The sequence below is a fragment of the Lycium barbarum genome, chromosome 11, assembly GCF_019175385.1.
Source record: "Lycium barbarum isolate Lr01 chromosome 11, ASM1917538v2, whole genome shotgun sequence".
NCBI classification, from domain to species: Eukaryota; Viridiplantae; Streptophyta; class Magnoliopsida; order Solanales; family Solanaceae; genus Lycium; species Lycium barbarum.
In genome coordinates this window covers 35021536-35088206 of record NC_083347.1, presented here as the reverse complement: position 1 = coordinate 35088206, position 66671 = coordinate 35021536, and the positions used below count along the sequence as shown (strand labels likewise).

Sequence of the window (66671 nt, the reverse complement as noted above, 5' to 3'; positions counted from 1 at the left end):
ATTTCCTTATCTCTTACTAGTCACAATTATCTCAAATTATCCGAATGTGCAAAAATACGGGATATAACAGACTGCATCTGGATAAGTAGGTTTTCCTTTGAACTTTCCGTAGTGAACTTATATCGGATATACTCGATCAATTGGTAGATTTGATATCTTTGAACCGTCGAACTTTGTTGTATACCTAGACAACATAAGTCACACAATCAACCCTCAACCGTTTATGGTTCTCACGGTTGTGTTCGTTTCAGCCATGAACACCGCCTGGTTTCATGAGTGCATAGAGAATGGGCCTTCACTGTCATTCCCCTTTAAAGCGGCTTACACTTAACACTCACATAGGTTATTTCTAAACATGTGGTCCTATAGCCACATTATCTGGTCATACACTACCAGATTTAGATAATCATTAAAAATCTTAATGCTTTATTAACTCATTAACAAGCCATAAAGTTTTATCCTTATTTCTGAACATTGTCTTCATCCGAGAATGGGTCGAGTTATTTGACAATGTTGAACCGTCAGTCACAACTTTGTTTGATTTCCTTGAACCTAACTCTTGGGATCTCCAGTCTGCTAGGTAGAGTTACCGCCATAATGACTTGTCCTCGGCCTTAACCCCATTCCCATTGATAATCTACTAACTCCCTCTCTAGATAAGCCTTTTGTAAGCGGATCCTCTACGTTATCTCTTGACTTTACATAGTCAATCGTGATAATGCCACTAGAGAGGAGTTGTCTAACGGTATTGTGTCTCCGTCGTATGTGATGAGATTTTCCGTCATACATTACGATCCCTGCCCTACCTATTGTTGCTTGACTGTCACAATGTATACATATAGGAGCCAAAGGTTTGGGCCAGAATGGAATATCTTCTAAGAAATTCCGGAGCCATTCAGCTTTTTCACCGGCCTTGTCTAAAGCTATGAATTCAGATTCCATAGTGGAACGGGCGATGCAAGTCTGTTTGAATGATTTCCAAGACACTGCTCCACTCCCAATTGTGAAAACATATCCACTCGTGGATTTAACTTCAGACGATCCAGTGATCCAATCTGCATCACTATATCCCTCAATTACTGTGGGATATTTATTATAATGCAAAGCATAGTTTTGGGTGTGTTTCAAATACCCCAAGACTCGTTTCATTGCCATCCAATGAGTTTGATTGGGATTACTCGTGAATCGACTTAGCTTGCTAATAGCACATGCTATATCTGGTCGTGTACAATTCATAATATACATCAAACTTCCCAAAACTCGTGCATAGTCCAATTGTGAGTCGCTTTCACCTTCATTCTTTTGAAGTGCAAAACTTACATCAATTGGAGTCTTTGCAACATTGAAATTTAAATACTTGAACTTGTCAAGTACCTTTTCAATATAATGTGACTGTGATAATGCTAGACCTTATGGAGTTTTATGGATCCTTATTCCTAAGATCAAATCAGCAACCCCTAAGTCTTTCATGTCAAATTTGCTAGCGAGCATACGTTTCGCAGCATTTACATCGGCAATATCTCTACTCATTATCAACGTGTCATCAACATATAAGCAAACAATGACTTCATGATTTGGAGTATTTTTAATGTAAACACATTTGTCACACTCATTAATCTTAAATCCATTTGCCAACATTGTTTGGTCAAATTTCACATGCCATTGTTTGGGTGCTTGTTTAAGTCCATAAAGTGACTTAACAAGTTTGCACACTTTCCTTTCTTTACCATGAACCACAAAACCCTTAGGTTGTTCCATGTAAATTTCTTCCTCCAATTCTCCATTTAAGAAAGTTGTCTTGACATCCATTTGATGGATTTCAAGACCATATATGGCCGCCAGTGCCACTAACACCCGAATAGATGTTATTCTTGTTACTGGCGAGTATGTGTCAAAGTAATCAAGGCTTTCTTTTTGTCTATAACCTTTGACCACAAGTCTTGCCTTATATTTGTCAATAGTGCCATCAACTTTCATTTTCCTTTTAAAAATCCATTTTGATCCTAAAAGTTTATTTCCAGGAGGAAGATCAACCAATTCCCATGTATGGTTGTTCAAAATTGATTCAATCTCACTATTGACTGCCTCTTTCCAAAATGCTGAATCAGAAGATGACATCGTTGCTTTGAATGTTTGAGGCTCATTTTGAAGCAAGAATGTCACAAAATCTGGTCCAAAGGAAGTAGATGTTCTTTGACGTTTGCTACGCCTTGGATCCTCTTCACTTGGTGTACTTTCCTTTGGTTCTTCCCGCGGTCGTTTAGATCTTTCACTTGACGACTCACATTCCGTTTTATACGGATAAATGTTTTCAAAAAATTTAGCATTATCTGATTCAATTACCGTATTAACATGAATTTCGGGGTTGTCCGATTTGTGAACCAAAAACCGACAAGCTTTGCTGTTTGTCGCATAGCCAATAAAAACACAATCCACAGTTTTTGGTCCGATTTTTACCCTTTTGGGCAAAGGAACTTGGACCTTTGCTAAACACCCCCACACTTTGAAATATTTTAAGTTGGGTTTTCTTCATTTCCATAGTTCATATGGAATAGATTGTGTTTTGCTGTGGGGTACCCTGTTGAGTATTCGATTAGCTGTAAGGATAGCTTCCCCCCACAAGCTCTGTGGTAAACCGGAACTTATTAATAAAGCATTCATCATCTCCTTTAATGTTCGGTTTTTCCTTTAATTCCATTTGATTGTGGTGTGTAGGGGGCAGTAGTTTTATGAATAATCCCATATTCTAAACATATCTCTGCAAAAGGAGATTCGTATTCCCCACCCCTATCACTTCTAATCATTTTAATCTTTTTATTCAATTGATTTTCGACTTCATTCTTATATTGCTTAATGCTTCTATTGCTTCATCCTTACTATTTAGCAAATAAACATAACAATATCGAGTGCAATCGTCAATAAAAGTTATGAAATACTTTTTCCCACCGCGAGATGGTATTGACTTCATATCACAAATGTCAGTGTGGATTAAGTCTAAAGGATTTGAATTATTTTGAACAGACTTATACGAATGCTTAACAAACTTTGATTCAACACATATTTGACATTTAGATATATTACACTCAAATTTAGGCAATATTTCAAGATTAATCATTTTTCGTAAGGTTTTGTAATTGACATGTCCTAAACGAACATGCCATAAATTATTTGACTCCAATAAGTAAGAAGAAGCAGATTTTTCATTAATACTGTCAACAACCATTACATTAAGTTTGAAAAAGCCCTCGGTGAGGTAGCCCTTTCCTACAAACATGTCATTATTACTAAGTACAAATTTATCACTAACCAGCACGCACTTAAACCCATTTTTCACGAGTAGTGTGGCTGAAACTAGGTTCTTCTTAATTGTTGGAACGTGCATGACGTTGTTGAGAGTCAGCACCTTTCCGGATGTCATCTTCAACCGAACCTTTCCATATCCTTCAACTTTGGCTGTTGCAGTATTTCCCATGTTTAGCTCCTCTTCGGGTCCCGCGGGAGTGTAGGTTGCAAATGCTTCCTTAACGGCACACACATATCGAGTGGCGCCAGAATCAAGCCACCACTCCTTTGGGTTACCAACCAGGTTGCACTCAGACAACATTGCACACAGGTCATCAACATCTTCCACCATGTTTGCCTGACCCTTGTTTTTCTCTTTGTCCTTCTTGGGGGCACGACAGTTGGGAGCTTTATGGCCTGCTTTACCACAATTATAACAGTTGCCCTTGAACTTTTTCTTGTTAGGAACCTTCTTCTTTCCAGAGGGCCTCTTCCTTTTCTTGTTCTTTTTCGGAGCAGCGTCTTCAACAACATTTGCCCCTTCAATCGGTGAACTCTTACGGTACCTCTTCTCAGCGGTTTTGTTATCTTCCTCGATCTTGAGACGAATCACAAGATCCTCCAACTTCATTTCCTTTATCTTGTGCTTAAGATAATTCTTGAAATCTTTACATGAGGGCGGCAACTTCTCAATCATTGCAGCCACTTGGAACGCTTCATTCACTACCATACCTTCAGTAATAAGGTCATGGAAGATAAGTTGAAGCTCTTGAACTTGGGTCCCAACGGTTTTTCCATCCACCATTTTGTAGTCTAGGAATTTGGCAACCACAAATTTCTTCAAGCAAGCATCTTCGGTTTTGTACTTATTTTCAAGTGCACTCCATAGTTCTTTGGAGGTCTCTACTGCACTGTAGATGTTGTACAAGTCATCTTCTAAGGCACTCAAAATGTAGCCTTTGCACAAAAATCAGCCTGTTTCCAAGCCTCAGTAACCATGAACTTTTGGTTGTCAGGCATGTCGGCGGCAGGCACGGGAGGGTCCTCACTGGTGAACTTTTGCATACCAAGGGTGGTAAGCCAAAAGAACATTCTTTGCTGCCATCCTTTAAAGTTGGCACCGGTGAACTTCGTAGGTTTCTCAGCTGGTGGCACAGTAGTACGGGTTGTAGGAGTAACCGCTGGTGCAATATTCGCAGAGGGAGTTCCAGTCGCAGAGGGAGTTCCAGTTGCAGAGGGAGTTCCAGTCTCAATTGCCATTATTTCTTTGTCACAGAATAGTAATTAAATCACAAACTTAAACGATGAAGATTTTATTTCTTCAAATCGCAGTATAATTATGAACTTTGGTATTCCAACGAAGTTTTTATATCTTCGAGTCAGAATACAAATATTCATATGTAGTAGAAAACTACATAAGTTTTAATCTCCTTAAACAGAATACAAATTATAATATTATACACACTAATTTCCTTAAGATTTTTCTCAAAATAATTTGTATAAGTTTAAATAAAGTTTTAACACAATCTGTAAAACACTTAGTAAAAACAGATTACACAGTATAAATACTTAACAGTAAAACACTTAAAACCAGTAAACTACAGAAACTGGAAAATGAACAGAAACAGTGTTGGAAGAATAAAAATATTTTCAGAATATAATCGAGCCCACTTAGTTCAAAGTGTGTCCTTAAGGAAATTATTCCTCTCACAGTACTTGTGGTTGATGGAATATCCCCTCCCAGGATAGAACGATTATCCTACCAGAATAGTAGTACTCGCTGTTGCAGTATTTCCCATGTTTAGCTTCTCTTACGGTCCAGCGGGAGTGTAGGTTGCAAATGATTCCTTAACGACACACACATGTCGAGTGGCGCCAGAATCAAGCCACCACTCCTTTGGGTTACCAACCAGGTTGCACTCAGACAGCATTGCACACAGGTCATCAATATCTTCCACCATGTTTGCACGACCCTTGTTTTTCTCTTTGTCCTTCTTGGGGGCACGACTGTCGGAAGCTTTATGGCCTGCTTTACCACAATTATAACAGTTGCCCTTGAACTTTTTCTTGTTAGGAACATTCTCCTTTCCAGAAGGCCTCTTCCTTTTCTTGTTCTTTTTCGGAGCAACATCTTCAACGACAATTTCCCCTTCAAATAATGGCAATTGAGACTAGAATTCCCTCTGCGACTGGAACTCCCTCTGCGAATAATGCACCAGCGGTTACTCCTACAACCCGTACCGCTGTGCCACCGGCTGAGAAACCTGTTAAGTTCACCGGTGCCAACTTTAAAGGATGGCAGCAAAGAATTTTCTTTTGGCTTAGCACCCTTGGTATGCAAAAGTTCACCAGTGAGGACCCTCCCGTGCCTGCCGCCGACATGCCTGACAACCAAAAGTTCATGGTTATTGAGGCTTGGAAACAGGCTGATTTTTTGTGCAAAGGCTACATTTTGAGTGCCTTAGAAGATGACTTGTACAACGTCTACAGTGCAGTAGAGACCTTAAAAGAACTATGGAGTGCACTTGAAAAAAAGTACAAAACAAGTCGCGAGTCAGGGTCGATCCGCGTTGGATGTTTTTATTGTTTTTTTTCCTTCATTTAATTAAATAATTAATTAATTAATTAAATAAATAAATAACTAGTTAAAGATAATCAATCAATCGATCTTTGACAAATCCAAAGCCAAAGCCGAGCGAGCGACGACGACGGCGCGAGGGGTCCTTGCCCCCTCAACCCTTTTAGCGACTAGAGAAGGTGTAATGTAATATATACACCTCTCTTTTCCTCTCGTTTTCCTATGTGGGACAAATGCTTTAACCAAAGCAAAAAGGGACCTTTTAAATTCCCTTCACTTTCCATCCCATCATTTCCCATTCACCAATATCAAACCCAACAATGGTTGTATAAATAGAACTGCAAAAAGAATGTGCTGAGAATACTGTACAAGTAAGTAAAAGCATAAAAAAGAGAAACCTAATAGTATGTCCTCTTGGGATCTTAAAGGGATTCTATGAATTTCAACAAAGTTTCTGGCTTATTCACATACACCAATTTCACCAATAGGGAAACAACAAACGACAGTCAAACATGATTCTCTGTACTGATTTGAATTTCTCTGCTGAGTCGGCTAGTTACTTTCTATAGACTTCAGAAGTTTAGGTTGTTATGAAACGGAACAGGAGTGTGCAATTTTTGAATCACACTTTTTGCTCCACATTGCTTCTAGCCTTTATCATACTTGTTATTTGGCCATACTTTGAGAAATGGAGGACAATGATCTGAATACTTAAGTTGAGGTAGAAAACATCTAGTTGAATATGAAAGATATTATGTCTGGAGAGGTAGGGATGATTTGATAACCTAATATAGCGTCTGAAAGTTGAAATTTTATACATAAGATTTGCATTAAATACATTTAAGTCACTGCTTAAATTGCAATCGAGTTTTAAGAGAAAGTCACTTAGGTAGACTGTAATTGCTGCAAATGATAAATCATTAAATATTCATAGCATATCTCCTACAAATTAACCATAATCTCATATTTTAAAGTAAATGAGATTATGGTTTTGAATATTTAATGAATGAAGGTGCGGGTGGTAGGTGGAGGCTGGACGGTGGAGTGGGGGGTTGGTGCGTGGGGGTGGGTTGGGGTGTTTGGTGGTGGGAGGTGGGGTGTGCGTGGGTGGGTAGATTTGGAGGGTGGGTTTTACGGGGGTGGGTTGGGGAATGCGTTCGGTGTGTTTTTATTAATCCGGAAAACGTTTTCCCTGAAATAGTAGAAAGACAATGCCATGGAAATCTATCTATGGAAACCAATTTTTTTTGTATAATTCCAATCAACAGATTTCACTAGAAAAGGATAAAGAATGTTAGTCGGAAGGATGGAGAGGTGCTAACTAATGCTGGACAGTGGGAAGATCTTTGACATTTATGTTGAACACCATCGGAGCAATAAAGGGAAGACTACTTGTTAGTACAAAAAATTAACAGATCGAGATTCATCAAATGGAACTTGATTATCACGCACAATTCCCCTCCAATTTAAAGAATTTTTGTGTATGAAGAGCTTCTTCCTTCAAGAAAGGATTGATAATCTTCCCTGTAGCACTTGAGAGAATAATGAGAGAAGAAACTGCTTTACGAAAAAGAAGAGAAAGATAGTACATAGTTTGAACTGTGATCAGATCACCTAGATTACTTGGATCTTAGAATACATTACTTAATCTTTTGGCACTTTCCCCTGAGGCATTTATTTATTTTTTCCTCTTTGGATGTTAAACTTTGTTATATGACTCATCTCTTAGAGATCAACTATCATAATAAAGTTCATTGTCTTTACCACCTCCCACATTTAATTTCTTTTCTTCAAGAGTATCTGTTAAGTAGTTGAAATAAAATAGAGTGGGAGAGAGACAGAGAGACATGAAGAAGAAGAAAGATAAAGGTGTCCTTCAAAGATTATGCCCCAAAGCTTACTTTTGATGATTTCAGAGAGAACCCAAAGGCCCTCCTTGATTGAAACTTGAAAACCCCGGTTCTTCTTCTCAGCATAAATAACTATATTTATACTAGTACAGACATAAAGCACAAATAAAAGGAACTATGTTGATAAGGAAAACCAAGAAAATAATAGAGGTAGAATTTCAATAGATATAGAAGAAAAGATTGTTCTTTTCAGTTGATTCTGATCAACATCTCCCTTCATTTTATCCGACCCACTTGTGAGGAAGATCACAGGGTTGAGAATCCAAACCAGAGCAAGGCTGCGGAAATGGTACCTCTTCTCTAGGTTTTAATCTGGAAGACATGTTAGAAGATCAGTCTTGTTTGGTTTCAAGGGATTGTCAGAGAGAAAGTAACTGGATGACTTGCATGAATTATCACCTAAATAGGATTGAAGTTCAGCATGGGAAAGGGCCATTGGTAAAGGATTAGAAGAATGAACTTGTGCAATGCATGTTGCCAAATCAGTTTGATGCTTTGAATAGAGGGGAAGTGGCTCTATCCTTGGCAAATTCTTCAGCATCCCTGATGAGCAAGATAGGAATCAACGTCATGCTGGGGATAATTCTGATTCGGACCCTCTTATTCATGCCATTGGGCATGACAATTCCATAAGTTATCTCATTCGTTGCTCTAGGTCGTATTACTGTGCCATAGCATCTTTGAATCATAGCTTTTGCTCATCAATCAGGAGCAGAAAGCTTTACAAATTACGGGGGTAACATGGTGTGATTGAGCATTGGGTTTATTTCTCCTTCCAGGCACTTACATGGTATGTTTTCGACCTTAGTCACTGCCATTGGATGCATCTGCCAACTATGAATCCCGGTGTATACTTTGTGTATTCTGACAAGGAGTCTTTGGCAGTTGGCACGGAACTGCTTGTGTCTGGGAAGGAGATCCAGTCTCTTGTCATTTATAGGTACAGTTTATTGACAAACACGTGGTCATCTGGAATGTGGATGCATGCACCAAGATGTTTGTTTGGTTCAGCTAGCCTTTGGGAGATTGTCGTTCTAGCTGGTGGTTGTGATTCACGAGGTAATATCCTCAGCTCAGCTGAACTTTATAATTCGGAGGCAGGAAAATGGGAGAGTTTACCGAGCATGAACAAGCCACGTAAGATGTGTTCTGGGGTATTCATGGATGGGAAGTTTTATGTGACAGGAGGCATTGGAAGAGCTGAATCAAAGCGGTTGACTTGTGGGGAGGATATGATTCGGAAACAAGAACATGGACTGAAATCCCAAACATATATGAAGAGCGCTAAAACACGATATCCTTTCTCTTATCGTAATGCCAAACTAGCTGTCACATCCCAATCCTGATAGGGCATGATGGGCACCCGACCCTTACTTAGAGCCGAGCGAACCCGTTGGTTCTCGTTATACTCATAATCTCACTGGACTCTTAAATCATGAAATGAAATGCATAATGAAAGCTTTTCAAAAACATTCTTTTTGTCTTTCTCAAATCAAGTAAATCTATAATCATATGAAATCTGTAAAGTAATGCATAATGATACATCGGCTTACATAGCCGTCTACAAGACTAACATACTGTATACATGACTCTGTCTGTGAAAGTCTCTAACGTAAGATATGATATCAAACCCTAAGTTGGGACAGGGTCCCAAAATACCCATGATGCATATGACTCAACTCATAAGGAAATACTCCGACACGACATCACTCCGAACATAATGGAGTTTACCAATTTAGCTGATAGCCTAGGGCATCCTATAGTCAAGCTCCTGTATAACTTTCCTGCAAAGCAATATGGGGCTGTGTGGCATGAAACACAGCGCTCCTAGGCAAAAGAACGTCAGTACGAACAATGTACCGAGTATGTAAGGCAGCAGTAATCATAAAGAATGAGATATAAGTCATAATGAATGTATGAGAAACAACCTATAATATGAATAGCCCCGAAGGCAGAGAATAACAATGTAATAGCCCCAATGACTAGAAATGTAAATAGCCCCGAAGGCAATAATCATGCATGCTTTCATGTAAAACCATTTATCAATGCATAAGTATCCATAGGCCTTTATCGCCATCATATCTATCTAACGTACCCGGCCTTAGTGGGACTCGGTGTGTATAACGTACCCGGCCTGTATCAGGACTCGGTGTGAATAGCCAACAGATCAGTGGTTGCACATCTACGTGCCGTACCCGGTCGACTATAGCGCGGCTCAGTGTCAGTAACATAATATATATATATATATATATATATATATAAGGACATAAGGATTTCAAGTGCCGTTATCAAGCAGCAATGTTCAATAAGTAAAGCTGTCGGGAACATAGACATGAACAATATATAACAAGGTAGTATTTGAGGTCAAGTCATAATTCCCCTAATGTGTCTAAAAGTGGGAGTCACTTTTGGGGTTTATATGTTTGTCGTTCGTTCGTATTGTAAGGATCATGCCAAAAGAAGAAAAGGGAATAGCCTTAACATACCTCGAGTCTTCAATACGATCCAAGAACGAACTCGCCGTAACTATTATGCCAATCCTATAAAAAAGGAATACATGTATATACTTAAACGACGCTTGTATATCGCGTATACCAAACGATAAATCGATTCTAAAATGAAATGGGCAGCATTTCCCTGATTCACTAATCATCACAACTCAACCAACAGCTAACACAACAATAACAACCTCTTGGGAATATTTCTAAACTCAAACCATCAATATACAAGAGTATACACCAAGGCAGCCCCAATATACGCTTCGTATACGATACCTTATACACTTCTTCCTTCCAAATTCATGAAGTATATAAACAACAACATCAATTTCTATCCATGTACAAGGGATTCCATCAACAACAACAACAACAACAAGCCCAGTATAATCCCACCATGTAGGGTCTGGGGAGGGTAGAGTGTACGCAGATCTAACCCCCACCTTGAAAGGTAGGGCGATTGTTTCCGAAAGACCCTCAGCTCAAGAGAGGAGAAAAAGAGAGGAAAAACAAGACAAAAGGTTAGATAGGACCAAGCATATCGAAAACAATAAGAAATCAAGGAATAACAAAAGCGAGAAAGTCATGGTAGAACAGTCCGGAAAGAATGGAGTATTAACTACTATAGATAACTAAGATAACCAAAGTACAACAGCCCAACAAATATAAGCAGCAATCCAATGTAGAAATCAAATGGCAATAAACAAATGAGCAAAACTACAACTACTGTGGTGAAAGGATTAGCCACCTAGCCTTCTATCCTAATCTGAGTCCTCCACAACCTCCTATCTAAGGTCATGTCCTCGGTGAGCTAAAACTGTGCCATATCCTGTCTAATCACCTCTCCCTAATACTTCTTCGGCCTCCCTTTGGCTCTTCTGAAACCGTCCATAGCCAACCTCTCACACCTCCGCACTGGGGCATCTGTGTCTATTCTCTTCATATGCCCAAACCATCTCAGCCTCGCTTCCCGCATCTTGTATTCCACCGATGCCACTCCCACGTTGTCTCGGATATCTTCATTCCTAATTCTATCCCTTCTAGTGTGCCCATACATCCACCGCAGCATTCGCATTTCCGCGACTTTCATCTTCTGAACGTGAAATTTCTTGACTGGCCAACACTCCGTCCCATACAGTAAGGTCGGTCTAACCACCACTTTGTAGAACTTGCCTTTAAGTTTTGGTGGCACTTTCTTATCACACAGCACTCCGGAGGCGAGCCTCCATTTCATCCACCCTGCACCAATACGATGTGAAAAATCGTCGTCGATATCCCCATCTCCCTGTATAATAGACCCAAGATACTTGAAACTTCCTTTCTTTTGAATGGCCTGGGTACCAAGCCTCACTTCCTCATCAGCCTCACACGGTAGGCCACTGAACTTGCACTCCAAGTATTCTGTCTTGGTCCTACTCAATCTAAATCCTTTAGACTCCAACGTCTGTCTCCAGCCCTCCAGCTTATCGTTAACTCCGTTGCGAGTCTCGTCAATCAGGACTATGTCATCCGTGAACAACATACACCAAGGCACCTCACCTTGTATTTGTCGCGTCAATTCATCCATCACTAGGGCGAATAGAAACGGGCTAAGAGCTGATCCCTAATGCAACCCCATCATAACAGGGAAGTGCTCCGAGTCTTCTCCTACCGTCCTTACCCTGGTCTTAGCTCCATCATACATGTCCTTTATCGCTCTAATGTACACCACATGTACACCTTTAGCCTCCAAGAATCTTCATAGGACCTCTCTTGGCACTTTGTCGTAGGCCTTTTCTAGGTCATTGAATACCATGTGCAAGTCCCTCTTCCGCTCCCTATACTGCTCCACCAATATCCTTACAATATGAATGACTTCTGTAGTCGAGCGCCCCGGCATGAATCCAAACAGGTTCTCTGAAATAGACACACCTCTCCTCACCCTCATTTCCACCACCCTTTCCCACACTTTCATAGTGTGACTTAGCAGCTTGATACCTCTATAGTTGTTGCAGCTTTGAATGTCACCCTTGTTCTTGTACACGGGAATCATTGTACTCCACCTCCATTCTTCCGGCATCTTCGCTTTCTTGAAAATGACATTAAACAACCCAGTCAGCCACTCCAAGCCAACACTGCCTGCATTCTTCCAAAATTCCCCAGGAATCTCGTCAGGTCCGGTCGCTCTTCCCCTGCGCATCCTACGAACAACTCCCTTAACCTCCTCAACCTTTATACTCCTATAATATCCAAAGTTGCGACGCTTATCCGAGTGCTCCAAGTCTCTCAATCCAATGTCTCTGTCCCCTCCTTCGTTCAAGAGTTCATGAAAGTATGACTGTCATCTCTGTCTAATGTGAGATTCCTGTACCAACACTTGGCCATCCTCGTCCTTGATGCACTTCACTTGATCCAAGTCGCGTGCCTTCCTCTCTCTCGCCTTGGCAAGCTTGAATAGCTTCTTATCCCCACCTCTGTCCTCTAGTTCTGCATAAAGGCGTTCAAAGGCAGCCGTTTTAGCCACCGAAACTGCCAACGTCGCCTCCTTTCTCGCCATCTTATACTTTTCCCTGTTCTTCCGCTTCTCTTCATCATCCTTGCTATCTACCAACTTCACATATTCCTGCTTCTTTTCTTCTACTTCCCTTGGACTTCTCCATTCCACCACCAATCCCCTCGGTGCCCACCACGACGGCCTCGTGAGACCCCCAATACCTCTCTAGCTGCTTCCCTAATGCAACTGGCCGTCCTATCCCACATACTGCTCGCATCTCCCCTGCTATCCCACGCTCCCATAGCCATCAACTTCTCCCCCATCTCTAGGGCACTAGACGGAGTCAAACTTCCCCACCTAATTCTCGGTCGGTCATCCACGACCCTCTTCTTCTTCTTCTTCCTTCTTATCTCCAAATCCATCACCAATACCTTATGTTGGGTCGTAAGATTCTCACTCGGTATGACCTTGCAGTCCTTACAGAGGCCTTTATCATCTTTTCTAAGAATCAGAAAGTCTATTTGCGTCGCAGCCACCGAGCTACGGAAGGTTACCAAGTGCTCCTCCTTCTTCGAAAAACTCGAGTTGGCTACCACCAATCCAAAAGCTTTTGCGGAATCCAGGAGTGAGACTCCTCCACCATTCCTGTCCCCGAAGCCAAATCCTCCATGCACCTCGTCATAACCCCTCGAAACAGATCCAATGTGCCCATTGAAATCTCCTCCTATGAATAACTTCTCAGTAGGCGGTATACTTACCACCACTTCGTCCAAGTCCTCCTAAAAGCGACTTTTTACCTCCTCGTCCAAACCTACTTTGTCACGACCTAACCCCGTAGGTCGTGACTGGTGCCCGACCTGGACACCCGTATACATACCTATCAGATATAGCCAACTGAAACTATGAACAATATGGAACTTTACGAAAGAACTCTGAAGGTTCATAGCCTCATCATATATGTATATTCAGATACACTGTCTCCTTAGGAGTCACAACTGATCATATCATGAAATAATACGCAAGCCGACAAGGCCGCCATCACATATCAATATCATATGCAAGCCGACAAGGCTGCCACTATAGACGAACATCATACCACAGCACATCGTATAGACACAGCTGAACAGAACCCATACACAACCCACACATATGTCTACAGACCTCTAAGAGTATCAACAGTAACATATGACGGGACAGGGCCCCGCCGTACCCTTGGATAACATATACATATATATCTCACAAGATCTGTACTGAAAGTCTAAACTCCGCTCTCCAAGATAGCTAAGTAGAAGTCCTATGCTGAAGGGTCACCAAACCGACTATCTGTACTTGCGGGCATGAAACGCAGCCCCCCCCCCCCCCCCCCCCCGAAGAAAGGGGGTCAGTACGGAATATATACTGAGTATGTAAATTATGAAATTCAGTAAAGAGGATCATAACTGAAACAAAAATTACCAGAAACGAGTATGGCTTTTTAAAACATCAATACACTTGCCTTATGAAGTGAAAGTCATGCATATCAATATCATATATCATATATATAACGTGTCCCGACCCTCTAGTGAGGGACTCGGTGAATAAAGTAATCATATGCCCTCCTGGCCTCCATAACATATCATCATATCATCACATCATCATATCATCATATACATATATAACGTGTCCCGACCCTCTAGTGAGGGACTCAATGAACAATGCAGTGAAACTGTGCACGAAAACATGTCCTGGCCCGGGACTCAGTAAAAGATATATTGAGGCATGCACGAGCAGAGTAGTGAGAAGCCATATGCAATTTAAATCATATCTGAGACTCAATGGAATAATCAAAACGAACTATCGTTTGAAAATCAAGACAATAGTCATATCAAATACCTTTCGAATGTCACAGTGGACCATATCAAAATAGAACTCCTGGAATCATGTATACTTATCAAGATATAATAAAATAGCTTCTGGAAATCAATAACAGTAGCCATCCTAGTGGCTCTAAGAGTAAGAAATTCTTTGGAATCATATACATATCGTCTATTCGTTTCATAAGAATCATGCCAAAAAGAAAGAAGGGATAGCTTTACATACCTTTTATAGGTTAACCGTAACCAAGTTCGCTTCGTCGCCCCTTTAGCCTATTTAATATGAAAATAACACTGTTATTAGTAAACTATACTTTCTAGCTTATAAATCTACAACCCATCACTTATAGGAACCATTCTTTAGTTCATACTTTCTTGATTAGGATTTTGGTTAGTTAAGAACTTAACCGAAATCGGGCAGCATTTCCTCTATATAACTCGTCTAATCCGAACTTTCAATTAATCTCCGATTATCACCACAATTAATTCCTTACTCTTCCACTGATCTTCATGCCATAGCAAAACAACACATAACCTATTTATACAATTATTACAAATTGAACCCATAGTTTTCGATCACCGTCCCGTGATCTTAATAAAAACTAACCTTTAGTCCGAACTCAAAGATCTGATGCCAAATTTGGGAAAACTCCACTACAACACTTAATCTATGAAGAAAGTCCTTTTGCACGTCAAAGTGAGTTCTCCTCTTTCTTGGTATATGTGAATGTAATTCTGCTATTGCCTACTTCGACAACACAACTTTGTATGTATAACTTAGTCATGAAGTATCAGTAAATAAAATGTTGTAAAGCTGGCCAAGTCATGTGTTGACATTAGGTGACTCCTATCCAAAAGACTGCCACCTAATAACTCTTCAATAAATGATATATAAACCCCTGTAGCACAATTTCCCATTAGACTACATAGTTGATATCCATAGGTACAATGTAATATATAAAGAAGTGGTCATATTTATTCAACAAGACAATCTACTAATGAATTATATATATATATATGTATAAGAAAAAAATGGTGAACCAAACTCCAAAGAAATACTTGGCTGGTGAACTAACGTGTAGAAGTATAATATTTTGATAATTTCTTAATAATCCACTTCGAAAATTCCTATCACAACTAAATTAAAGGTATCACATAAAAATTAACACATACTAGTACATTTCATATCAAACTAGAATTAAATCCATCTTTAGATCACTCTCAATAAGGCCCAAAATTACAATATTGACTCAATGACTTATCCGATTCCCCGCATTTAATGTCGTAGTTCCCATCTCTCAATTTAACTATGACCTGGATGAATTTAAATATATCTAGTAGAGGAGAATTCTTACCTCATATTCCAAGAAATAATCTTCTTCCACCTTACTTCACTACGAAGAAGCCCGAATTTAACAATGCGATAAAAGAAACAACGAGATCAAAGCGGTGCGAAAAAAAATCCGTTTGCTGTTCTTGAGAGGGATTACATTTCCTTTCTTTCTTGAGATGAAGAAGACGTTGCTGTTTCTTCAACATAAAACGTTGATACTCTTTTTAGAATTAAAATTTGTTGCTGCTTGCTAAAAGTATACGTGCAGCAAACGTGCATTGTTAAGAGAATTGTGACTAAATTAGTATAGGACACATAATTAACTCATGTCCTTACACGTAGGGCCCTATGGCCCACCACTTAGGAAAATGTATTGCTATCATTAAAACTTATCCCCCAACAGACCCTATATGGCATTAGTCATTTATTTGTTTCCTTGTAATGCATACACGTGGTCATGCCAATACATTTGTCCCTTTATTCCTTTTTATGAAACTTGCTTACTTTCTCGTGCAATTTAATTCCTTGCTTCCAATTTATTTAAACAAAGATCAGTTTTAATACACTTCGTATACTCATTATCATAATCATGTGGTAGAACTTTAGTCCATAGCCTTTTTCGCCATACATAAAATATTATTTGCAACCATCGTCGTCACACTTTACCATCTTAATTAATTTCGGGGCTTCATTCTTTTATATACCAAGTTCTTGACTTCCACGCTAGAATGTGACCAAATCTTCCGAGCTCGAGTAAATTTTCTCATATTGGACGGTCCAATTTCCTAGTCCAAAAATACGGGGTATCATAGCTTGGACCGTATTTTATTCAAATAAATTTCGAACCTTGAAAAAATTTATTTTCTTCGATTTGTTTAACTTCTAATCCTTATGATACATCTGTACTCACTCTAACCACCTATAAGCTTGGGGGGATAACCTCGTTTCCGTTACTAATGTCATTTAACTCGCACGGTCTCCAACACATGAAAACACGGGATGTAATACACTTGTGGCGCGTAGGCACTAATAATGTTCAAGGTGAACCCTCCAACGACTAACTTAATCGCCATCATCCTGTCATTGAACCTCCTAACCTCTACCACCTGATCTCTAAGCTCACTATCTACTAAGATCCCTACCCCATTCCTATACCTCGACTTGCCCGAGAACCAAAGCTTGTACCCATCCACCTCCTTAGCTTTAGGTCCTACCCATTTAGTCTCTTGGACGCAAGCTATATTAATCCTTCTCTTCTTAAGAATCTTAACTAACTCTATGGACTTTCCCGATAAAGTCCCAATATTCCAAGACCCTACTCTCAACCTAGAAGCTCCCTCAACCCCCTTAGCCCCCCAACCCCTGCCCCCGATCCAAACCGAGAACATGACCCTAGTCTACCATCCCTCACGAAAGCCAGTAAAACAAATATATGCTAGTGAAAGGTTAATCTAAGACAAACGAAGGGTCAATACTAAAGCACAAGTTAGCAATAGTCTATTAGCAGTGAAATATGCGGAGCAGGCAAAATTTATAAGGCTAAAAGACCGGAAATGGGCTATTGGAGGTACCAACTCCAATTAATTAAAACCTGTTCACTGTCACGACCCAACCCCGTAGGCCGTGACTAGTGCCCGATCTGGGCACCCGAACCCATCTATCAAATATTATCTCAAATTCTATCAACTCATTCTAGTATATGGCGGAAGCCGACAAGACTTTATTTCAAATTTAGGTAATTTCCAGAAAATTTCGGCAGAGTTTCCTTTGTTTTACGGACTATCCAATATACCCTGCACACAGAAAATACCAACAAAAGCCACACAGGGCTAACCAAGCAATATATAAACATATGCGGACCGGCCGCCTCGGCGTATAGGATCGCCCAAACAACATATGCGGACCGGCCGCCTCGGCGTATGGGATCGCCCAAACGACATGCACATACATCTATACAGAAAGACCCTAACCCACAAACATGTCCACAGACCTCTAAACAGACCGACAGAATCATGACGGGACAGGGCCCCGCCGTACCCATGAACGAATATATACAAATGCACTAATAAATATATATACCAAAAGTATAAGCTCTGGAAAGAGAGGAGCACTCCGAATAGCAGAAAGGGTGTCCTAAACAGGTGGATCACCAGGTTGTGCGTCTGTACCTGCGGGCATGAAACGCAGCCCCCGGAGAAGGGGGTCAGTACGAAATATGTACTGAGTATGCGAAGCAGAAGGTACAGAAATAAATCTGAATAATAATCGAATCAGATATACAGAAAATAATACATATCAAAATGTTTATTTCCAAAGTATAAATTATGCATAGGACACTGGAAAATGTGGTCGCCCGCCTGTCGATGGCGCCACAACACAGTATAACACCAGAAAGTTTCAAATCTCCGAATCCCCGTCACACTTCACAACACAGCATAACGCCAAACACAGCATAACGCCAAACATTAGTGGAACCCGGCCCTCGAGCGAGGAGCACAGTGAACCATAAACACAGCATAACACCGGAATGTATCAAAAAGCGCACGACAACAGAACCGGCCCGGGAACCGGCGAACGATATCATAGTAGGCACGAGCGGAGTAGTGAGGAATCATATGCATAAAATCATTATTATAAATCCGAAGGATAAGTAAATAGTCATATTCGAAATCGGAATAATAATTATCACTTTTTGATTCAAAGTTGTCGAATTTACATAAAGGGCGTCGCGGGACCCACAGACGAGTATAGACCCGAACTGAGCCCGCCTATGAAAAACATACCCATTATACATCAAGCAAACTCCTATAAAAATTATTGGAGCGATCCGAGCCTCTATGCGAAAAATATGGCATTCAGAGATTACAAAATTCCTTAAAGTGAACATTTTCTATGAGAATTTCGGAAAGCGATTACTTCAAATACATCATGGTTCATATTTCATAAAAACATACATAAGAGTGCCAAAGAATATATATATGGATCATAACATGCTCGGATCTCGAATTTGGAATTCCCTTAAAGCTCTAATCTAGCCTATGTGAAACTAAGGCATGCCAAAAGAAGGAAGATTGCTTTACATACCTCAAACGCTCTCCAATATGATCCAACTCAAGCTAAGTCCAAACTATGATTCGGGTTGCCCACGATCTAAAAATAAGCCATAAAATGCCAAACATTAGCTAAAGACTCTTTGGGCATTAAATTCCAATTTCGCCCTTAATTCTACAGAAATTTGGGCAGCATTTCCCCTGTAAATAGGCTACCCCGAGAATTTAACTCGGCCGTATCAATCAACAACAACAACAACAACCAACCTAACAACATCAATAATAAATTCGGAAGACAAAATAACATTAATAGCTCTCTTTTTCATCATTCGACAACTTTCCAAATATTCAATTCAACGGCTCACATTCAAGCCACCACATCGCTCACACATTTAATTATCCACCCGAGTCTTTACCACAATATTCTAGGACATTCTAAACAATCCACATAATATTTTCAACGACCCGAAAATTTTTCCACTGTTTGGCCGAAAACAGTCCCCTTTTCCATTCCTCATTTTCAAGTCATGTTTTGTACCACAATCCACAATATAACGATATGATTTTCATAAAATATACAATTTACGTCAAACGCACAACTAGCCTCAAAACAGCCCACAATTTCTCAACATCAATCTTGAGCCACTTAAACACTTATTTCCAACTAGAATTCGTTTCGACGATAACTAAAATACTAAGCGATAGTATTACGATCTTCGACACATTATAAAACTCACATTCGCCCGCGCCACACACATACACATGTTAATGATTCTTATATATACAAATTTTATTCAATGCACAAAGTTCTCCAAATCAGTCCGCAACGCTTACTATGTCAATTTGGGACATTAAATTCTCATTTCTAACCTACAAGTCATCACCATAACCATTACGACGCTAAGCGAGATTAATTCCTTCTTTGCTACAATTTGGAGGCTATAAACACGGCTACACTACACATATACATGTATCGATGATTTTTATTCTTTTCCCCACTCGATACCAATCTAACATAATATAGAATTAATTCATCAATTCCATTTGCCACACCCATATACACGGCTAGAACACCCATCACACAACCCACTTCCAATCATACTATATTTCATGATTTCCATCCCTATTAACATACCATAACATGAATAAATGTTCACAACACAAAAACAAGAGCAAAACGTACCTTTCTTCTTCAATCCACCAAATAGTTAGGGTTTGCAAATGGGTACAACTAATGGTTGGATGACCCGAACAACTCTTCCACGCTACTTAGGGACCTCAATATAGTGGGTTAACACCAAGGAAATAATTTTTGGGAAGCTAGAATTTGATTTGGTTTTCCTAAGGTTGGGCCGAAAACAGTGGGGGTTGGGAGCTCTCTATTTTCTTGTTTTGTGCTAAGTGATGAAGTGAATAAATGAGGAATGAAGACTTGGTCTTCATCTTTTAAGTGGTTCACAAAATATCCACATTGCCTTGGGTCCACACAATGTGTTGGACCAATTAAAATTGGTCACACAATGTGTGGGACCCTTTTTTAATTCACACGGCCCCCATGGCATTTTTGGCACCACATTTTAAATTCCAATTTTATGAATTGTGGTCCCAATTTTTCCGTAAGTGTTCAATGCCAACAATTTCATATATAACTTATATCTCAAAATAAAATCAAATGGTCAAAAGTCCCGACTTCGAATCCCGGAATGGTCTTGGCCTTAAATTATCATAGTTAATCCGGGTTGTCCTAATGTATAAAAAAAAATACGGGACGTAACATTCACCACCAACAACACATCAAAAAAAAAAAAAAAAAACATGATCCAAGACAGCCCACAAGTTCATCACAAGTTAGAGTTTTCCTTCTCCAAATTCCATCTCTAACTAGTTGATTAAGAACTAATAAACTCAAGGACATGTAGGTATGATGAAATATTACCTCAAGAACTCAAGAACACTCCAACTTCAAGATTAATTCACCATGAAGCATCCTCCAAAACCACCACAAGAAGAAGACCAAGAATCCGACAAGCACCGCGGGACTTCTAATGCTTGATTCGTGTTGTTTACCTTCGGATTTGATCTTGGGTCATGAATGAACTATTTAACTCTTAAATACTTGCTGTACGTTTTTCGTTCTTCAACAATAGAGAAGCTTAGTTGCTGGACCTTTTTTTTTTTTTTTTTATTAACTAAACAACAAGATAAGCTTAACAAGTATATGTTGGCAACATTATAATACAAGTAGTATATGTAGTTGATACGTATGCTCTCACCTCTTATACTATAATCATTCACTTGAATTAAGCCATTTAATGAGAGTATAGGAATTTTACACATAACTGGTCCTTTGACCATGTAATTGGTTTTATCTAACACACCACTAATGATAATTAGTCCTTTGGTGGGACCCACTTAGTGAAACATTAAAATAAAACAGTCCAAATTCCTATCTCCTTAGTCCCTTTTGCTTCCATGTTAATTGTAGATAATTAGCAAACTCTTGTAACAATAGAACTGGGACTTAAAAGTCCTTGTCCAATACTTACTAAACACTTGTAACCATAGAAATAATCTTGCTCTCAAAGCTTACGTCAACTAACTTACGACGCATCTTACTGTACAAAATACGGGATGTAACACTAGCACTTTGAATGTAACTGTTAATAGCTGGAATCTCTTCATCAGCAAATCCATGTGATCTCTGTGTGGATTACTGTAACTAGATCAAATCTCCAAGTAATAAATGAGTGATAATTGCTTAGCCTAATGCATTTGCAATTTCCAGAATAGCATCTGAACTTACACTTGGATTTTTACATTGTGCAGGAACTTTATAATAGGGCAGTGTTCATATCTAAGTGAAAATAGTATGCATGGCAGAGTTGAAAGTAAGTGCATAGCATGAACTGTCACAGAGTCGGATCACATAGATTTCTTGGATTTTTTTAATTACGTACTTAATTACCCTTTTAGCACTTTTCCCTAATGCATTTAATTTGTTATTCTTCCATCAACTAGGGTCTATGTTCTCATATTTTATAATTCTTCAAGATGTATCAAGTAATTATGAACACTTGAAGAAGTGCTAGAAAATTGTATCAGTTATTGAACGCAGGAAGCGTATTAAATAGAGTTACAGGGAAAATAATAAAACTCCTAATTAAACACTAATTAAATATTCTAACTAAACAGTGACTGCTGAAGATAAACACAAGATAAATACTGCGACTGATGAACCTAACAGTACTAAACCATATCCAAACAGTAGCTAACATAAACTGTTCCAATATGCCCCCTTCAAGTTGGGTGACGGGTAACTAAGCCTAACTTGAATAGATTGCTTTCAAATGCTGGCTTGGCCAGTGCTTTGGTGAGAGTGTCAGCTAGTTGGTCGGCACCATGGACATGAACAACACGAACCCTTTTGTTATCGACATGGTGGCAGACAAAGTGAAAGTCCACTGCAGCATGCTTCACACGGCTATGGAAGACAGGATTCTTGCTAAAAAATATGGCTCCAAGATTGCCACAATAAATGATAGTAACTTATGGACTGGAAATCGCAGTTTACTCAGGAGGTTGGTGACCTACAAGGTTTTAGCAAGGGCATTAGCCACCGCCCTGTATTCAGCCTCTGTGGAAGAGCGAGCGACTGTGTTTCTCTTCTTGGAGGACCAGCTAATCGGATTGAGACCAAGGAATAAGATGTAACCAGATATAGAGACTCTGTCAGTGATGTCCCCAGCCCAATCCGCATCAGAGTACACGTGCAAATTGAAGTTATCAATGGGAGTCACACGCAGGCCTAGTTGAATCTTACCACAAAGATACCAGAGAGCACGCTTCACTGCTTTCCAGTGAAGGTCCGATGGTGCTTGCATGAACTGAGACAACTTGTTTACCGCATAGGCGTTGTCCGGTCTAGTGAATTATAAGTACTGCAACCTGCCTAAGACTCGACGATAACGAGTTGCATCAGTTAGATTAGTACCATCAGAAAGGCTGAGCAACTCAGAGGCACTCATAGGTGCGTCGACACTTTTGCAGTCGGTCATTAGCTCATCATTCAAGATCTAATTCACATAGTTCGCTTGGGTGAGAAGTAAACCTTCAGAGCTGCGTATCACCTCAACACCAAGAAAATAGTGAAGATTTCCTAAATCTTTAATTGAGAAACGAGATGCAAGGGAAGTGATAATCTGATTGACATTGTTAGAGTTGCTCCCAGTGGCAATGATGCCGTCCACATAGACCAAGACGAACAATGTGTCACCTAGACCATGTCTGACAAATAGCGAGGCATCTGATTTTGTCTTAACAAATCCTATGGAGAAACGGTGACTGGTGAGGGCATTGTACCATGCTCGAGGAGCTTGTTTCAAGCCATAGATCGCCTTGTGCAACCGACAAATGTGAGTCGGCTTTTTCTCACTAGCAAACCCCGAAGGTTGTACCATGTACACCTCCTTGTCCAGGTCACCCTAGAGGAAAACATTGTTGACATCAAGTTGACGAAGGGGCCAGTTGTGGTGAAGTGCTACAGAGAGGACAATGCGAACTGTGGTAGGCTTGACGACCGGGCTGAATGTCGCATGGAAATCAATGCCCGGCCTTTAAGTGAAGCCTTTTGCAACCAGGCGTGCTTTGTATCTGTCAACAGACCCATCTGCATTCCTTTTGATCCTGAAAAGTCACTTACAGGATACAATATTTTTGGTCGGATCAGGTGGAACAAGTTCCCAAATCTGGTTTTTCATTAAAGCATCAAATTCATGTTTCATAGCTTCTCGCCACTCGGGATGTTTTTGTGCTTGTTTGAAGGTGTTAGGTAGAGGCGTCGGTACTAGGTGATCTAGGTAATCAAATATTGCCTTTGGTTTTGTGATGTTATTTTGTGAGTGAGTGACTATACGATTTGGCGGGGATGGTGCTTGTGATGACGAGGGGACAGGTTCGAGCAAGAGCGCTTGTTCAGGTTGTAGAGGGGCCATAGGAGCAGGGTTGGTTGGTTGATGGTTTCTGGACCTTCTGTGATAGACGAGAAGGGGTAGAGAGCGAGTTGAGTTGTGTGTAGGGGTGGGGCTAATCGAATTTTAAGGGATGAGGGGAAGGGTTAGTGGCTGGACAGCCATAGCCGGACTCTTAGGGGATGGGGAACTGCTAGTAGTAGCGTGTGGGAGAGATGAATTAGACAAGAGAGGAGACTTACCTAGATTGAAATGCTGCGCAGAATCTGGCACCGTGGAATTCACTAGTGGCTGGCCGGCAGTGTTGATGAGGAGGCAGTCATTGACTTGGAGAGGGATTGTGAGGAATGTTGGGTAATATCAGAGGGGTCTGGGATGGGACAGAGTGAAGCAGTAGTTAAAGGTTGGGGTAGTTCAGTCAAGGCGGGACAGTTGACCGTTGGTTGGGGTACTGCAGGAGAAGTTGGGTTATCCCATTTTAATTTATTTGCATTAATTACAATATGAGAGAATAAATTTTTAAAGGGAAAATTATTCTCAACAAACTGTACATCTCGAGATAAATAAATTTTTGAAGAAAGTGGGTCAAAGCACTGGTGACAGTGATGGGACAAGGAAAAACCCGAGATAAACACATGGGGTGGACTTAGGTTCAAGCTTATTTTTGGAGTATGGTTTAAGCCACGGATAGCATAGACATCTAAAGATTCTTAGTGAGCTGTAATCGGGTGATTTTCCAAGTAATTGTTCAAACGGGGACTGGTTGTTAAGGAGGGGTGTGGGTAGGCGGTTTATGATGTAGACCGCATGATGACACGCGAACGACCAGAGTTGGGGAGGGGGGGGGGGGGGGGGGGGGAGGGATGACTCATATAGAAGAGTTTTTGCAGTTTCAATAATATGACGATGCCTTCGTTCAGCAAGGGCAACTCTTTGAGGCGTATAGGGTGGTGTAGAAAGGTGTTTAATTCCGTGCAGGGAGAGATAGGAGTCAAGACTCTTATACTCTCCCCACCATCAGTATATAGGGATAGAATTTTTGTGTCAAAATGTTTTTCCATCAAGGGGTGAAATTTTTTAAAGAACTCTTTAGCTTCACTTTTATGTTTTAATGTGTAGATCCAAGTGTAGCTTGTGTACTGATCAACAAAGATGCAATAATATAATTTCTTATCAAGAGATAAAATTGGGGAGGGCCCCCACAGATCACTAAAAAGAATTTGAAGTGGTTTAGAGCTATCCAGAGTTAATTGACTGAAAGGATGTAGATGGGATTTATTAGATAAGCAAGAATTACAATAAGAAAATTTGTCTCGCTCATGGAAGGGTAGCGAGAATTTATTTAAAATAAACCTAAGAACTCTAGAGTGGGGATGACGCAATCGTTGATGCCAAGCAGTGATAGGAGTGGATATGGTGGACATCTGAGCTTGGGGACGTGAGACAGGCCACTTATATAGTCCATTGTTCTCCCGGCCGTGCACCAACGGTTTCTGCGTTTGCAGATCCTTCACAATAAAATCAAAAGGAAAGAATTCAATAGACTTTAGGTTGTCTTAACAAAATTTAGAAATAGTGAGAAGTTTGCGTTTAATGGATGGGGCACACAGAGTGTGGGTTAACGTAAAAACATTATTTGATGCATTTAACTGAGTAGAACCAGTGTGAGAGATAGGAATTTTGTTACCATCACCCATGGAGGCATCCTCGTTACCGTGGTACAGCCGTAGGTTGTGTGGCTCCGTTGTGATGTGATAGGTGGCTCCTGAGTCGACTATCCAAGGGTTGGTAGTTGCAGTGAATCCAGAGGCATAGTGGGCTCGGTCTTCAAGGTGATTATGTGACTTTGAGCGGCAAACATTTGCTGTGTGGCCAATCCTGTTACAGAGTTGGCATCGAGTGACAGTATTTGAGTTCATGTTTAACTGCCACTGTTGTTGAGTGATGGGGCGTGGATTCTGGCGCCGTTACTGAGAGTTGTTGTTCTGCCTACGGGTGTTGTGATTATTGGTGTTAGGTTTGGTGGGAGTGGCAACTGCAGCGGTTATGGGGCTGGATAGCTTCTTAGCATCCTCTTGACGGAGAAAAAGTTCATGATCAAGTAGTTTTTCAAACAATTCTTCATAGGTGATAGTCGTGTCACGTGCACGGATGGCAGCAGAGATCTCACGGAACTCAGGTTCTAGACCACTGAGTATTTTGACGATGAGTTCAGGGTTGGACACAGGGGCACCGGCAGTGGGTAACTCATCTGAAAGAGACCGAATGGTGTGAAGATATTTGGTGATGGAGCGAGTATCCTTAGTGACGCGGGCAAGTTGATCACGCAGGCTGAAGACTCGGGTTTGGGACCTGTTAGCATAAGTGGTATGCAAAGCATCCCAAACTGTTTTTGACGAGTCGGCTGCAGCAACGGTGGAGGCAATGGTGGGGTCCACAGAAGCCATAAGGGCGTTCTGCATGAGTTGGTCATGGCGGAACCAAGGTAAAAAAGTAGGATTGGGAGATACATTCGTGCCAATGGTGATAGTGTGAGATGGAGCTGGAGTAGTCCCGTCGATATGGCCGAAGAGGTTGTAGCCATACATAAGCATGGAAAATTGAGCTTTCCAGGTGGCGAAGTTGTCACTACCATCAAGTTTGATGGGTAATTGGGAAGCAGGATTGAACTGAATAATGATGTTGGTACCGGTTGTGTTGTCAGCATTGACAACACTGAAATTGTTTCCGTTACCGTTGGTACCCATTTGAGTGTTTTGGAGAAGAGAGAAGGAGAAAAAAAAAGGTTGGATCTTTACTCGTTAGAGTTGTATTGGCTGTGATACCATATGAACACTTGAAGATGTGCTGGAAAATTGTATCAGTTATTGAACGCAGGAAGCGTATTAAATAGAGTTACAGGGAAAATAAGAAGACTCCTAATTAAACATTAATTAAGTATTTTAACTAAACAGTGACTGCTGAAGATAAACACAAGATAAATACTGCTACTGATGAACCTAACAGTACTAAACCATATCCAAACAGTAGCTAATGCAAACTGTTCCAATAGTAATTAACTAAATTCATTTTACCACAATTTTTGGAAAGATTCCATTTTGTATCATTGATCGGGTGAATTTAATTGCGTGGAATGATTGAAGCGTGATGTCATCAGAATATACCTTAGGAAACCGAAAAATTTCTTGAATTATAATCAACAAGTTTCAGTAGAGAATTGGAGGATGATATTGGTTTTGGTATTATAGGCTGCTGTCACAAAGCTAACTGAAACGAATGTAGACTAGGATAACCAGATAATGGGAAGATAGGGTGCATGGATTCAAGGAGATGTTATTTCATTCTATGGATTCACTTCCGCATTCTACTTTTCCGTTTTAGGGATTATATGCTTTTTAACCAGAAAATTCAGGTTCGGTGGTTATACGTTCCATTATAAATGTTGTTTTAGTTATATGACCAATTTCACATGATGTCTTTATGTTAAGACCTATAAGAGTGGTACTCCTACATAGAGTACAACGTGAACATTAAAATCTTATCACGCTTGCTATCCTTTAAAGCTTCTGTGTTGTCTGGTCTTTCAGAATATTTAACGTCAGATCATTGGTCGCCTTTATCCACTGATAACGTTCTGTCTCCTCTATGGTTTGTCTACACAATAAGAATAGTATATTAAACTTCTGAAATGATCCCGAAAAAAGACCACAATTATATCTAATCACACTGAACCTTGAGCGCAAGAAATACAAATATTTGAAGGTTTATCTATTGAGAAAGAGAGTTACTTTCTGTAGACTTCAAGGTGTTATATCCTTTAGGTTGCTATGAAAATGGAACATAAGTGTGCGATTCTTGTTCCATCTCAACATTGTTGCCAGCCTTTGTCATACTTGTTGTATGGCCATAATTTGAGAAATAGTGGACAAATAATCTGAATACGTAAGTTGAGGTAGAACACATCGAGTTGAATATGAAAGATATTATGTGTGCAGAGCTTAGGGATGATTTGATAACCTAATATAGCGTTTGAAGTTGAAAATTTATACATAAGATTTGCAAATTAAATATCTTAAATCCTTGGTTAAATTACTATCAAGTTTTAAGTGAAAATCAATTGAAAGACCCTAATTGCTGCAAATGTTAAATCATTAATACTCATAGCATATCTCCCATAAATCAACCATAATCTCATATTTGAAAGTAAACATTTCTTCAACTATCTAATTGGCTACCATAGTAGATAGTTTTTATTTAATAAAAATATAACCTCGGCTAAACTATTTTTTGTGCTATTAGTTAATTAAAGGACCGTTAAATTTTTTAAGAATCTATAAGATTCTATTTCAGTTTTTCCATATATATTGAAGCACATGCACGCAAACATAACTTTTTCAGAAAGTTCAGTACTAATGCTTCAGCTTTCATATTCCAGTTAAAAGCAATTCCTTAATGGAGTACTAAAATTCTAGGATTTTATGCAGTTTATTAAAGTTCAAATCTTTTTTCTCCAAAACTCTTCTGGATCTTGCCTACTTTATCAGGTTCCTTAGGATACTCAAAACTGCACATCTCTTATGTTGCTTCCGTGTTAGATAAAGTTCTCTTTATAGGAAAAATTATTGTGGCTAGTTTTTGGTATGCCTTAATGGAGGGAGGGTGGGTCGGTTGTCTTGCAAGTCCTACACCGAGTAGCTGATTTCCCTTAAAAAGTGTTTTTCATGAATGCTCGAACCTAGAAATTACTGGCTCTACTTATCTAGAGATAATATCTAATACGGCAAAGGCTCAAATATGCCCCTAAACTATACGAAATTGCACACATTTGCCCGTCGTTAAAAGGTTGGTGCAAGGATGCCCCTAACATTTTTTTTTTTTGCTATATATGCCCTTGAGTTAACGGAAAATTTTGGAGGACATATTTGTTCAGTTCGCATAGTATAGGGACATATTTGAGCCTTTGAAATTCCTGAATATTACGGCACAAATAGTTCTCAGATTTTTTTGTAGTGCACTTTATGCTAGCCAATAATTTATTGCAACTGCATTTTGAAACTCCACACTTATTGTACAACCCCTCACTTTTCTCTCTTATTCTTTCACTTGTTTATGAAATGTCGGAAGCTTCGAGTTTTTCAAATAGCTATGGAAGGGTTTGTGGATGTGGAGTTGTGGAAGGGTTTGTGGACGTGGAGTTACTGCACTCCATCTCACTTATGAGCTTCAAATAATTCTACTAAATTTCGGTTATGCGTGAAATTCACGAAAGAGTCAAACCACATTGAATGTTATGTAAGAAACTGTATAAATGGTTAAGATGTGATACTCTTTCTATTATTATTATTATCAAAATTTTGAGCACCGCGGGAGACATTTTTTCATATGTGTTACGTCCCGTATTTTTTTTTATATACATTAGGACAACCCGGATTAACTATGATAATTTAAGGCCAAGACCATTCGGGGATTCGAAGTCGGGACTTTTGACCATTTGATTTTATTTTGAGATATAAGTTATATATGAAATTGTTGGCATTGAACACTTAGGGAAAATTGGGACCACAATTCATAAAATTGGAATTTAAAATGTGGTGCCAAAAATGCCATGGGGGCCGTGTGAATTAAAAAGGGGTCCCACACATTGTGTGACCAATTTTAATTGGTCCAACACATTGTGTGGACCCAAGGCAATGTGGATATTTTGTGAACTACTTAAAAGATGAAGACCAAGTCTTCATTCCTCATTTATTCACTTCATCACTTAGCACAAAACAAGAAAATAGAGAGCTCCCAACCCCCACTGTTTTCGGCCCAACCTTAGGAAAACCAAATCAAATTCTAGCTTCCCAAAATTTATTTCCTTGGTGTTAACCCACTATATTGAGGTCCCTAAGTAGCGTGGAAGAGTTGTTCGGGTCATCCAACCATTAGTTGTACCCATTTGCAAACCCTAACTATTTGGTGGATTGAAGAAGAAAGGTACGTTTTGCTCTTGTTTTTGTGTTGTGAACATTTATTCATGTTATGGTATGTTAGTAGGGATGGAAATCATGAAATATAGTATGATTGGAAGTGGGTTGTGTGATGGGTGTTCTAGCCGTGTATATGGGTGTGACAAATAGAATTGATGAATTAATTCTATATTATGTTAGATTGGTATCGAGTGGGGAAAAGAATAAAAATCATCGATACATGTATATGTGTAGTGTAGCCGTGTTTATAGCCTCCAAATTGTAGCAAAGAAGGAATTAATCTCGCTTAGCGTCGTAATGGTTATGGTGATGACTTGTAGGTTAGAAATGAGAATTTAATGTCCCAAATTGACATAGTAAGCGTTGCGGACTGATTTGGAGAACTTTGTGCATTGAATAAAATTTGTATATATAAGAATCATTAACATGTGTATGTGTGTGGCGCGGGCAAATGTGAGTTTTATAATGTGTCGAAGATCGTAATACTATCGCTTAGTATTTTAGTTATCATCGAAACGAATTCTAGTTGGAAATAAGTGTTTAAGTGGCTCAAGATTGATGTTGAGAAATTGTGGGCTGTTTTGAGGCTAGTTGTGCGTTTGACGTAAATTGTATATTTTATGAAAATCATATCGTTATATTGTGGATTGTGGTACAAAACATGACTTGAAAATGAGGAATGGAAAAGGGGACTGTTTTCGGCCAAACAGTGGAAAAATTTTCGGGTCGTTGGAAATATTATGTGGATTGTTTAGAATGTCCTAGAATAATGTGGTAAAGACTCGGGTGGATAATTAAATGTGTGAGCGATGTGGTGGCTTGAATGTGAGCCGTTGAATTGAATATTTGCAAAGTTGTCGAATGATGAAAAAAAGAGCTATTAATGTTATTTTGTCTTCCGAATTTATTATTGATGTTGTTAGGTTGGTTGTTGTTGTTGTTGTTGATTGATACGGCCGAGTTAAATTCTCGGGTAGCCTATTTACAGGGGAAATGCTGCCCAAATTTCTGTAGAATTAAGGGCGAAATTGGAATTTAATGCCCAAAGAGTCTTTAGCTAATGTTTGGCATTTTATGGCTTATTTTTAGATCGTGGGCAGCCCGAATCATAGTTTGGACTTAGCTTGAGTTGGATCATATTGGAGAGCGTTTGAGGTATGTAAAGCAACCTTCCTTCTTTTGGCATGCCTTAGTTTCACATAGGCTAGATTAGAGCTTTAAGGGAATTCCAAATTCTAGATCCGAGCATGTTATGATCCATATATATATTCTTTGTCACTCTTATGTATGTTTTTATGAAATATGAACCATGATGTATTGGAAGTAATCGCTTTCCGAAATTCGCATAGAAAATGTTCACTTTAAGGAATTTTGTAATCTCTGAATGCCATATTTTTTGCATAGAGGCTCGGATCGCTCCAATAATTTTTATAGGAGTTTGCTTGATGTATAATGGGTATGTTTTTCATAGGCGGGCTCAGTTCGGGTCTATACTCGTCCGTGGGTCCCGCGACGCCCTTTATGTAAAATCGACAACTTAGAATCAAAAAGTGATAATTATTATTCCGATTTCGAATATGACTATTTTTCTTATCCTTCGGATTTATAATAATGATTTTATGCATATGATTCCTCACTACTCCGCTCGTGCCTACTATGATATCGTTCACCGGTTCCCGGGCCGGTTCTGTTGTCGTGCGCTTTTTGATACATTCCGGTGTTATGCTGTGTTTATGGTTCACCGTGCTCCTCGCTCGAGGGCCGGGTTCCACTTATGTTTGGCGTTATGCTGTGTTTGGCGTTATGCTGTGTTGTGAAGTGTGACGGGGATTCGGAGATTTGAAACTTTCTGGTGTTATGCTGTGTTGTGGCGCCATCGACAGGCGGGCGACCACATTTTCCAGTGCCCTATGCATAATTTATACTTTGGAAATAAACATTTTGATATGTATTATTTTCTGTATATCTGATTCGATTATTATTCAGATTTATTTCTGTACCTTCTGCTTTGCATACTCAGTACATATTTCGTACTGACCCCCTTCTCCGGGGGCTGCGTTTCATGCCCGCAGGTACAGACGCACAGCCTGGTGATCCACCTGTTTAGGACACCCTTTCTGCTATTCGGAGTGCTCCTCTCTTTCCGGAGCTTATACTTTTGGTATATATATTTATTAGTGCATTTGTATATATTCGTTCATGGGTACGGCGGGGCCGTGTCCCGTCATATGATTCTGTCGGTCTGTTTAGAGGTCTGTGGACATGTTTGTGGGTTAGGGTCTTTCTGTATAGATGTATGTACATGTCGTTTGGGCGATCCCATACGCCGAGGCGGCCGGTCCGCATATGTTGTTTGGGCGATCCTATACGCCGAGGCGGCCGGTCCGCATATGTTTATATATTGCTTGGTTAGCCCTGTGTGACTTTTGTTGGTATTTTCTGCGTGCAGGGTATATTGGATAGTCCGTAAAACAAAGGAAACTCTGCCGAAATTTTCTGGAAATTACCTAAATTTGAAATAAAGTCTTGTTGGCTTCCGCCATATACTAGAATGAGTTGATAGAATTTGAGATAATATTTGATAAATGGGTTCGGGTGCCCAGATCGGGCACTAGTCACGGCCTACGGGGTTGGGTCGTGACAAAAGTGGTATCAGAGTGGTTTGTCCTCGGAGTGTCCACAGATCGTGTCTAGTAGAGTCTTGTTTATCGGTGTGTTGTGCACCACATCTATAAACAGGAGGCTACAGGACATTTAGGATGTTGTCTTTTCTTCTGATCTTAGATCGTGCGATAGAACTTTGCTATTAGGATGATTCTGTTTTGATCTGTTGTTGTTTTTCTTTCAGTGATGCCTCCGAAAAAGGCGACGGCCGTCCAGAAGAAAAAGGGCGTAGTAGGAGAGACCAGCCGGGCTCAGAAGGGTACTCGGACCCTTGCTCAGATGATGCGTGATATTACGTCCCGGCCAGCCGACTCTGCTACGTCTTCATCGTCAGAAGAGTCTGGAGCAGCTTCACCATTAGCTCCAGGGGCTTCAGCTCCCGCGCCTCCAGCTCTTCAGCCAGGGGCGGAGGACAGGACACTGAGAGAGGCTGTGCAGTTATTGACCACTCTGGTAGCGGGACAGGCTCGCAGACGCGGGCGGAGAGATGATGATGATGACGATAGGCGTGACAGCCTGAGGGTTCGAGAGTTTCTATTATGTGGCCCTCCAGAGTTTTACGGGTCTAAGCCCGACGAGGAACCCCATGACTTTATTCGGGGGATGCGGCGCTCACTAGATTTGGTCAGGGCTTCAGAGACTGAGTCTGTTGAGTTGGCTTCGCATAGACTACGGGATGTTGCTGCTCACTGGTATGAGTCCTGGGAGCTATCCAGGGGTGAGGGTGCTACCCCAGCTACTTGGGACGAGTTCGTGACTGCTTTCACTCACCACTTTTTGCCCCCAGAGTTACTGCAGGCGCGGGTTGACCGATTTTTGCATCTGCAGCAGAGGGGTCGGAGCGTCCGTGAGTATAATATGGAGTTTGATTCTTTGGCCCGGTATGCACCTGCCATAGTAGCAGATATGGCCGATCGGATGCACAGATACGTGATGGGGTTAGACCGCTATTTGATTGATGGCTGTATGGCGGTGGCATTGCAGGCAGACATAGATATTGCCCGACTACAGGCTTATGCCCTGGGTATGGAGGACCGACATAGAGCTGATTATTCTAGCAGAGATCGGGACAAGAGGCCGCCCAATAGGGCCAGATTCGCAGGTTATTCTGGAGATTCTCGAGGCGGACAGCCTCAGCAGCAGCAGTCAGGCAGAAATCCTCCTCCGTCAGGCCGGGGTACACAGCCAGCCAGTAGGAGATTTGACAGTGCAGGACAGTCTGGGGCCGGTCAGAGCTCCAGAGCATCAGGGTCACAGATAGCTAGAGGTCCCAGCCAGTCCAGACCACCCAGGCCCCGTTGTTCCCATTGCGGGAAATCGCACCCGGGAGAGTGTTATCGACTTACTGGAGCCTGTTTTTCATGCGGTGGTCAGGGCCATCTTATGCGAGATTGTCCGTTGGCGAGCGGTTCTGGTAGTGTGGCTCAGCCGACGGGGTCAGCCGCTGGTTCATCATCTGCTCCATCAGTTGCACGCCCTGCGGGGCGAGGTATGCCTGCACCGGCGGGACGCGGTCGAGGTCGTGGCAGTGCTTCAGGTTCTAGCGGTCCTTCGAACCGCATTTATGCCTTAGCCAGCAGACAGGACCAGGAGGCTTCGCCTAATGTCGTCACAGGTATATTACTGGTTTTCTCTCGTGATGTGTATGCATTGATTGATCCTGGTTCTACATTATCATTTATATCTCCACTCGTTGCTGATACAATTGGGATAGAATCCGAACCGATAGAGCCTTTTGAGGTAGCTACACCAGTAGGGGACTCTGTTATAGCCAGTCAGATTTATAGAGATTGTTCCGTGATTATCTGTGGCCGCTGCACTAAGGCGGATTTGGTGGCGTTAGATATGATCGAGTTTGACGTGATTATGGGTATGGATTGGCTAGCTTATTGCTATGCTAATGTTGATTGTCAAAAGAAGATAGTCCGATTCCAATTCCCAGGGGAGCCAGTTATAGAGTGGGCAGGTAATACAGTATCGCCGAGGGGTAAGTTTATTTCATACCTCAAGGCTGAGAAAATGATCAGAAAGGGGTATATTTATCATCTGGTCCGTGTTCATGATTTAGAGGCAGAGGCACCGACTCTTCAGTCAGTCCCAGTGGTTAATGAATTTGTAGATGTATTCCCAGATGAGCTTCCAGGTCTTCCTCCCGAACGGGAGATAGAGTTTGCTATTGATCTGTTGCCAGACACTCAGCCTATCTCTATTCCTCCGTACAGAATGGCACCTGCAGAATTGAAAGAATTGAAAGAGCAGCTGAGAGATTTATTGGAGAAGGGTTTCATTCGGCCTAGTACGTCACCCTGGGGAGCTCCGGTATTATTTGTGAGGAAGAAAGACGGCTCGCTGCGGATGTGCATTGATTATCGGCAGTTGAATAAGGTAACCATCAAGAATAAATATCCCCTCCCCAGGATTGATGATTTGTTTGATCAGCTGCAGGGTGCCAGGTACTTCTCGAAGATAGACCTGCGATCGGGTTACCATCAGGTACGGGTACGAGAGGCTGATATTCCCAAGACAGCATTCATGACCCGATATGGGCACTATGAGTTCAGAGTTATGTCTTTTGGGCTGACAAATTCCCCAGCAGTATTTATGGACCTGATGAATCGGGTATTCAGACCGTTCTTGGATATGTTTGTGATCGTATTTATCGATGATATTCTGGTTTATTCTCGGTCAGAGGCAGAGCATGCGGACCATTTGAGGACGGTACTTGGCACACTTCGGCACCAAGAATTATATGCTAAATTTTCTAAGTGTGAATTCTGGTTATCTTCAGTGGCATTTCTGGGACATATTATTGGGGCTGATGGCGTCCGGGTGGATACCCAGAAGATCGAGGCCGTAAAGAATTAGCCTAGACCTACGACGCCGACAGAGGTGCGTAGCTTTCTGGGATTGGCTGATTATTATCGGAGATTCGTGGAGAAGTTTGCTTCCATTTCAGCGCCTTTGACAAGGCTGACTCAGAAGGGAGCTAAGTTTCAGTGGTCAGATGCTGGCGAGCGTAGCTTCCAGTTGCTGAAAGAGAAGTTGACTACGGCTCTAGTCCTGACTCTTCCGGAGGGTCCAGATGGGTATGTGATTTATTGTGATGCCTCTGGTATTGGTTTGGGATGTGTGTTGATGCAGCACGGCAGGGTGATAGCTTATGCTTCCCGGCAGCTCAGAAAACATGAAAAGAATTATCCTACTCACGATTTGGAGCTGGCCGCGGTCATTCATGCTTTGAAGATGTGGAGACATTATTTATATGGGGTTCACGTTGACATTTATACAGATCATAAGAGCCTTCAGTACATCTTTAGGCAAAAGGAGCTGAACTTGCGGCAGCGGAGGTGGTTAGAGTTGCTAAAAGATTATGATGTTGACATTCTCTACCATTCTGGGAAAGCTAATGTTGTGGCAGATGCACTCAGCCGCAAGTCTATGGGCAGCCTAGCAGACGTGCCATCAGAGAGTAAAGAAATGGTTCGCGATATTCATCAGTTGGCTAGTCTTGGAGTTCGCTTGGCTGATTCGGGAGATGTTGGGGTTTCTGTTCGAGGTATTGCTGAGTCCTCTATTACAGAAGATATTAAGCGGCATCAGTATGAGGATCCTATTCTGGCACAGTACAGAGATGCAGCTCTGGCACAAGAGAAGACTCCGTTTGAGATTTCACCTGATGGAGTGTTATTTCACAGAGGCAGATTGTGTGTACCTGACGTTGCAGGGTTGCGGCGACAGGTTATGGGTGAGGCACATTACGCCCGATATTCTGTTCACCCAGGGTCGACGAAGATGTACCATGATCTCAGATGCCTATATTGGTGGGACGGTATGAAAAGAGATATAGCAGAGTTCGTTGCTCAGTGTCCAAATTGCCAGCAGGTTAAGATTTAGCACCAGAAGCCCGGTGGGCTATTGCAGGAGATGGAGATACCGACGTGGAAGTGGGAGGTCATTAATATGGACTTTATTACAGGTTTACCTCGCACTCCACGGAGGTACGACTCCATTTGGGTTATCGTTGATCGGCTGACAAAATCAGCTCACTTTCTTCCAGTCCGGACTACATACTCAGCTGAAGATTATGCCAGGCTATATATTAAGGAGATTGTGAGACTGCATGGAGTTCCTGTGTCTGTTATTTCTGATAGAGGTGCCCAGTTTACAGCTAAGTTCTGGAGATCATTCCAGGAGGGATTGGGGACCCAGGTGAGTCTGAGTACAACATTTCATGCCCAGTCCGATGGTCAAGCAGAGCGCACTATTCAGACATTGGAAGATATGTTGCGTGCCTGTGTTATTGATTTCAGAGGTAGCTGGGATGACCATTTGCCGCTTGTTGAATTCGCTTATAATAACAGCTACCACTCCAGTATTCAGATGGCACCATATGAGGCCTTGTACAGCAGGAAATGTAGATCATCGATCGGTTGGTTTGATGTTGGGGAGACTGAGTTGATTGGCCCAGATGTGGTCCAGCAGGCCGTGGATAAGGTGAAACTTATTCGAGAAAGATTGTTGGCAGCCCAGAGCCGACAGAAATCTTATGCCGATAAGCGACGTCGACCGTTAGAGTTTCAGATTGGCGATTGGGTGTTCCTGAAAGTGTCACCGATGAAAGGTGTTATGCGATTTGGCAAGAAAGGAAAGCTCAGTCCGAGATATATTGGGCCCTATCTGATTATTCGCAAAATAGGAAAGGTGGCCTACGAATTGGATTTGACAGCTGACGTGGGAGCGGTACACCCGGTATTTCATGTTTCTATGCTTCGTAAGTGTGTTGGTGACCCTTCCAGAGTCTTTCCTGTAGATGACATTCAGGTCACAGAGGAGCTATCTTATGAGGAGCCGCCTATAGCCATATTGGATCGCCAGGTAAAAAGGTTGCGGAACAAGGATATGGCTTCTGTTAAAGTGCTGTGGCGGAATAATAACCGCGAGGAAATGACCTGGGAGGCTGAGGAGCAGATGAAGGAAAAGTATCCTCACCTATTTCCAGTACCTTCAGGTAATCCGATTTCTATGTTTAACTATGTTGATTTATGAATGATTAGTATGTGATGGCTATAAAAGAATCTTCCCCCGAATTTGAGTAAGATCCGTAGCATTAATCCAACATTCGAGGATGAATGTTCTTAAGGGGGGGATGATGTTACGTCCCGTATTTTTTTTTATATAGATTAGGACAACCCGGATTAACTATGATAATTTAAGGCCAAGACCATTCCGGGATTCGAAGTCGGGACTTTTGACCATTTGATTTTATTTTGAGATATAAGTTATATATGAAATTGTTGGCATTGAACACTTAGGGAAAATTGGGACCACAATTCATAAAATTGAAATTTAAAATGTGGTGCCAAAAATGCCATGGGGGCCGTGTGAATTAAAAAGGGGTCCCACACATTGTGTGACCAATTTTAATTGGTCCAACACATTGTGTGGACCCAAGGCAATGTGGATATTTTGTGAACCACTTAAAAGATGAAGACCAAGTCTTCATTCCTCATTTATTCACTTCATCACTTAGCACAAAACAAGAAAATAGAGAGCTCCCAACCCCCACTGTTTTCGGCCCAACCTTAGGAAAACCAAATCAAATTCTAGCTTCCCAAAAATTATTTCCTTGGTGTTAACCCACTATATTGAGGTCCCTAAGTAGCGTGGAAGAGTTGTTCGGGTCATCCAACCATTAGTTGTACCCATTTGCAAACCCTAACTATTTGGTGGATTGAAGAAGAAAGGTACGTTTTGCTCTTGTTTTTGTGTTGTGAACATTTATTCATGTTATGGTATGTTAATAGGGATGGAAATCATGAAATATAGTATGATTGGAAGTGGGTTGTGTGATGGGTGTTCTAGCCGTGTATATGGGTGTGACAAATGGAATTGATGAATTAATTCTATATTATGTTAGATTGGTATCGAGTGGGGAAAAGAATAAAAATCATCGATACATGTATATGTGTAGTGTAGCCGTGTTTATAGCCTCCAAATTGTAGCAAAGAAGGAATTAATCTCGCTTAGCGTCGTAATGGTTATGGTGATGACTTGTAGGTTAGAAATGAGAATTTAATGTCCCAAATTGACATAGTAAGCGTCGCGGACTGATTTGGAGAACTTTGTGCATTGAATAAAATTTGTATATATAAGAATCATTAACATGTGTATGTGTGTGGCGCGGGCGAATGTGAGTTTTATAATGTGTCGAAGATCGTAATACTATCGCTTAGTATTTTAGTTATCGACGAAACGAATTCTAGTTGGAAATAAGTGTTTAAGTGGCTCAAGATTGATGTTGAGAAATTGTGGGCTGTTTTGAGGCTAGTTGTGCGTTTGACGTAAATTGTATATTTTATGAAAATCATATCGTTATATTGTGGATTGTGGTACAAAACATGACTTGAAAATGAGGAATGGAAAAGGGGACTGTTTTCGGCCAAACAGTGGAAAATTTTTTGGGTCGTTGGAAATATTATGTGGATTGTTTAGAATGTCCTAGAATATTGTGGTAAAGACTCGGGTGGATAATTAAATGTGTGAGCGATGTGGTGGCTTGAATGTGAGCCGTTGAATTGAATATTTGCAAAGTTGTCGAATGATGAAAAAGAGAGCTATTAATGTTATTTTGTCTTCCGAATTTATTATTGATGTTGTTAGGTTGGTTGTTGTTGTTGTTGTTGATTGATACGGCCGAGTTAAATTCTCGGGGTAGCCTATTTACAGGGGAAATGCTGCCCAAATTTCTGTAGAATTAAGGGCGAAATTGGAATTTAATGCCCAAAGAGTCTTTAGCTAATGTTTGGCATTTTATGGCTTATTTTTAGATCGTGGGCAACCCGAATCATAGTTTGGACTTAGCTTGAGTTGGATCATATTGGAGAGCCTTTGAGGTATGTAAAGCAACCTTCCTTCTTTTGGCATGCCTTAGTTTCACATAGGCTAGATTAGAGCTTTAAGGGAATTCCAAATTCGAGATCCGAGCATGTTATGATCCATATATATATTCTTTGGCACTCTTATGTATGTTTTTATGAAATATGAACCATGATGTATTTGAAGTAATCGCTTTCCGAAATTCGCATAGAAAATGTTCACTTTAAGGAATTTTGAAATCTCTGAATGCCATATTTTTCGCATAGAGGCTCGGATCGCTCCAATAATTTTTATAGGAGTTTGCTTGATGTATAATGGGTATGTTTTTCATAAGCGGGCTCAGTTCGTGTCTATACTCATCCGTGGGTCCCGCGACGCCCTTTATGTAAATTCGACAACTTTGAATCAAAAAGTGATAATTATTATTCCGATTTCGAATATGACTATTTTACTTATCCTTCGGATTTATAATAATGATTTTATGCATATGAATCCTCACTACTCCACTCGTGCCTACTATGATATCGTTCGCCGGTTCCCGGGCCGGTTCTGTTGTCGTGCGCTTTTTGATACATTCCGGTGTTATGCTGTGTTTATGGTTCACCGTGCTCCTCGCTCGAGGGCCGGGTTCCACTTATGTTTGGCGTTATGCTGTGTTTGGCGTTATGCTGTGTTGTGATGTGTGACGGGGATTCGGAGATTTGAAACTTTCTGGTGTTATGCTGTGTTGTGGCGCCATCGACAGGCGGGCGACCACATTTTCCAGTGCCCTATGCATAATTTATACTTTGGAAATAAACATTTTGATATGTATTATTTTCTGTATATCTGATTCGATTATTATTCAGATTTATTTCTGTACCCTCTGCTTTGCATACTCAGTACATATTTCGTACTGACCCCCTTCTCCGGGGGCTGCGTTTCATGCCCGCAGGTACAGACGCACAGCCTGGTGATCCACCTGTTTAGGACACCCTTTTTGCTATTCGGAGTGCTCCTCTCTTTCCGGAGCTTATACTTTTGGTATATATATTTATTAGTGCATTTGTATATATTCGTTCATGGGTACGGCGGGGCCGTGTCCCGTCATATGATTCTGTCGGTCTGTTTAGAGGTCTGTGGACATGTTTGTGGGTTAGGGTCTTTCTGTATAGATGTATGTACATGTCGTTTGGGCGATCCCATACGCCGAGGCGGCCGGTCCGCATATGTTGTTTGGGCGATCCTATACGCCGAGGCGGCCGGTCCGCATATGTTTATATATTGCTTGGTTAGCCCTGTGTGGCTTTTGTTGGTATTTTCTGCGTGCAGGGAGAGATAGGAGTCAAGACTCTTATACTCTCCCCACCATCAGTATATAGGGATAGAATATTTGTGTCAAAATGTTTTTCCATCAAGGGGTGAAATTTTTTAAAGAACTCTTTAGCTTCACTTTTATGTTTTAATGTGTAGATCCAAGTGTAGCTTGTGTACTGATCAACAAAGATGCAATAATATAATTTCTTATCAAGAGATAAAATTGGGGAGGGCCCCCACAGATCACTAAAAAGAATTTGAAGTGGTTTAGAGCTATCCAGAGTTAATTGACTGAAAGGATGTAGATGGGATTTATTAGATAAGCAAGAATTACAATAAGAAAATTTGTCTCGCTCATGGAAGGGTAGCGAGAATTTATTTAAAATAAACCTAAGAACTCTAGAGTGGGGATGACGCAATCGTTGATGCCAAGCAGTGATAGGAGTGGATATGGTGGACATCTGAGCTTGGGGACGTGAGACAGGCCACTTATATAGTCCATTGTTCTCCCGGCCGTGCACCAACGGTTTCTGCGTTTGCAGATCCTTCACAATAAAATCAAAAGGAAAGAATTCAATAGACTTTAGGTTGTCTTAACAAAATTTAGAAATAGTGAGAAGTTTGCGTTTAATGGATGGGGCACACAGAGTGTGGGTTAACGTAAAAACATTATTTGATGCATTTAACTGAGTAGAACCAGTGTGAGAGATAGGAATTTTGTTACCATCACCCATGGAGGCATCCTCGTTACCGTGGTACAGCCGTAGGTTGTGTGGCTCCGTTGTGATGTGATGGGTGGCTCCTGAGTCGACTATCCAAGGGTTGGTAGTTGCAGTGAATCCAGAGGCATAGTGGGCTCGGTCTTCAAGGTGATTATGTGACTTTGAGCGGCAAACATTTGCTGTGTGGCCAATCCTGTTACAGAGTTGGCATCGAGTGACAGTATTTGAGTTCATGTTTAACTGCCACTGTTGTTGAGTGATGGGGCGTGGATTCTGGCGCCGTTACTGAGAGTTGTTGTTCTGCCTACGGGTGTTGTGATTATTGGTGTTAGGTTTGGTGGGAGTGGCAACTGCAGCGGTTATGGGGCTGGATAGCTTCTTAGCATCCTCTTGACGGAGAAAAAGTTCATGATCAAGTAGTTTTTCAAACAATTCTTCATAGGTGATAGTCGTGTCACGTGCACGGATGGCAGCAGAGATCTCACGGAACTCAGGTTCTAGACCACTGAGTATTTTGACGATGAGTTCAGGGTTGGACACAGGGGCACCGGCAGTGGGTAACTCATCTGAAAGAGACCGAATGGTGTGAAGATATTTGGTGATGGAGCGAGTATCCTTAGTGACGCGGGCAAGTTGATCACGCAGGCTGAAGACTCGGGTTTGGGACCTGTTAGCATAAGTGGTATGCAAAGCATCCCAAACTGTTTTTGACGAGTCGGCTGCAGCAACGGTGGAGGCAATGGTGGGGTCCACAGAAGCCATAAGGGCGTTCTGCATGAGTTGGTCATGGCGGAACCAAGGTAAAAAAGTAGGATTGGGAGATACATTCGTGCCAATGGTGATAGTGTGAGATGGAGCTGGAGTAGTCCCGTCGATATGGCCGAAGAGGTTGTAGCCATACATAAGCATGGAAAATTGAGCTTTCCAGGTGGCGAAGTTGTCACTACCATCAAGTTTGATGGGTAATTGGGAAGCAGGATTGAACTGAATAATGATGTTGGTACCGGTTGTGTTGTCAGCATTGACAACACTGAAATTGTTTCCGTTACCGTTGGTACCCATTTGAGTGTTTTGGAGAAGAGAGAAGGAGAAAAAAAAAGGTTGGATCTTTACTCGTTAGAGTTGTATTGGCTGTGATACCATATGAACACTTGAAGATGTGCTGGAAAATTGTATCAGTTATTGAACGCAGGAAGCGTATTAAATAGAGTTACAGGGAAAATAAGAAGACTCCTAATTAAACATTAATTAAGTATTTTAACTAAACAGTGACTGCTGAAGATAAACACAAGATAAATACTGCTACTGATGAACCTAACAGTACTAAACCATATCCAAACAGTAGCTAATGCAAACTGTTCCAATAGTAATTAACTAAATTCATTTTACCACAATTTTTGGAAAGATTCCATTTTGTATCATTGATCGGGTGAATTTAATTGCGTGGAATGATTGAAGCGTGATGTCATCAGAATATACCTTAGGAAACCGAAAAATTTCTTGAATTATAATCAACAAGTTTCAGTAGAGAATTGGAGGATGATATTGGTTTTGGTATTATAGGCTGCTGTCACAAAGCTAACTGAAACGAATGTAGACTAGGATAACCAGATAATGGGAAGATAGGGTGCATGGATTCAAGGAGATGTTATTTCATTCTATGGATTCACTTCCGCATTCTACTTTTCCGTTTTAGGGATTATATGCTTTTTAACCAGAAAATTCAGGTTCGGTGGTTATACGTTCCATTATAAATGTTGTTTTAGTTATATGACCAATTTCACATGATGTCTTTATGTTAAGACCTATAAGAGTGGTACTCCTACATAGAGTACAACGTGAACATTAAAATCTTATCACGCTTGCTATCCTTTAAAGCTTCTGTGTTGTCTGGTCTTCCAGAATATTTAACGTCAGATCATTGGTCGCCTTTATCCACTGATAACGTTCTGTCTCCTCTATGGTTTGTCTACACAATAAGAATAGTATATTAAACTTCTGAAATGATCCCGAAAAAAGACCACAATTATATCTAATCACACTGAACCTTGAGCGCAAGAAATACAAATATTTGAAGGTTTATCTATTGAGAAAGAGAGTTACTTTCTGTAGACTTCAAGGTGTTATATCCTTTAGGTTGCTATGAAAATGGAACATAAGTGTGCGATTCTTGTTCCATCTCAACATTGTTGCCAGCCTTTGTCATACTTGTTGTATGGCCATAATTTGAGAAATAGTGGACAAATAATCTGAATACGTAAGTTGAGGTAGAACACATCGAGTTGAATATGAAAGATATTATGTGTGCAGAGCTTAGGGATGATTTGATAACCTAATATAGCGTTTGAAGTTGAAAATTTATACATAAGATTTGCAAATTAAATATCTTAAATCCTTGGTTAAATTACTATCAAGTTTTAAGTGAAAATCAATTGAAAGACCCTAATTGCTGCAAATGTTAAATCATTAATACTCATAGCATATCTCCCATAAATCAACCATAATCTCATATTTGAAAGTAAACATTTCTTCAACTATCTAATTGGCTACCATAGTAGATAGTTTTTATTTAATAAAAATATAACCTCGGCTAAACTATTTTTTGTGCTATTAGTTAATTAAAGGACCGTTAAATTTTTTAAGAATCTATAAGATTCTATTTCAGTTTTTCCATATATATTGAAGCACATGCACGCAAACATAACTTTTTCAGAAAGTTCAGTACTAATGCTTCAGCTTTCATATTCCAGTTAAAAGCAATTCCTTAATGGAGTACTAAAATTCTAGGATTTTATGCAGTTTATTAAAGTTCAAATCTTTTTTCTCCAAAACTCTTCTGGATCTTGCCTACTTTATCAGGTTCCTTAGGATACTCAAAACTGCACATCTCTTATGTTGCTTCCGTGTTAGATAAAGTTCTCTTTATAGGAAAAATTATTGTGGCTAGTTTTTGGTATGCCTTAATGGAGGGAGGGTGGGTCGGTTGTCTTGCAAGTCCTACACCGAGTAGCTGATTTCCCTTAAAAAGTGTTTTTCATGAATGCTCGAACCTAGAAATTACTGGCTCTACTTATCTAGAGATAATATCTAATACGGCAAAGGCTCAAATATGCCCCTAAACTATACGAAATTGCACACATTTGCCCGTCGTTAAAAGGTTGGTGCAAGGATGCCCCTAACATTTTTTTTTTTGCTATATATGCCCTTGAGTTAACGGAAAATTTTGGAGGACATATTTGTTCAGTTCGCATAGTATAGGGACATATTTGAGCCTTTGAAATTCCTGAATATTACGGCACAAATAGTTCTCAGATTTTTTTGTAGTGCACTTTATGCTAGCCAATAATTTATTGCAACTGCATTTTGAAACTCCATACTTATTGTACAACCCCTCACTTTTCTCTCTTATTCTTTCACTTGTTTATGAAATGTCGGAAGCTTCGAGTTCTTCAAATAGCTATGGAAGGGTTTGTGGATGTGGAGTTGTGGAAGGGTTTGTGGACGTGGAGTTACTGCACTCCATCTCACTTATGAGCTTCAAATAATTCTACTAAATTTCGGTTATGCGTGAAATTCACGAAAGAGTCAAACCACATTGAATGTTATGTAAGAAACTGTATAAATGGTTAAGATGTGATACTCTTTCTATTATTATTATTATCAAAATTTTGAGCACCGCGGGAGACATTTTTTCATTTGTGTTACGTCCCGTATTTTTTTTATATACATTAGGACAACCCGGATTAACTATGATAATTTAAGGCCAAGACCATTCCGGGATTCGAAGTCGGGACTTTTGACCATTTGATTTTATTTTGAGATATAAGTTATATATGAAATTGTTGGCATTGAACACTTAGGGAAAATTGGGACCACAATTCATAAAATTGGAATTTAAAATGTGGTGCCAAAAATGCCATGGGGGCCGTGTGAATTAAAAAGGGGTCCCACACATTGTGTGACCAATTTTAATTGGTCCAACACATTGTGTGGACCCAAGGCAATGTGGATATTTTGTGAACCACTTAAAAGATGAAGACCAAGTCTTCATTCCTCATTTATTCACTTCATCACTTAGCACAAAACAAGAAAATAGAGAGCTCCCAACCCCCACTGTTTTCGGCCCAACCTTAGGAAAACCAAATCAAATTCTAGCTTCCCAAAAATTATTTCCTTGGTGTTAACCCACTATATTGAGGTCCCTAAGTAGCGTGAAAGAGTTGTTCGGGTCATCCAACCATTAGTTGTACCCATTTGCAAACCCTAACTATTTGGTGGATTGAAGAAGAAAGGTACGTTTTGCTCTTGTTTTTGTGTTGTGAACATTTATTCATGTTATGGTATGTTAATAGGGATGGAAATCATGAAATATAGTATGATTGGAAGTGGGTTGTGTGATGGGTGTTCTAGCCATGTATATGGGTGTGACAAATGGAATTGATGAATTAATTCTATATTATGTTAGATTGGTATCGAGTGGGGAAAAGAATAAAAATCATCGATACATGTATATGTGTAGTGTAGCCGTGTTTATAGCCTCCAAATTGTAGCAAAGAAGGAATTAATCTCGCTTAGCGTCGTAATGGTTATGGTGATGACTTGTAGGTTAGAAATGAGAATTTAATGTCCCAAATTGACATAGTAAGCGTTGCGGACTGATTTGGAGAACTTTGTGCATTGAATAAAATTTGTATATATAAGAATCATTAACATGTGTATGTGTGTGGCGCGGGCGAATGTGAGTTTTATAATGTGTCGAAGATCGTAATACTATCGCTTAGTATTTTAGTTATCGTCGAAACGAATTCTAGTTGGAAATAAGTGTTTAAGTGGCTCAAGATTGATGTTGAGAAATTGTGGGCTGTTTTGAGGCTAGTTGTGCGTTTGACGTAAATTGTATATTTTATGAAAATCATAACGTTATATTGTGGATTGTGGTACAAAACATGACTTGAAAATGAGGAATGGAAAAGGGGACTGTTTTCGGCCAAACAGTGGAAACATTTTCGGGTCGTTGGAAATATTATGTGGATTGTTTAGAATGTCCTAGAATATTGTGGTAAAGACTCGGGTGGATAATTAAATGTGTGAGCGATATGGTGGCTTGAATGTGAGCCGTTGAATTGAATATTTGCAAAGTTGTCGAATGATGAAAAAGAGAGCTATTAATGTTATTTTGTCTTCCGAATTTATTATTGATGTTGTTAGGTTGGTTGTTGTTGTTGTTGTTGATTGATACGGCCGAGTTAAATTCTCGGGGTAGCCTATTTACAGGGGAAATGCTGCCCAAATTTCTGTAGAATTAAGGGCGAAATTGGAATTTAATGCCCAAAGAGTCTTTAGCTAATGTTTGGCATTTTATGGCTTATTTTTAGATCGTGGGCAACCCGAATCATAGTTTGGACTTAGCTTGAGTTGGATCATATTGGAGAGCGTTTGAGGTATGTAAAGCAACCTTCCTTCTTTTGGCATGCCTTAGTTTCACATAGGCTAGATTAGAGCTTTAAGGGAATTCCAAATTCGAGATCCGAGCATGTTATGATCCATATATATATTCTTTGGCACTCTTATGTATGTTTTTATGAAATATGAACCATGATGTATTTGAAGTAATCGCTTTCCGAAATTCGCATAGAAAATGTTCACTTTAAGGAATTTTGTAATCTCTGAATGCCATATTTTTCGCATAGAGGCTCGGATCGCTCCAATAATTTTTATAGGAGTTTGCTTGATGTATAATGGGTATGTTTTTCATAGGCGGGCTCAGTTCGGGTCTATACTCGTCCGTGGGTCCCGCGACGCCCTTTATGTAAATTCGACAACTTTGAATCAAAAAGTGATAATTATTATTCCGATTTCGAATATGACTATTTTACTTATCCTTCGGATTTATAATAATGATCTTATGCATATGATTCCTCACTACTCCGCTCGTGCCTACTATGATATCGTTCGCCGGTTCCCGAGCCGGTTCTGTTGTCGTGCGCTTTTTGATACATTCCGGTGTTATGCTGTGTTTATGGTTCACCGTGCTCCTCGCTCGAGGGCCGGGTTCCACTTATGTTTGGCGTTATGCTGTGTTTGGCGTTATGCTGTGTTGTGATGTGTGACGGGGATTCGGAGATTTGAAACTTTTTGGTGTTATGCTGTGTTGTGGCGCCATCGACAGGCGGGCGACCACATTTTCCAGTGCCCTATGCATAATTTATACTTTGGAAATAAACATTTTGATATGTATTATTTTCTGTATATCTGATTCGATTATTATTCAGATTTATTTCTGTACCTTCTGCTTTGCATACTCAGTACATATTTCGTACTGACCCCCTTCTCCGGGGGCTGCGTTTCATGCCCGCAGGTACAGACGCACAGCCTGGTGATCCACCTGTTTAGGACACCCTTTCTGCTATTCGGAGTGCTCCTCTCTTTCCGGAGCTTATACTTTTGGTATATATATTTATTAGTGCATTTGTATATATTCGTTCATGGGTACGGCGGGGCCCTGTCCCGTCATATGATTCTGTCGGTCTGTTTAGAGGTCTGTGGACATGTTTGTGGGTTAGGGTCTTTCTGTATAGATGTATGTACATGTCGTTTGGGCGATCCCATACGCCGAGGCGGCCGGTCCGCATATGTTGTTTGGGCAATCCTATACGCCGAGGCGGACGGTCCGCATATGTTTATATATTGCTTGGTTAGCCCTGTGTGGCTTTTGTTGGTATTTTCTGCGTGCAGGGTATATTGGATAGTCCGTAAAACAAAGGAAACTCTGCCGAAATTTTCTGGAAATTACCTAAATTTGAAATAAAGTCTTGTCGGCTTCCGCCATATACTAGAATGAGCTGATAGAATTTGAGATAATATTTGATAGATGGGTTCGGGTGCCCAGATCGGGCACTAGTCACGGCCTACGGGGTTGGGTCGTGACAATATGTCATAAGTCTAATATAAGTTATATCCTTTTTTATATTTATGTTTTATTGCGGTAGTTGTTGCATCCATTATTGTGTAGATATTGGGACTCAGAAGACAAAAAATATCCAGAAAGAACAACAAATTGAAAAATAACAATGGTATTATCATTAGTAAAAAAATCTTTTGAAAAGGGGAAATGATGCTCTTGTTGTGAAAACAGTCTATAAAAGATGTTTGTAATTGCATATGCTCTTTTAGTTGTATAATTTTGATGTAATACAATGGTGGATGGATTGTAATTACAAATGTTTTTTTTATGTTTTGGAATGCAATGATCTTTTGTGTCATAATATTCAGGAATTTCAAAGGCTCAAATATACCCCTATACTATGCGAACTGAACAAATATGCACTCCAATATATTCCGTTAACTCAAGGGCATATATAGCCAAAAAAAAAAAAAAAAAAAACGTTAGGGGCATCTTTGCACCAACCTTTTAACGACGGGCAAATGTGTGCAATTTCGTATAGTTCAGGGGCATATTTGAGCCTTCACCGTATCTAATATCAACTCTAATCACTGTTTTGATTGACTTATTTTAGGTACTTTTAAGCCAAAATAGCTTTTAAGAACTTTTGTAGTGTTTGGGTAAGATAAAAAAATGCTTTTAAGAACACTTGCTTTTAAGCCAAAATAACAAAATAACCCAAAAGCCGTATACATTAGGATTCCTAACTTATGGCTTATATATGCTTATAAGCCATAAATTATATGCCCATCCATATAGGCTCTAAGACCTCTCATCATCTATGCACATAACTGAAATAACGGGTGGTCCCAAATTGCTAGTAGGCGTCTCTGGCATTTACTCTTCCATCAATTAAAGTTTGCTCTCATGTTTTGTAATTCTCGAAGTAGCATGAAAGTAATTAATTCAATGTAATTTACCAGAAATCTGAAGAACAAATTCTCTTCCACACCATCGATCTGTGAATTCAGTTGCCTAGAATTATAGAAAGACAATGCAATGGTGATCTATCTATGAAAACCAAAGAATTTTTTAATTTCAATCAACAAATTTCACTAGAAAAGAATAAAGAATACTGACCAGAAGGATGTAGAGGTGATAACTAATGTTAGACCCGCGAGAAGACCTTTGATGTTTGTGTTGAACGCCATTGCATATGTCAGTAAAAAAAAAATAGCGATCTAGATTCACGAAATGTGTATCACATGCAGTCCCCCCACTCCACCCTCCGAAGAAAAAGAAGGAGAAGAAACTGCTCTAGAAAAAAAGAAGAGAGAAGTACATAGTGTGAACTGAGACATTGTAAGATCACCTAGATTTCTTGGATTAGATTACATTAATTACTCTTTGGCACTTTCTCCTGAGGCATTTAATTTTTTTTCCCTCTTTGGTTGTCAACTTTGTTACTCGAATCATCTTCCAGCGATCAACTGTCACAGTAAACTCGTTGTCCTTGTCCCCTCCCCCATTTAATCTCTATTCTTCACGAGTATCTGTTAAGTAGTTGAAATAAAATAGAGTGGGAGAGAAAGAGAGAGAAGAGAAGAATAAGAGAGATAAAGGTGTCCTTCAAAGATTATTGCCCAAAGCGGAAGCCAAACCTACTTTGATGATTTCAGAAAGAATCCAAAGGCCCTCCTTGGTTGAAACTTGACAATCCCAGTTCTTCTTCTTCTTATACCGAAAACACAACATAAATAGCTACCCTTATACTAGTACAGACAGAAAAACAGAAATAAAAAAGAACTATGTTTATAAGGAAAACCAAGAAAAAGTAGAGGCAGAACTTTTATAGATACAGAAGAAAAGATTCTTTTAGCTCATTCCGATCAGCTTCTCCCTTCATTTTATTCAATTCTCTTGTGAGGAAGAGCACAGGGTTGAGAATCCAGATCAGAGCAAGGCTGCGGAAATGGTGGTGCTTCTTTTAGGTTTGGATCAGCGTCATGCTGGGGATAATTCTGATTCGAGCCCTCTCATTCGTTGCTCTAGGTCAGATTATGGTGCCGTAGCATCTTTGGATAGTAGCTTTCGCTCATTAATCAGGAGAGGCGAACTTTACAGATTGTAGAGGCAAAATGGTGTGGTTGAGCATTGGGTTTATAGCTCCTTCCAGCCGCTTGAATGGGATGTTTTCGACCCTAGTCACCGCCGTTGGATGCATGTGCCAACTATGAATGCCAGTGAATGCTTTAGGTTATCTTACAAGGAGTCTTTGGCAATTGGCATGGAACTGCTTGTGTCTGGAAAAGGGATCTTGTCACCTGTCATTTATCGTTACAGTTTATTGACAAATACATGGTCATCTGGAATGCAGATAGTTGCACCAAGATGTTTGTTTGGTTCTGCCAGCCTTGGGAAGATTGCCATTCTAGCTGGTGGTTGTGATTCACAAGGCAATATCCTCAACTCAGCTGAACGTTATAATTCGGAGGCAGGAACATGAGAGAGTTTACCAAGTATGAACAAGCCACGTCAGATGTGTTTTGGGGTATTCATGGATGGGAATTTTTATGTAATAGGAGGCATTGGAGGAGACAAATCAAAGTGGTTGACTTGTGAGGAGGAGTATGATCTGGAAACAGAAACATGGAGTGTAATCCCAAACATGTCTCCTAATGCAAATAGGAATGATATGCGTGCTACATCTGGAGCACCTCCATTGGTGGCCGTTGTAAATAATGAATTGTATGCTCTGCTGATTATGCTGACATGGAGCTGAGGAAGTATGACAAGCAAAATAATATATGGGTTACTGTAGGCCAACTGCCTGAAAGAGCAACTTCTATTAATGGTTATGGTTTGGGTTTTCGAGCATATGGTGATAGGCTAATTGTAATCGTAGGGCACGAGACTGCAGGTGCAGAATATGTTGAAGTGAATTCGTGGATCCCAAGTGAAGGGGCACTACAATGGAACTTACTTGGCCGGAAGCGATCATTTGGTAGCTTTGTGTATAATTGTGCTATCATGGGATGTTGATCTTACATCTCAGTCTTTTTGTCCTTGTTGTTATCTTAATCCATCTTTCTACCTGTCTTAACTTCATGTTTGAGCTTTGTCAGCAATCTCTATTGTTGTAATGCAACCCGTACTTAAGGGGAAAATAAAGGATAATTAAACTCAATGATGTTTGCTGACGGTCGAAGTCCTATCTCATCTCATCTTTCTTTATATGATTGGCATGCTTGAAAAATAGTTGAAACTTCGTGAAATCGCAACATTACTTCTAGAAATTTAATGGAAATTGGCTGACCTTTCACATGATGAAAGGTTCGGTATTTTACGTAGACACATGTGTGTATTTTACGTGATCTTTTTATTCATTCCTCTGAAGTTTTCCAGCAAGAGTTTAGTTAAATCACCCATAAACTCATTGCATTTGTTATTTTCTTTCTACATCTAAGTCTCAAAGCATCTAGTACTGGAACGTAGGGAGGATGGATGCACCTCCAATTTTGCTACAAAGAGGAGAAGAGGAAAAGAAAGTGAAGTGCATTATACTTTAAAAATCTTTGAGGCTTGTTTCTTATGCATTGGAGAATCAGGGCAGCGTTGCATTCACTTCTGTTGGAAGAATCTTAACCTGTTACATCCTTCTCTAATTTGAATTGGAAAATGATATCAAAGAACCAAACTCATTTCTATTCGGCTTATAGAGATTATTCCACATGAAACATCTCCTTTGTTGCTGCGTTAAAGTCATAAAACACTTGGATTTTACATTGTGCAGGAACTACATAATAGTCAATAGGAAGTATTAACATCCAAGTGCAAACAGTGTGCATGGCAGAGTTCAAAGTATGTTGTATGAATTGACGCTGTCAGATCACATAGATTTCTTGGATTTTTATTACAGTACTTACCATTTTGACACTTCACCCTGACACATTTAATTCTTTTTTTCTCCTTCTTTGAAGTTCACTTGGTCATATCTGAGTCATTGTCACGACCCGACTAGGGGCCATGACGGGTACACGGGGCTAACTACCGAGCACCGCTCATACTACTATTCATCATACTTATCCTGCGCTCATTCATCAATCTCATGCTTCTAATCATAGAGAAACCATTTTCACTTTGAAACATAATTACCTTTATATACATAAGCCCTTTGGCTATCAAAGGAATATACATATACAAATGGGGAATCGTGAGACCATACTACCCACGCACATGTATCTACGAGCCTCTACTAAAGTACTAGACATATGGAGGGGACAGGATCCCGTTGTGCCCAAAACATATATATATATACACACACACACACACAAAAAATAGTAAATCAGTAGCACCTTCGGAATAATGGAGTGCTCTAAAAATCTGCTGATAGCTCCTACGAGTCTGGATCACCTCCCTGTCTACCTGTGAGCATGAACACAACGTCCAAGGAAAAGGACGTCAGTACGAGCATTGTACTGAGTATGTAAGGCATGAATGAAATGAACATAATAGAGAAATCATAAGACATAAGGTGAAAACATAACCTGCTTAGCCTTTAAGAGTAAATACATTTTAAACATATCACATACATCGATCTATCACATATATAATCCTCGTTTACCCGCGTCCGGGTACCATCATACGCCGCCCACTAGTGGTGTCATGTCCGGCCCTCTAGGCACGGTGTAATCATAAGCAGCCTGCATTAGCGGTGACATGTCCGGCCATCTAGGCGCGGTGGAATCATATGCAGCCCGCCTTCGCGGTGACATGTCCGGCCATCTAGGCACTGTGGAATCGTATCATCGCATACATCTCATAAACTTATCATAAAACATACATTAGAGTCCCAAGATAATCTATAATCATAGCGGGGTGTCGTAAGGTCGAGAACCCTCGATTCTATTATGGAAGAATCATAACCATCATACCTCACCTTGAAGGAACTAGTATCATAAGGTAGGTCTAGCAATAATAATTAACGTCATATCGTAGGCTTTAGAATCCCTGGACTTAGGATCCTCATTACCATCATCGAATTCATCACACATCTCTTATTCCTTGTCTCAGAAGAAGCTTTATATAACGTTGACTCATATTTTCCGGAATGTAAAAAGTCATGGAAAGAAAAGGGAATTCATTTCATGAGAATCATGCCTTAGAAGGAAGGGACTAGCCTTACATACCTTTTCGTTTGGCTACTGTATCACTTGAACGTTCTCTTCCAATGCTCACGTCTCTACCTTCAAGAGAGTCCATATTAACATTAGCTAATCGATCACATGAACATGCTTAACTAAGGTTAGAGAAAATTGGGCAGCATTTCCTTTGTTTATACAACTTTCTCCATATCATATATCAACTCCCAAACGTCTATAATAACATTCATAATATCCTAAGCAATAATCTCCATTCGCTTACATTATCCACATTTCCCAATTTCATTTCAAGTCATCCATAATCATGGTCATAATGCACTACTACATTTACTCATATATAATGTTTATCCCATGTTCTCAATGTCATTTGTAACAAGATTCTATTCATAATACATCAAGAGTCATGATTCATGTCAACTATTATTCAAGAATACCATTGATTCTACATTTAAGCTCCATATTCTATGTTCTTCCATAATCCAAGTCTTTCAACCCCTCAATACCCTCAATGATAAGAAATAAACATAAAACTAACCTTAAACACTTGGGAACAAGCCTTGAGTCACTCTACTCCATTAGAATGGAATCCTTCACTTGCATGCCAAGGAAATTCTTACTCTCCACAAACCCTAATAGGCCTCATAGTATATGAATCTCTTAAATCTTGGCTTTTGCTCTTGATTTCTTGGTATAGATTGTTGTAGAAATAAAGAGAGAGTTTTAGAGGGTTCTAGAGAGATATAGGGTCTGTTCTTGGGAGAAATAATGAAATAAAACGTGGGAGCTTATATTTATAATCAGGGTTGGAAGCTTCCAGATCCGCGGGTCGGCGAGCAGGGTCGACGGCTCTCGTCGACGTGAGCTGTCGATTCTCCACCTGAGAGGTTTGATCGCAGAACCTCGTCGATAGTGCCAGGCAACGGCTCGTCGACGTGCGACGGTCCGTCCCTTGGGCCGTCGATGCTGACTGGTGTCAGCAGTTTCCTGAACTGCTTCGCTTTGCTCCGATTCAATTCGTTTCACTTCCAATTTCCTCGAAATGTCAAGAATACATACTTATACACCTGTACACATGCCAAGCAAAATATCTCATGACTAAAACTCCGGTGGGGATTACCGTACCGAAGGTATACACCACCAATAAGCCAAAATCTCCTTGAAATAAAATGGGAGGTGTAACAGTCATCAACTGTAATATACAGTTGCATCTGTGAAGCTTGGTATTAGTGTCCATATGTTTTAATTCTGCACCATATTTAGCAAGTATCTTGTAATTTGAGATACTTGAATATATTCATTAGTTAATCCAAAATGGACATTTTTCAGAGTGGAGCTAGGATTTAGAAATATTTTGGTTCGCTAGTTAGAGCAAATGTTGCTGTAGCTGATATTTTCCTAGAATTCTTCTCCTAAGTGCCTTCTTCTAGAATGAGGTCCTTATTGTTTTTTGGGATTATAGTGCCGGGTGTTCTCGCAGTAAAACTTACTCCTACTTTAGTATCTACCCCGAAACAAACAATTTAATCTTAGCAGTTAAAAGTTAAAGTGACAAATGCATATCTCTGGTTTGGTGTAAACACCGTGTGTGAGCAAGTTTTTACCGTGTTCTCTCACCATCAAATATGCATTGGAACTGTTTACAATATTGCTTGGTAAAGTTGCATTAGTTCTCCTTATCTTTTAAGATTGGCAAAGCCTTTATCTCATGGACTTGGGGAGGAGGGATTTGAAAATGAAGTATTTCGCTTGTCTAATTTGCAACAACTGTCCATCTTGATATTTCCTCAAAGCATCCAGAAAGCCTTACAGACATATCTTTTATTCTATAAATATAAAAAAGGGCAGCATTGCATTCCCTTGACTAGGAAAAGAACTAAGTCACTAACCTATTACATTCTTCACTCACTTTGAAATGGAATAAATGAATACTCAGTTTATAGTCGGCTCTATAAAGATCATTCCACATGCAACATCTTTTTTTGTTTCACAATCGCAAACACAAGATATTTCTTATGTGAGTCAAACTAGTGTGAGTTTCTTGCAATATGCACCCTAACGTATGCACTCTTTTGTAGTTTACATCTTATCCTCTTTTATAAATAAATTTGCATCCTAATCTCCCTAATTTCCTGCCAAATCATAAAACTCTCAATTTTCAGTTATTTTGTTAAGGCAAAACAAGAAATACAACTAATATTTTCCTACAATTCATTCATTGTGCAAGAATGTCTAAAATGTGTACGTATTCACTATATGTGAGGTGTGACTTAACGCTCTTTCGAACATCCCGTGGTATGTTTCTTTTTTCTTTTTGGTTTAAAAGATACAGCCTTATTATTTTTGGAGACATGGATGCTACTGCTACTATTGCAACTTATACTAGTAAGGGAACGGCTACTACTAATATTACTGATATTACCAGAGGGGTACTTCTCGATTAAGTGATACATAAGGGACGAGGATCATTACAACTAAGAAAACTACTACTATGCTGGATGTAGGGTGGTGAACCTGAGTGGTTGGGGAACTTGACGGTAGACAATCTTGCCTTCCTTGTCTGCCTGAAGAAGGATTTTCACAAAATCAGGTTGTTCTTTAGCAAAGTGGACGCCATTGGTATAAATCAAAATTCGACTTATCCGATTACTCTGCACACCCTGCCCACGTCAGCATTGTTAAGGAGCACGTCTTGTCTATAGTTGATTACATCATGGCAGTCGATTGGGTGGTGATAGAAACTAAGCGTCCACCAAAATAGATAGGGGACCAGGTACCTTATCTGTTCCCTCAAGCTAAAAAAGAAAGTAAACAAGGCACGATGTTTACATGGAAAACTACTTGCTCAAGGGATTAAAACCACAACCTACCTTGGTAGGATTTCCAACTTCACTAACTGAGCAATGTATTTTAGATTATAAGCCTTTTGCAACCAAGGAATTAGCCTACTAATCCCTCCTCTTACAATACCTCTATTGCAAGCACTTACTTGACTAACTCTAGCCAAGAATCAAACTAATTCAACTACCTCTAGCTGAACTTCAACTCACCATAACTAACTATAGTTACGTGTCAACACAAAAAGCTTAATAAACCAAACACCTACAAAATCCCTTCTTAAAAGAAGTGTAGGTTTACAATATAGAGACCAAAGATAAAGACTAAAATAACCTAGGACTTAAGACATCTTCAGTATTAGGATATGGTCCTTGGAGTTATTTATTCTTGATCTTGAGAACTCTGAGCAAGCAGTGGCGGCTACTCTTTTCAACAATGAGAATAATATGTTTTGAGTTGCTAGGTCAAACAAATGCCAACATGTTGTTTATATAGGGGGCCGAGTGAGGAGCATGTGACATAGATAGAGACATTGCAATGATCCGTCTGTCCTGCTGTGGCTCTGTAAGTTGGAACAGTACCACAGCTTTACAGCTGTCACAGTCGTACAGTGCCCAGGGGACCTGATCAAAGACCTTGTCCCTAATACATATGTCAATCATCAAAACTCATAACTCATCAATTTTCCCCTTTTTGATAAGGACAAACTCGTAAGTGATGTTCCCTTGGAGAACCATATTCCCGCTGCAGCTTTGACCCCAATAACATGTAGCATAGAGTATGTTAGTTTTCATTCAGAGAACCAGGTTCCTTTTGCAAACAACTGAAATCTTCTCTCTTTTGGCATTATTGAAAAGATAGAGATTGACACAAGCTATAAGAAGTTCAGGAACATAGACCCAGGCCACTTGAGCAACGCAGCATGAGGACCAACAGAAACAGCAAAGCACTAAGAGAAGCATATGCAAATAAATTAGAGAATGTGCCGAACATACACTGTAGTATGAAAACATAGTAATCAATGCAATACAAACATACTAAAAATAAACGTCAGAATGCCAATGTCAAGGAGAAAATGTGAAGGACTAGAGGATCAGGGTTGGACAGGGTTGGAAGAACTGGCAGGGTTGAAAGCTTTAAACATCATGTGTAGTCTGGCATCCGCAACTTTGTGATTAGCCAGGATTTGCTCCTGGAGCTCAGCAAATTTCTTCATGAGACTGGAATTAACCTCTCGTAACTTTGTAACTTCTGTCACTGTATCACTACTAGAGCCAGGTACCTCCAGTTTTAGTCTGGTGATTTTCGCATTTAACAGTGTGTTCTCAACCTGCAACCGCTCAACATCAGCTAAGATTTTTTCTTTTACTTCAATCAGGCCGGAGATGGTGGATGTGGTCCCTGCTCCTCCTTTCTTTGGAACACATTCACACTCTTCCAGAGTGGACCTAGAGAACATTTTCTTCTTGGTCCCTTTGGAAGCCTTACCAAGAGGCACATTGGAATTCTCAAACACTTTGGTAAGAAGAAAACCATAGGGCAGGCCATGCTTACCGTCCTTGCTATCCACAACCTTGATCATGTGCTGTAACATCATGCCGAGAAAGCTGATCGAATAGCCACCATCCAGAATTTCCATAAGGACCAGGTCTGTTCTGGAAGCAATACACCTTTTCACAGTGTGAGGAAGCATGACTTTGTTTATAAATTCAAAGAGCAATTGATACTGAGACTTCATTTTTTTCATACAGATCGTCTCAGTGGTCACATGCTCGCCCTTTTTAACTATGTGAAGCTTGAAGTCTGCAGCAGCCTTGTCTCCTTCCTCCAGTTAACTTACTTCAGCAATTTTAACACCAAGAATTGTCCCCAATAGTTCTTCATTGAGGGTTAACTCCACCTGACCAACTTGGCAAACCAATGAATAGTCATCAGTGTACTGAAGATTTACAAAGAAATCAACTACTTCTTTCTCATAGGCCACTGCAGGACTTTCTATTAGGTGCTCTCATTGTTAAGATTTGAGCACTTCCATTAAATCCTCTAACGTTTTGTGGCCGATGATCTCTGGATCAATTACCCTTCAATAAAACTTTCTATCCTCGTAGATTACGTTATCATTCCTTCTCCAGTGCTTGCGTGCTTTCCATTGAGGAACCAGGTCCTTTGATACTGTCTTTCCTCTTTTTTGAAGAACCTGCCTCCTTACTAGAATTTCCTTTTCTTTTATGAGGGGTTGTTGACACTATTCTCCCCTCTGCCAGGGATCTTTCCTTTTTACTTTTGGAGTTTTGTCTGACCAAGGGGGTTTTCTCCTCCCCTTCTTCGCTATCAGACACAACAATTACTTTCTCCTTTTCATCCATCAACTTAGTCAAATTTTCAAAATAAACTCTCCTCTTCCTCTGACTAGTTGTCTTTGCTTTGTTAACCAGTAAGACAGAGTCTAATCTTTCCTTAGACTTCTGCCTTGTAGTGGGAGGTCTTAGACTTCTGCCTTGTAGTGGGAGGTCTCTTTCTTTTCTTAGAAGCAGGCTTCCTATCAGCAAAATGTTTTCTTATACTTTCCCCCTTTCTTATCTGCTTAGCACTCCCAGAACTTTGTCTATATACAGACCTCAATATAATCTCATTATCAGAATTTAGTTTATCTCCTTCAGAGTTAACCCTTTCAGAGTAGTTAGAGGAACCAGATTCCTTCTCTGAAGAGGCTTTCTGTTCAGGTGTGGGTTCCTTCCATGGAACTGCAATTGTAGACATTTGTTGAAAGGCAAACACTATTTTAGAGGGACCAGGTCCCAAACTCACTACAGTATGACCTAAAATACTCTGTTCCCCTTGAGTTGAAGCATCCATTTCTTCAGTTTCCAACCCCCCACTGTTTCCATGTTCAGTGGAGACATTGTTTCACTATCCTTTGATGCACCACCCGTTGCCACACTCTTATCCAAAACCCTAGAAATATCCACATTTGCAAGAGAAGTTGGCTTACCTGAATCTGAAGGAACTTCCCTCAAGTCCCGTTTTTTCAATTGCAGTCTCTGTTTCCACTCCTTGACTTGTTACCTCTATGCCGTCGTCCTTTGCAATAGCATTGACAGATGTCTCAAGATTGTGAGAGGTCGGCATAGTAGGAGTGATTTCTTCTGAATTGGGTTTCTCAGAGGATGTAGGAGTGGGCACAAACTTCTTTGGGATTTGGTTTTTACGAGTTCTAGAGAAACCAATAGGCTTTGGAGAAGACGTTGCAGGGTTTTGTTCTTTGGGAAGGGAGACTGTGGGAGATGATGAACTCGTTTGTGGGTTGGTTAAAGTACACTGTTTAGGAGAGGAAGGGTTGATTTCTGAGACATTAGAAGGTAGAGCTTCTTTATTGGACATGGTTGAATTGATGAGAGCAGATGGGGACGATGAAGACCAAATATTGAGAGTAAAGCGGGAGAGAGAAGGAAACTTTGTGGTTGGGTTTTAAATGAGGGTGAAAGAACCGGTTCCTATTGGCAACCAAACCGTTACATTTAAGTCGGGTTGGTTCTGAAAAGGTGTGATGACTTGACGTTGGATTTTGAAAGGAAGTGGGGACAAACAATGACATGGAATTTTGACAGTTTAGTACTAGCATATAAGTATTGAAAGGACTACTAACCTGAGTTAACGGGACCAGGTCCCTTGACTACATTGGTTTGATAATGCTTAGGCAGAAACTTCTGAAATTTGCAATTGCTTTAGTGCTTTGGCTGTCCTGAGAGTGCCATGTAAGTATACATGTAACAGTATAAGACTGAGTCAGATGTCTCCAAAAAACACTTTGAGCATTGTACCTTCTCTCTTAACATAGCTAATCATTGAAAGACAACTAGTGGAGCTTGATCAAGCCTAACTCCAAACGATTCTTTCAAATTATTCTCTGCTCAGTGCTTTGGTGAAAATGTCTGCAATCTGATCTTTTGTGTTGCAGAACTTTATGCAGATCAACCCTTTTTCCACATTATCTCTTAGAAAATGATGCCTCACATCAATGTGCTAGGTTCTCTTGTGGTGCACCAGATATTTTGCCATATTCAGGGCACTTGTATTGTCACACATCGAAGGTACACATGCAGTAAAGACACCAAAGTCCTCAAGTTGTTGTTTGATCCATAGCAATTTAGCACAACAAGAGGCAACAACCACATACTCAGCCTCAGCTGTAGAGAGAGCGACAAAATTTTGTTTCCTTGTACCCCATGAGGTCAAGCATGACCAAAGAAAATGTGCCATTCCAGAGGTACATTTTCTGTCCACCAGCTAACCAGCATAATCAACATCAACATAACCAATCAATTCAAAATTGTCTCTAGAGGGATAGAAGATGATCAGGTCCTGTGAACCTTTAAGCTATTGCAAAATTCTTTTTGCAGCTTTTAAGTGAGACTCTTTAAGACTTGATTGGAACCTAGCACACAGCCCTACACTGAACACAATGTCAGGCCTGCTAGCAATTAGGTACAACAGTGACCCAATGATACCTCTGTACATGGTTTCATTCACCGAGGGACTAGATTCATCCATATCCAGCTTAGTAGCAGTTCCTATAGGGGTATCAATAGGCTTTGCATTTTCCATTTAAAACCTTTTAAGCTGCTCCTTGATGTACTTTTGTTGACTAATCATGGTTCCCTTTTGAGATTGCTTGACTTGTAGACCTAGGAAGAAATTTAGCTCACCCATCATGCTCATTTCAAATTCACTCCTCATGAGCTCAACAAATTCTTCACATAAGGAATCAAGAGTAGCACAAAAAATGATGTCATTAACATACACTTGCACAATCAGCAGATGCTTCACTCTCTTCTTTAGGAATAGAGTGTTGTCAATTCTTCCTCTTGTAAGACCATTTTCCAAAAAAAACTTTGACAATCTTTCATACCATGCTCGAGGAGCCTGCTTTAAGCCATAGAGAGCCTTGTCAAGTTTGAAGACATGCTCAAGATAATCATGGCTTTCAAAGCCAGGAGGTTGCTTGACAAAGACTTCTCCTTTCAAATATCCATTGAGAAATGAACTTTTGACATCCATTTGGAACAATTTAAACTCGATATGGGTTGCAAAAGCAATCTGAATCCTGATCGCCTCCATCCTTGCCACTGGTGCAAACATCTCATCATAGTCAATGCCCTCTTCTTGATTGTACCGTTGAGCCACCAGTCTTGCCTTGTTTATGGTAGTGTTTCCAAACTCATCAAGCTTGTTATGAAACACCCACCTAGTCCCAATCACTGTTCTGTCTGCTAGTCTAGGAACCAGGTGCCACACCTTGTTCCTTTCAAATTGATGAAACTCTTCTTGCATAGCACTAATCCAATCAGCATCTTTCAATGCCTCCTTCATATTTTTGGGCTCAATTTGGGAAATGAATGCGGAGTAAGCAAACATGTTTCTTGCCTTAGATCTGGTTTGGATGCCAGAGTTCAAGGGAGTGATTACATTCAAGAGGGTGAGATTTTTTGTGTTTCCAGTTGGATACTTGAATTTCACTGCTTGAGAGACCTAGTTCCTCCGCATTGGACCCATCATTTACATATAGAGATGCATGATCTCCACTTCTCTGATCAGTACTAGGAGTGCTTGACACAACATCAACAACTCTATCTTCAGCTTCAAGTGGAGTGATAGAGGGACCGGGTACATTTGAATCATCTGTACAATCTGTTGCATCTTCTTCATTGCTAGCTTCAACTTGATTCATCATTTCAGCCTTTCCATTGGTGATTTCCAGCACTTCATTTGGAATTGAGTGGTCTCCATCATCTGCCTCATCCCTTTGCTCCCCAACTCATCTGTCTCATCAAAGATCACATGCACACTTTCTTCCACAATTTGAGTTCTCTTGTTGAAAACTTTATATGCTTTGCTGTAAGAAGAACATCCAAGAAAGATTCCTTCATCACTCTTAGCATCAAACTTTCCTAAGGCTTCCGTGCCATTATTAAGAACAAAACGTTTGCATCCAAGGTAAGTTAGCTTGGGTTTCTTTCGATTTAGTAGCTCATAGGGAGTCTTTTCAAGCAAGGATCTAATCATGCACCTGTTGATCAAGTGACAAGCTGTGTTGACATCCTCTGCCCAGAAGCTTTTGGCCACATCACTTGCAATCAGCACTGTTCTTGCCATGTCTTCAGGAGTCATATTTTTTCTTTCCACAACACCATTTTGCTGAGGTGTTCTGGGAGCAGAGAAATTGTGACCAATCTCATTTTCAGCACATAATTCATTAAAATTTGCATTGTCAAATTCAGTGCCATGATCAGATCTTATGCTTACAACTTGATATCCCAACTTCACTTGAATCTGTTTTACAAAGGCTACAAACACAGGGAATGTTTCATCCTTGGTTCTTAGGAACAAGGTCCAAGTGAATCTTGAAAAGTCACCAACAATTACAAAAATGTACTTCTTTCCACCTCTGCTTTGAATCCTTATAGGCCCACAAAGATCCATATGAAGAAGTTCCAGTGGCCTAGAGGTGCTTACTTCTTTCTTTGGTTTAAAAGATGTTCTAACTTGCTTTCCTTTTATGCATGCATCACACACTTTGTGATCTTTGAACTTGACATTTGGTATCCCATGGACCAGGTCCTTTGCCACTAGTTTGTTCAGCAAGGTGAAGCTTGCATGCCCTAATCTTCTGTGCCGCATCTCAATATTATCATCCACAGAACTGAGACAAGTCAAATTACCATCATCAGATGAGCCAAAGTCTGCTGCATAGATATTCTTGTATCTTTTTGCAGTTAGTATCACTTCTCTAGATTTGAGATTAGTGATAGTGCACACACAAGACAAGAACTCCACTTTGTTTCCTTTGTCGCATATTTGTGACACACTCAGCAGATTGTAGCTCAGACCCTTCACATAGTAATTCAATAGCGTTAGAGAGTGCCTTGCCAATTTTGCCAATGCCAAGAGTATATCCTTTCTTTCCATTACCAAAAGAGACACTCCCACCTATCAAGGCCTTGAGTGAGAGAAAATTTTCCATCCTTCCGGTCATGTGATTTGAGCAGCCACTATCAACAAACCATTTTTGATTGCTCCCTCTCACTCTGGCCTGCAAGCAACGTTACCAGTTAGTCTTAGGAACACAAGCTAACTTGGGTGCCTTGTGATGTGGCGTGATTTTACGCCACAATCGACGCTTTTCAGCTATAAGTTTTACTTGTTTTTAAGCAAGTATATGTTATTTTACGTGGTTTTTAGTATGTTTCAGGTAATACGGGGTCCCTAGAGCCAAAGTGTGGAAAACAAGCAAAAAAGCTGCAAAACTGGAAACAATTGGACATTCTGGAAAATTTCGTGGAAAATTACTCTGCGCGTTCGCGCAGGTAATCCACGCGTTCGCGCAGGAAAGACACGCGACCGCGCTTCATGAAGAGCATGATTCCACGCGTTCGCGCAGAAACATGGCGCGTTCGCGTAAAAGGATGTTCTGCCCAGTTCGACCAGAACTTGGGCTCTGACGATTTCTGCCATTCCAGTTCCTATAAAAAGCCAACTAGGGTTTTCTAAACATATCTTTTGGCATAACACAAAAATTGGAGGCTAGGGTTTCATCACCAACACCTTGGAAGAGAAGATTTGGAGGCACCCAATGAGAAATTCTTTACCCATTTCTTCATCTCTTGTTATTTATTGAATATTTATGTGTGTAATATTTCATTTCAATACTTGAATCTCGTTTATGGGAATATTCTTGATTAAAGTTTGGATTGAATCTCTTGTTTTGCTTATGTGTTGAATGATTTTATTCCTAATGAAGTGAGTTATTGTTTCTTTAATTAATCTCATTTTGAATGATTCTTAAGGGAGTAGCTAACCCTAAGACTTGCCCATTTATTTTGGTTTAAACTTGGAAGAGGCAAACTCGGGATTGGGAAAGATTAATTAACAAGAATTTGGGGCGTTAACCCTCATCTAATGGAAATCGACCTAGGGATAGGCGACACCACTTGTATCCATATTCGGGTGTTCTTAATGCTCCTAATTGCTTTAGGGATATTCAATTAGGTAGTCTAGTTAGTCTTCGGAAGAAGCTAATTTAGAGTCATTATCCGAGGCTAAGTAATATAAACTCACCATTATTTGTAAATCATGAAATACATTGGATCGTTACTTGAGCGTAGTTTCCCTTGTATCCATGCTTGTGGCCATTGATCACTTTACTTGCTTTCTAGGTTAGTTTACATTTTTGCATTAGCTATAATTTTCTCCAAAAACCAAAATATTATCAAGTGTTTGGCTTAGTGTAGAAAGTGAAAATTCCTTACTTTCCTAATCGCCTATATATTGTTCTCTGTGGGATTCGACCCCAACTCATAGTTGGGTAAATTATATTTGCATACGATCGTGCTTATTCTAATTAATAGGGTGGATTTGGACGTTATCACCTTGTAATCATAGAATGGGTGAATAAGAGCTCTATTTGCCCATGGAGGCATCACATATTTCATTTTATGGGGACCATGTCCCACCTTCTTGGGTTTGTTATCAACATAAGCTCTGTTTCTGTGCATATACTGAAATCTTTGCTTTGCATGAGTCCTTGTAATGACCAGTGTTGCCACAGTGGGTGCAAAACCAGTTATCAGTAACAGAAACATACTTGCTGTGAGGGTTGAATGGGGTCTTGGCCTTTTTATAACCAATGCCCTGTCTACCATTGTTACCCTTACACATAATAGCCACTTTTTTAGAGGAACAAGTCCAATGAAGAGACTTATTGAGTTCAGATTTCACACGGCTTAGATCTTCTTGAAGTTGCCTATTTCTTTCTAGCTCAATAGAGAGGTTCATTTTAGCCCCTTTTGAGTTCACTATCAAGCTCTAAATAAGTCACTTCCCACCTGTTTTCCCTTAGAAGGGGTATTCACCCATTTTTTCATCTGACTAAGCAACAAAGCATTATCCCTAGTTAACACTTCAACTTGTTCCTTTAAGTCCACAATGTTTACTACCACATCATCCCTTACTTGTTTTAATCCGTCAATCTCTTCATTTAGAACATTCCTCTCATTGATAAGGATATGATAGGTATCAATTAGCACATTTGCAAGAGATATTAATTTCTTTTGAGAGTAAGTTTTCAGATTTTTCTGAACATCAAAGAAATTTACCTCTTCATTCTCATTGTCATCTTCATCTTCCGACTTGTCCATGAGTGTAAAGATGGACTCATAGTTCGCAGGTTCATCTTCAATAGCCATCATAGAGGTATTCCCTGTATCTTCATCATCAGATTCACTGGAGGAGTCTCCCCATGCAGCTATATCTCTTCTATTGAACTTCTTATCAGGGACCTGGTTCCTCCTCACTCTCTTGTCAGCATTTTATGGTAGTCTTACTTATGGAGAGGACATTCCTTGATTTAGTGACCAGGCTTCCCACATTTGTGACATAAGTCATTCTATTTAAAGTTCTTGCAGGAGCTTCCTATCTTGAAGAATCCACCATTCTTACGAATCATCTTATGGAACTTTTTTGTAATGTAGGCCAAATCAGACTCATCATCACTTGAGTCACTTTTGGTCGCCTTCAAGACCAGGTTCTTCTCTTTCTTTGGCTCCCGCCTCTCAATCTTTTTCTTCTTCTTCACCTCATAGGTTTTGAGATTTCCAATCAAGTCATCAATGGTCATTTTCTCCAGATCTTTGGCTTCTGTTATGGCATTAACTTTACTTTCCCAAGATCCTGGCAGAACACCAAGTATTTTTCAAACTCGCTTGTTGATTGGAATGACTTCACCAAGAGAATGAAGCCCATTGATAATAGAGGTGAAACGAGTGTGCATATCCTGAATTGGTTCATCGTCTTTCATTCTACATAGTTCATACTCAGTGGTGAGCATGTCTATTTTGGACTGTTTGACATGAGAGGTTCATTCATGAGCCGTCAGGAGGGCTTCCCATATTTCTTTGGCAGTTTCATAAGATGAAACATGATTGTATTCATTTGGTCCAATACCGCACATTAAAATCTTCTTTGCCTTAAACCCCTTTTCAATGGCTTTTCTGTTAGCTTGGGTATATTCTTTCCTAGGTTTTGGCTCTAGCTTTCCAGACTCAGCATCAGTTTTTGTAAGGACAAAAGGACCATCAAGAATGATGTCCCAAAGCTCAGAATATTCAACCATCAAATAGTCGTGAATTCTGTTTTTCCACCATCCATAGTACTTTCCATTAAGTCTTGGAGGCCTCGTGTTGATTGTCCTTCCTCAAAGTTTGGTGGAGCAGCTATAATGAGAGATCCTTTCTAGGTGTTACCTTATTAGAAAGAACCTTCTCT

The 66671-nt window shown here is 40.2% G+C and overlaps 2 protein-coding genes, 1 long non-coding RNA gene and 2 pseudogenes across 3 annotated transcripts; 2 read left to right on the top strand and 3 right to left on the bottom strand.

Annotated features, from left to right (window-relative positions):
- The first annotated feature begins 8091 nt into the window (after positions 1 to 8091).
- LOC132619725 (F-box/kelch-repeat protein SKIP11-like) lies at positions 8092 to 13243 on the top strand (annotated as a pseudogene).
- A 12665-nt stretch (positions 13244 to 25908) lies between these two features.
- LOC132619723 (uncharacterized) lies at positions 25909 to 26688 on the bottom strand. Its single transcript, XM_060334542.1, has one exon. The coding sequence runs from the start codon at positions 26686 to 26688 to the stop codon at positions 25909 to 25911; it is 780 nt and encodes a 259-aa protein (XP_060190525.1).
- A 15065-nt stretch (positions 26689 to 41753) lies between these two features.
- LOC132619722 (uncharacterized) lies at positions 41754 to 42533 on the bottom strand. The gene has a single exon (XM_060334541.1). The coding sequence runs from the start codon at positions 42531 to 42533 to the stop codon at positions 41754 to 41756; it is 780 nt and encodes a 259-aa protein (XP_060190524.1).
- Positions 42534 to 43194: 661 nt separating this feature from the next.
- LOC132618667 (uncharacterized) lies at positions 43195 to 49703 on the bottom strand. The gene is made up of 3 exons (XR_009574245.1): positions 49495 to 49703; positions 49335 to 49389; positions 43195 to 43440 (listed from the first exon to the last, which is right to left on the bottom strand). It is a non-coding gene; the product is annotated as an uncharacterized LOC132618667 (long non-coding RNA).
- Positions 49704 to 49940: 237 nt separating this feature from the next.
- LOC132618666 (F-box/kelch-repeat protein SKIP11-like) lies at positions 49941 to 51561 on the top strand (annotated as a pseudogene).
- Positions 51562 to 66671: the final 15110 nt, after the last annotated feature.

Coding starts and splice junctions, on each gene's coding strand:
- LOC132619723 (XM_060334542.1), bottom strand. CDS start 26,688: ATGGGTACCAACGGTAACGGAAACAATTTCAGTGTTGTCAATGCTGAC.
- LOC132619722 (XM_060334541.1), bottom strand. CDS start 42,533: ATGGGTACCAACGGTAACGGAAACAATTTCAGTGTTGTCAATGCTGAC.